At 39.4% G+C, this 72,089-nt stretch overlaps 1 protein-coding gene, 1 long non-coding RNA gene and 1 pseudogene across 4 annotated transcripts; 1 reads left to right on the top strand and 2 right to left on the bottom strand.

Annotated features, from left to right (window-relative positions):
- Positions 1-15,974: 15,974 nt before the first annotated feature.
- Positions 15,975-16,719, bottom strand: LOC101966225 (intraflagellar transport protein 20 homolog; annotated as a pseudogene). The gene is made up of 2 exons (XR_013438071.1): positions 16,315-16,719; positions 15,975-16,238 (listed from the first exon to the last, which is right to left on the bottom strand). The product of XR_013438071.1 is annotated as an intraflagellar transport protein 20 homolog (transcript).
- Positions 16,720-31,545: 14,826 nt separating this feature from the next.
- On the top strand, positions 31,546-39,035 carry LOC120889791 (uncharacterized). 2 transcript variants are annotated; one of them, XR_005733906.2, is made up of 2 exons: positions 31,546-32,001; positions 34,293-39,035. It is a non-coding gene; the product is annotated as an uncharacterized LOC120889791 (long non-coding RNA). The 2 variants fall into 2 exon arrangements; XR_013438070.1 differs by having other exon boundaries at positions 34,132-39,035.
- Positions 39,036-49,291: 10,256 nt separating this feature from the next.
- Zfand5 (zinc finger AN1-type containing 5) lies at positions 49,292-59,644 on the bottom strand. Its single transcript, XM_078047497.1, has 6 exons — positions 59,510-59,644; positions 55,422-55,581; positions 54,891-55,002; positions 54,197-54,300; positions 51,907-52,032; positions 49,292-50,938 (listed from the first exon to the last, which is right to left on the bottom strand). Exons 2-6 carry the CDS (start codon positions 55,570-55,572, stop codon positions 50,790-50,792), a joined length of 642 nt encoding a protein of 213 aa, XP_077903623.1. The 5' UTR covers positions 55,573-55,581; positions 59,510-59,644; the 3' UTR covers positions 49,292-50,789.
- Positions 59,645-72,089: the final 12,445 nt, after the last annotated feature.

The raw sequence follows: 72,089 nt of genomic DNA, 5'->3' as shown, positions 1-72,089 counted from the left end.
ATAATACTGGTAATAGAATATTTACTTGCTAGCCGCAAGGCTTATGTTCAGGGTTTATATATTTTCCTTAGCTACAGTGTAAATTAGGAAAGAACAAATAAAGAAATGCAAAAAGAAATAAAGGAACAAAATGGCCAATTTTCTGTTTCCACTGAAGACTGCTTTAAAATACTGATTTTTAAAATACCAGTCTTACTTTCCCAATAGGAAGTTTCATTACTTTTAAAGAAGATAACCTAGAAAATTGGATGGGCCACCAAGAGACTAATAGAATTAATCTTCTTTTTGTACTGCAGATTGAACCCAGGGGTGCTTAACCTCTGAGCCACATCCCCAGCCCTTTTTTTAAAAAAAGTATTTTGTTAGAGAGAGGGTCTCACTGAGTTGTTTAGGGCCTCGCTAAATTGATGAGGCAGGCTTTGAACTGGAGATCCTTCTGCTTCAGCCTCCTGAGCCGCTAGGATTACGGGCATGCACCACTGTACCTGGTGCTAATAGATTTAATCGTAATGAAAATTATAGAGCCTAAAGTCTACCTAAGATAAACAATAGCTACCTTCTAGAACAACAGAGATGTGGGCTCAGAAGTCTTATAGGCTTTATAATATAATTACTTTTTAAAATATTAATTTAAATGTAGTCTAATTGGAAGGTTTGAAAAAAACATCTGAGCATGGCTTGTTGGGGGCAAACTGTTTTATAAGTTTGAAACCCAAGAGACTAGAACGACACCATTATCAACATTTAAACATACTAATATGAATGAGACTAAAATTACTGACATTGAGATACATACAGGTAGCTCTTTATCAAATGAGCATAACACTAGGAAAAAATACACGATTACAAATAGAGAAGAAAGGGACTTTTATCTCCGTCCATTCTTTGGAAAAGCAGACACTTATTCACCATCCAGTCAAAGATGTGCCCTTTCTAGACTCACAAGCAGGCCCGGTGTTTCTAGATGCCGCAGTGACTCAGATCCTAGGTCAAGCAAGTTTCCATTCTGAGTGGCTCTCTGCATTCATGTCCCTGTTCTTCGATCGAACTGGCCACCCCTAAATTTCTGAAACTATTTCCAAGCCCCCTCACCTGTGGCTCCCCAGATCCGTTGCCTAAGATTAACAATGCATAACACACAAAGATTAAAAGTCATCTTGGAAATGTAAACACATCACGTTCAAATGTTAAAATAAGGTCAGCAATAAATCATGTTAGAAAAAACTAGAATGTCATAAACACAAGGCAGAAGATGGCCCACCACAACCCGCCGCATGGTGCTCCTCCACCCTAAGAGAATTAACTCAGGAGCAGCAACAGCAGCCAAGACGATGCAGCAAGCAACACAAGGAAAAAAACTGGAAACATCTAGAAGGTTCCAAGGAAAAAGCTAGAAACATCTAGAAGGTTCCGTGAAAAAGGCAAAGGGCAAAGGTGCCTGCCTCGACAGAGAGTTGGGTGTCAAGATGTTTGTTTTCCTGTGCCTGTGTGAGCAACACCGTCTTTATAGTTGGTAGACTTCTTGCTTCCTTGTTTGTTTGGCTGTTTGGCTCCTGAAGGTCACTCTAAGAAATGGGATATCAGTCATTTAGAGGGACCCAAGAATGAAACTTTACGTGTTTCATGAAAGACGTCTCTAATATCTTAGAGGGAAAATATTGGAAATCTCAAATTAGGTGAGAATAAGCTTACGTGGGCTTTTTCCCAATATCACTTGGCTGAAATATCACCCAGAACTCTTTGGGGCCCAGTGATTTGCTGTCATATACTAAAAGAAGAACGATTTAACTGTTAGAGAGAAGCCATAACCACAAATCAAAATGTCAGCTTTCTTGGTCAACTGCAAAGCTAACAATGATTCAAAACTACTAATAGCTATAGATCATGTTTTTTCTTGCAAGGAAACATAATGACAGTAAGTTAATATTTATGAATCACACTGAAGTTCTTAGATGAACTGGAGCGATAAGCAAGAAAATAAATATTACAGAAATAAGTAATTACTAAGCAATTAATACCTCTCAAATTGTTGGCAGTAAATTTGAAAACACTAATTGCTTTACAGGACTTAGGCCTACAAATGACATGGGAAATGATGCCCATTTAAAGTCAACACCTCTTTGACCTGGCTTTGAAAACAAGTGAAACAGAAAGAAGAAAATAACTACTGATGTCCCTAATTATCACTATTATTATTTTACATACCACTGGAGACATTCTAAACACTCGGTCTCAATTCAATATAATTGATTTAAGAACATTGAAAATCAAATATTGTGTTTTTTTTCCATTACATGTACTTACACAGCCAGTACCTAAAAACAACTCTGAAACAGGTTTAAAATATTTGCAAATATAGGAAAAAAGAAATCTATGTGAGGGAAACTTGTTTCCTGAATCATATTTACTCAAGATGTGAATATTAAATACTGCAAATATCCAAATGTAATTATTGAAAATTTGATTTTTGTAATTTTCTTTTTTAGGTACAATGTCTTAAATTTTTATAAATAAGAAGGAAAATTAGGAGAAATGGAGATTGAGAAATCATATTTCTGGTGAAGTATTTTTAAACAACCATCTTGAAGGCTCAAGAGAGATCATTCTGAAAGTTTCAAGAAGGCCAGAGCCCAGTTTGCCAAATAATACAAAGCATTTGAGAGTATCATAGGCTTACTTTTCCTCCATTCAACAGTTCTCTAGAAACTCACTCATAGAAATTACTAGTATAGAAAAAAGGGTTTATTTTTTTTTTTTCCTAATACAACTACTCTAAAATGACTTATGGCAAAACATCTTAAAATTGTCCTAGAATCAAAAGGGGTTCCTTTGTAATTCTTCACAATAATTGCATAGGGATTATTCAAACACAAATGAGTTTTGAATCTGGGCCCAAATAAAACACTAGGAAATTTGGCCCAATTTTATTGACTACTTTGTATCTTTCTGCATATTCTGAATTTCTTATAATGGACATGTATCACTTTTAGGATCAGGGAAAAATATAGACACAAGATAATGAAAATTAGTTAAATCTTACACTTTCTCAGGGCCAACAGAAACAAGAAGATAAACTAGATACCTGGTGTGAGTCCTTACAAAAGCTCTGCCATGTGATTCTGTGTGTGGCTTTAAGGACTAGTTCTTATGTTTAATAGCAAACATTGTGGATGATGTAAGCAAACACTACTTCTTCTCCCCACTTGGCTGATGTGCCCTGAAGGATAGGTGCACTTACGTAGTTTTCTTGTACGAGGAGGTTAAAAAATAAATTATCCAGCAGTTTCACAAACAATGTTGAGGCAGCTTTAAATAAATCTGCAGTTGAGCCTTCTCTGGTCAGTGTTAAGCCATCTGAGACTTTTAAGGGGGAGACTGTCAAGCCTATGAAAGTGGGCAAGGATGAACTTTTCAACAGAAAATTATTATTTTAGGGAGTGGAAAAAGAAGCAACATAGTCTCATAAAACTTTGCAAAGACTAAAGCAGCACAATGCAAGAAGCTCTGGATTTATTACCAGCCCTCATACTTACAAGCTCTGTGACTCTGGGCCATTTATTTAACCATTTTGAGTCTCTGTTGACATTTTTTTAAAATAACAGTAACTATAATACTATTTGGAGGGTTATTGAAAGGATTACACTGGTTAAATTCTTAGGACACCTATCAGCACATGGAAAGTGTTCCAATAAATGTGGAATCTTATAGAGACTTGTATTATCTTCTCCATTGACATGACAGTGATGTTAAAACAAAGAGCAGAGTCTGAATGGTTTTAAATATATTTACTACATAGTAGACTAGGTTGAACATATCAGGTTTCCTTATATTCAGGCTAAGAATATTATTGAGAATTAGAATCTGTTCTGGGGCTTCTAATCCCAGCAACTCAGGAGGCTGAGGCAGGAGAATCACAAGTTCAAAGTCAGCCTTGGCAATTTAGCAAGATCCCATCTCAATACCAAAAAAAAAAAAAAAAAGGCTAAAGATATAGCTCAGGGGTAGAGTGAGTGTCCCTGGGATCAATCCCAGAACTGTGGAAAAAAAATGAAATATAAACAGAACCTTTAACCAAGCTCTAAAGTGGTGCTGTATACCTAGTTGCTCATTACCGTGGCAAGTGGAATGTTCTTGTATAAACTGGAGAGAGCATATATTTGTCTTTAAGGCAGTTGTGTTAGTCCATTCAGGCTGCTATAACAAAACACAACAGACCAGGGAGCTTATAAACAACAAAAAAATTATTTCTCACAATTCTGGAAGCTGGGAAGTCCAGGAGCAAGTTGTCAGTAGATTCGGTGTCTGATGACAGCCTGCTTTCTGATTCATAGTTGGTGCCTTCTTGCTGTGTCTTCACATGGTGAAAATGGACAAAGTAGCTCTTTGGGGACTCTTTTTTAAAAATTATTTTTATAGATTCTTTTTACTTATACATAATAGTAGAATCCATTTTTACATAATTATACACCATGGAATATATCTTAATCTAATTCAGACCCCAGCACCCTTCTTCTCTTTCTCTTTCCTCGCCCTGTGTTCCCTTCCCTCTATTGATCTTTCTGCCATTTACCCAGAGTTATTATTTTTTAAATTAATTTCTTGTGGATGTACATCTTGGTGGGATTCACTGTGGGTATTCGTATGTGTACATGGGAAAGTTATGTCAGATTCACTCCACTGTCTTTCCTTTCCCTGTCCCCACTCCCTTCCCTTGATTTCCCTTGGTCTACTCTACTGAACCTCTGTTCTTCCCCTTCCCCCACTTATTAGGGGTTAGCTTTCACATATCAGAGAAAACATCTGACCTATGGTTTTGGGGGATTGGCTTATTTGCTTACCGTGATAGTCTCTAGATCCATCCATCTGGGGACTCTTAATAAGGGCACCAATCTCATTCGTGAGGGCTCCACCCTTGTGTCCCATCATCTCCCAAAGGACTCACCTCCTAAGACCATCACACAAGTGATTAGGATTCTACAGGGAGATTTAGGGGACAGAGATACAGACCATTGTGACATCAGGTGGCATTTTCTACAATGAAAATCATGTTTCACTGTGGAATAAGAAATGCCTATAATATTAATACTAAGGGCCTGGGGTTGTGGCTCAGTGGTAGAGCACTTGCCTAGTATGTGGGAGGCACTGGGTTTAATTCTCAATACTACATATAAATAAATAAATAAAGGTCCATCAATAACTAATAAAACACATATTAATAATAAATAGTTCCCAAGTGTTCATTTGGAGTCAGAGGACTCCTAACAAGTTGGCCCCTGTTCTCATTGAATTCTCACCAATACCTTACAGAGCTGTTACCATTTTAAACTGAGGCTCGAAGAGATTAAGTACCTTGCTCACTATTGGAGAAGTGGGTGATACACCGGGACACTCTTCACAACTCTGCTGCAAGGGTTCTGAGCCAGGATTTTTGTGTGGTAAAGATGAGAGGCAGACAGATGTTCACAGAAGTGAAAAGTACATCTAGCTTTCCCTAATACTTGCCCCTGCCTCCTTTTCTCCTTTATAACATTGCAGTTTTTTTCCAGATAAGTCAGCCAGGAATGAGAACATCTTTTTAATTGGGGAGGGAAAGTGCTAGCCTCATGCTTTCTTAAAAAAAAAAAAAAATGGAGGAAAACCCCACTGAGAGGTCAGGACAGGAGGAAGAGTACACCTGGCCAGCTTCTTGCTCTCAAGGTCTGGCAGAAACAAGCCCAAGGACCCCAGAAGCAAAACCAGAGCTGGAGGACATTGGGGTGAAAAGAAGATTTTCCAGGACCCTGAGGAGAAATGGTGGCCTCAGAAGGTGTCTGTCGTGCTGTGTTTTGTTTCCTTCCCTCTCTTCTCTAACCTGTTTGTCACTGGGAAGTGAAATAGCTTCGGTTTGGAAGCTGTCGCCAGGGAGTGAAGCAAGACTTTGTGTAATAAACAAGAACGACTGCCAGAGCCCCCAGCGAGCTGCTCCAAAGCCAGGCTGCCAGGGGAACCTGGCATGGTGACAGCAAGGTCCCTTCAGCATGGCCGTGGTCACTGAGGAGCCGCTCTGGGAGGACAGTCAGGTAGGGCACCCTCCTGGCTCACCTGGGGGGACAGTGCAGCCTCCCAGGAGTGAGGGTACAGTGCTGACACACCCTCCATCCTGAGAGGTTCAGGGGATCCCGAGAAAGAAGTAAAATGGTCTCTCTGTGTTTGTGTGGTATGTGTGTGGGGTGTAATTCTCTAGAGCAAAGATCTAGAGCCTTCAGCCAATTCCCAAGAATCTTCGACCCTTAGAGCTGAAACCAGGCTGAGAGGCACACAGCAGACCTTCTAGAAAAGAACACCAAGCTCACCACTTTTATTTCTGGAGCAACTGGAGCTGAGGCTGTCTGTCCACTCTCCTCTTACAAAACCCTAAGACACTTAAGAAACTACAGAGGGGGTGCCGTGGGGGTGTGAATAACTCCATCCCTCTCCTAATCTAAACCTAATCCTCCTTAAACCTAGCCTGGCCTGGGCTATCAGGAATCCTGCCAATGCCAAATGATATGTTTATTTAGCTCAGGTCTTAACTCACTGCTCCTGAGCCATGGAAATCAAAAGGGACTGACTGTGCAGCTGCCACCTGCTGAGGGACTGGTAAACAGAGGGTCGTCAAGAGGCCCAGCATTGGAGGACAATCCCTTTGTGCAGTTCCAGCTCCAATAAGGTCATAGCTCCAGAGGAACAGGGTGGAGATGTGTACAAACACTGCACCCAGTTGTTTAGGAACTTGGATAAAGCTGCTCCTCGTGCACCCTTCTCTGCTGACTGCGGCCTCAAACCACCATAGGGTGCTAGCAACACAGTGTCCCTGTCCCAAGAAGTTGGGACATTTTCAATTCCTGAACCAGCTAGGTTTGTATACAGACAGTATTTTCCAGATTATTCTCTGAGATGATTCAGATCTGTGAGGATGATGTGGTGCTCAGAACACATGGCCTGACCCCTATTTTTACCAGAGCAGTTGTTTTGATCTGTTTTATATCTGGGGGATTTACAAGAGATTTGGGGGGGGGGGAGGAGGGGAAATTCCATTGCTAAAAACAGAATATTTGAAAAATGCCTTTGTATTATCAGATTGGGTTTATTCTTACTTGAAAAGAGTTAAAAATGAAATAATTCATGAAGAGACCAAGATCCAAGCAGTTGACCTTATTTCCAATTTTGTATTTCTTTTTCCAAATAAATGTCTCCTTGTAACTCTTCATACGAGTGTTCGACAGCATTAACCTCTTAGCAATAATAACCATGATAAAAACGGCTAATGCATATTCAGTGCCCATGTTTGCCACATGACATACTGGGCACTTTGTGTGCATTTACCCTCCTGGCCCCCACTGCAGCCCAGAAAATGACAAAAGCATCCACAATAGCAGCTGACCTCAGTTTACCCAGCATATAAGTGCTAGACTCAAAACTGTAACCCAGACAGAGCCTGAGTTGACTCAATGCTTCATGCCGCCTCTCATGTGTAGTGAACAAGAGCGTGAGAAATAGAAAGTCTGGTGGTCCATTTTCAGAATATAGTATTCAGCCTTAATTGGATCTAAGTGTAGTCATTTTAATTATAGCCCTTCCCTTTTGCCTGCCTTAAATTTAAATTTGGCCAGTCATGTAGATTGTGCCCCTGAGTCCTCCAATCAGGACAAAAGGCAATGCTGCCCTAGGTATATAAACCAGGGGCTGCCTGCCTAGGCGTGCTTGCTAGCCAGGTTCCAGCAGCATGCCCCTCTGCCAGAAGTAAAATTTTGCCTTTCTTACCCACTTTTGAATACATATTTGATTTCTTGAAGCACCTTGGTATTTCTAACAGGAGCAATAGGGGTATGTGAAAATAAAATACAAAAAATATTACATTTAATAAATAAATATGCTCATTAGAGAAAATCCAAAAGCAAAAAATGGGAGGAAACCCGCCCCCCATCATTTTGCCAGTCTAAGACCACTGTTATTAAAGTGTTAATGTTTAGGCGTATTTCTTCCGGGTCTATCTATTTAAGCATAGTTGTTAGTTCTGTATGGTTAAAATGGCTGTGATTGTATAGGCATATTTTATTTTGCTTTTAAAAAATTATTTGAAAGCATAATATGATTTAATATTCCAATTATCTGTCCTTTTTTTACTGTGCAAATAGTAGTCTGTTAACTGGAACAATTCAAAGAACATTTATTGAGTACCTATTATGTCCCAGACCTGGTGCCAAGCCCTGAAATATACAGATATATAAAATTCTATTTGTTTTTCTTCAAAGAACTAGCAGTTTAGTATAGAGCAAAGAAGGCAAGCAGATAACTACATAGTTTTAACACTACTGCACATATACTATGTTCCAAGTACCACTCCCATGTACGGACTCACCAGATCGTCATAGCAACTTCCTGAGTAGGGACCCTCACTCTGTCCTTTTTAGTAGGTGTTGGGATGAGGCATAATTTGCTAACAAGATGGCATTTCCAGATGTGGTATGTGGAATAATGGCACCCCAAGACATCTACCTCTTAATCCTCAGAATCTGTAAATATTACCTTACATGAAAATCACTTATAAAAATGGCAACATGGAAAATTATATTACATGGAAAAAGGGACTTTGTAGATGTAATTAAGTTAAGGATTTTAAGATGAGAAGATTATCCTGAATGATCAGAGTCTGCCCAATGCCATTGAGAGCAGGAATCAGAAATATGGTAGGCAGACAGGGTGGGAACCTTGATTGCAATAATTCCATGTACAAAGTGTCTGATGAGCCATACAACATGTGACCAAGCATGTAATCAACATTATGGTTAGGCAGGAGGCACATGATCAATGAGTGTCTCACTCTGATTAGACAAAGAAACTCCCTTCTCTAAAAGTCATTAGCCAATAGCTTTAAAGGTCACCCCCAGCAACACCATATAAACCCCCAGACAGCAGCAGCTCTGCTGCAGCCCACTCAGGACCCTTCCCCTATGGGAGCTCACTTTCCTTTCTGTTTCGAAAATAAATTGTTACTTCGTTCTACCCCTCTGTTGTCCGTGGGTCTTATTCTTCATATCCCTGAGACAAAGAACTCACACCTTTCCACATCTCACTATCAATAAGATGGAAACACCAAGGTCAGGGTCAGAGACAGAGATAAGATGATGAAAGCAGAAAGAGAGACAGGGACAGAGGCTATGCTGTAGACATTGAGCAATAAGAAAGGGGCCATGAGCCAAGGAATGCAGGCAGCCTCTAGACCCTGGAAAAGGCGAGGAAACTGACTCTCTGGAGATTCCAGAAGGAACTACTTCTTGACTTCAGGATTTTTTTTTTTCCTTTCTTGCTCTTTCTCTTTTTCTGTAGTGCTGTGTGTAGAACCCAGAGCCTTGCGTGCACTAGGCCAGGTGCTCTACCACTGAGCTACACGCTAGGCCAATTTTAGGACTCTCGGCCGTTAGAGTGCTACTTCAATAAATTTGTGTTGTTCTGAGCTACTGAGTTTGTGGTCATTTATTACAACAGCAACTACACAGGGACTCAAACCCAGACAGTTGACTCTAGTGCCATCATTCTTAATAACCTTTAAATAACCATAAGCCTACCTCTAAAGTTGTGTTTTGTTGCAGATAAGCCCCACTAGAGACACTTACAAGGCGACCTAGCTGTGAACTCTGCACCAACTAACCTTGCTTCCTGCCCCACCCCTCTAGGTGACCTACATGTGAACTTTGCTCATTATAATACTATATTCTCCACCAAGGGGCATTTCTAACTGCTTTTTTTTTTTTTTAACATGTGATGCTTAGGAAGGCAGGATGGTGAACTGGGTTTGCTCAAGAACGTGCTTGCCTCTACATGTGATGATGAATCCATCTCACGTGAATATGTTTGTGTTTCTCCAATAAAAACTCCTTGCTTTGTTTGCTGGGGACACACTGCTTCCGGAATGATCCCCAGTGCTCTCCTTACTTGGGGAAGCAATAAACTTCTCTTTGCTCTCTTATCTCCTGGTTGTGCTGATGGGCTTTTCACTCACTGACAGGCAAACCCACTGGATTTGCTTGCAAAAGGCCATCAGCAGATCAAGGGAAGGAGAGGTAGTGTCCCTGCAGGTTGATGTGGGAGTTATGTGGCATTAACCTGAATAAACAGGGGAAGTGAATAAACATAGGAAAATGTTCATGATATAGTGAGAAAAATTTCAATATTCAAAATAACTGCTTTTCCCTTTCTATTTTCAGAAATTCATGGGTAAGTGTGTTTATTTTTATAACCATATGCGCATGATACACTCATAGTTATCTCCAAGGAGTGGGATTCTGAATAAATGTAAGGGGAGGGTCTCCTTTTTTACTTACCAATTTTCAAATTATTAAAAAAATTTCACCTGACATTTAGTATTTGGGGTTTACATAAAAGTAATGTAATATGTCATTTTTTTAATTGGAAAAATGAGATGTATTCATGGGTTGCAAAGCTTTATGCATGAAGCTTTATACTTTTGTATGACAATTTCCTTTTATAGGAAATTCCTGGAGGTACAATTGCTAAACTAATGGATAGAAACCTTTAAAAACAGATATTTAAAATAAACAAACAAAACCCTCAGTGTTGGTACAGTCAGCAAGCAAAATGAAATGCATGTGGGGGGAGGGGGTATTTAATCAGGCCAAGAAAAGACATGCTAGCTCCACTCATATATAAAACCTGATGTGTGGCATATTAGTTTGTTAGGGCTGCCGTAACAGAGTCCCACAGACTGGCTGCCTTGGGCAGCAGAAATTTATTTTTACACAGTTGTAGAGGTTAGAAGGCCAAGATCAAGGGGCCACAGGTTTGGTTCATTTGGGATCTCGCTCCAGACATAGATGGTTGTCTCTCCCTGTGTCTCTCGTGGTGCTCTCCGTGTATGTCTGTGTCCTGATGTCTTCTTCTTATTAGGACAACAGTCATATTGGATTAGAGCTCACCTGGCAACCTGATCCCTGTTCCCAAATACAGTGATATTCTTTAGTACTGGGAGATAGGTCTCTGTTATAAATTTGGAGGAGACGCAATTCAAGCATAACATACGGAAAAGAAATCTCCAGAAAAATGAACCAATGCCAATGAAGAGAATTCCTTTTCACTACTAGAAGAAAACTTCATAAATTTTAATGTTTCCCTTAATAGGAAATGGAGAAGGAACACGATGGTTCTACTGGTGGTAGACTCACTCTTGTTCCCCAGTCCTACACCAATGCCTGCCTGTCCTGACCAGCTGGCTGCATACACCTCATTCTAACCTTTCTCTTTGGAGTCTTAAAACTAAATATGCTGCAAGCAACTGCGGATTTACCTCTAGTTCTCACACTGGTCCCACTTCATTTCTGAAATATATCTATAAGGACAGCATGAGAAAAGAGAATATAAATCATAAATAGGGAAAAAATTGGCTGTGTTCCACCTCCCAACAAAAGCTACACTGTGTGTCCTTCATATGTCACTGATAGAAATTATAATCCCCCTTCTTGGAGTGGGACAAGAAGCTGAAGTGTGATCCTGAGCTTTCTCATAAGGTGAGGGACAGCAACAAATAAAGGTGTTTATTGAGTGTAAGCAACCAATTTCTATAAAAAGCAGATGGTAAACATTTTAGGTATGAGGACCATAGGGTCTCGGTTGTGATCATTCATTTCTGCCACTGTAACTTCAAGGCAGCCATGGATAAAACATTAAAAAAAAAATCATCATGTTTCAACAAAACCTCAGTAGCTACCACCTAGTATTACTACCCCTTGCACTACAACAGACAAAAATGTCTCAGGGTCTTGCCATATGTCCTCTGGAGTCATGTATGAGTTTCCTACTGCTGCTGTAACATATTATGGCAAAGTTAACAACCTAAAATAATATAAATTCATTCTCTTATAATTTGGGAGGTCAGATATCTGAAACATGTCTTATGGGGCCACAATCAAGGTGTTGGCAGTCTGGCTCCTTCTTGAGTCTCTGAGAGGAAAATCTGTTTCCTTGCCTTTTCCAGTTTCTGGTGGCTAACTATATTCCTTGACTTGTAGCCTCTTCTTCCATGTTCAAAATGCATCATTCCCAACACTTATTCTGTCATCATATCACTGCTTCCTTTGCCCTTATGAGGACTATTGCAATACTATCGGCCACATCTGGGTAAAGCAGGCTTATCTCCCCATCATAAGATCCTTAACTTAATCGCATCTGCAGTGTCTTTTGCCATATAAGTAACACTCACAGATTCTGAGTGTTAAGATATGAACATATTTGAGGATACTTTATTCAATCATCTGCAGAGGCAAAACTAGTCCAGGTTGGAAACTGCTGTTCTAAAAGAATGAGATCACATGGCCTGGATTTGAGTCCAGCACCACTTGACCTACCCACTGTATAACATCCGTTTCCTCATCTATAAAATGGGGATGGGGCTAATAGTAATAGTTACCCTATGGGATTGTTACGAGAAATAAATGAGATAATGCATGTGAAACGTAATCATCAAAGTTTTTGTCTCATGAAGCTCAATAAATGTTAGTTACTAAAAATAAAAGAAAGATCAGGCCTGAGATCTGCACATATGGTGATCAAGTTCATGGATAAATGCAGAAAGTGAGAATAGGCTCCAAGGAACAAGTCCCTGGCTAACTTGGAGCAGGTATCATAGTCGTACTTGTTTAAGGTGGGACATACTCTAATTCCCATGCTGTTCTTGAGGTAAGTGAGCTCACAATTCTCCAGGAAATGCTCGTGTTTATTGAAACACACTCTGAGTAGTCTCTAGTCTGTGCCTTTTATAAATAGCAGCTCATTTAATAATTTAATACTCACATCTATTCTAAGACATAGACAATATCGTCTTTCCCCACTTTACAGATGAAAAACCACAGGGAGAGTCAAGACGTCATCCAAACTCACGCAGAAATGGGGACAGAAAGATTATTTGAATCAGTTGCCTTCTATCCAGGGTTCCCTTTCTAACTTCCATTTTACTCTGCTTTGAAAGAACCAGATCTTCTCTCAAATCATTTCTTATTTAGACTAGGGTCTGGTTCATGTTTATGCCCTAGGAATAAATTTAAATAAAATAAGAAAATTTTAAAAAAAATTCAAAATGATGCTTCTGCCTACTTATATTGTCTTTTTATTTTAAAAACCCAGAAATCCTTGGAGCAAGTAAAGAACAAAAAAATATCATGACTGCTTTATAGGTTGCAGTTTGGACCCATCTTTTCCTTCCTCTTTTTGAACTCCTGAATTCTGCCTGAGACCCACAGATTCTCTGGGTGTGAGACCAGAGAATGTGCAGCTCTTCCCTTTCCTAAAGTTTGAGATCATACAGAATTTCTAACTTCAGCTCCAATCCATTAGAGAGCTGTTCTGTCCTTCATGAAAAATATCTCCATCTTAATGGTGACTACCCAGAGCCGCTTTGTTAGCTAAAGGGGGCATAGAGACTCCACTCTCAGTGGTTGGCAATTATTGCAAGGGAATTCCTGCCAGTCCTCCCCTCTCTACTGGGTACGTGACTCCCTATTAACTAATTGAAAGGGAAATAACAAAACTAACAACCAACTAGTTTGTTTCTGGTAGGCAGAAATATCGACTGCCTATACAGTGAGACATAGAAGGTGATTAAAAAGGCTCATCTTTGCAACTATCTTCTGAACCACACTGTAGGCGTGCAATTCTTTGGCTTGGGTTCTCCTAAATGATAAACATGTTACCTAGGAGGAGTAACAAGTTGTACATTCAACACTATGATCCAATCACAGCTTAAAGAGGATTGCAAAATTAACTATCAGGTTACTTAGCAAATAACCAAATAAGGCCTTGTAAAGGTGAGATTTTTAGTACAGGTAAATCTAGATGGATGGAAAAGCTAGGCAAAGTCAACAACCTAGGTTGGTTAGCAAGGTACATCTTCTTCCACTATTTTTCTTTATGCTCCTTAGGCTTTTTCTAAAGCAGGAGCTGGCAGACTTTTCTGTAAGTATTTTGGGCTCTTCAGGCAGTGCTGACTGTTGCAATCCCTCGGCTTTGTCTCCGTTGTATGGATGCTGCCACGTGCAACATGGAAACTACCAGGGCGGCTGTGTTTCGAGAAAACTTTAGTTACCTTGAAACTTAAATATCAAATGATTTTTCACATGCTGCAAATTATTTTTCAACATATGTTTTCCCCCCAGCCATTTAAAAAGAACAAGACTATTTTCAGTTTGAGGTACACAAAAACAGATGATGGACTGGACAGGTCACCATCGGCTGGCCTCTGTTTTTAAACAAGACCAATTTCCTATTTGCAATGCACACCCCATGCCCTCCCACAGCTCTACTTTTGCTCCTATCATTCTTGTTTTTGAATGTTATTTTCCAATTCCTACATGTCCATATGTTCCCATCATCTGGTTCGGTTACTTTTCAAGTGACCCCTGAAGGCCTTCATTTGTACTTCTCTGATAGCCTCCATCATTTCAGTCTTGCATTAGTTAGTGGTCCACGAGGTTTTATTTTTATATCCTCTATGGCACTGAGCCTAATGCACAGTGGGCATTCATAAATATTTCTTGAGCCAAGGAAAAACTATCTGTGTTTAGAAAACAGCCCAAGGACATGAGGTTCCCAGCCAAGAGTGGAATGAAAATAGTTAAAAGAGAAGTGGAAAGACGTACTTAATACCTGTGGTAGGTTGAATGCCAGGCTCTAAAAAGATATGCCCATGTTCTGACACCCAGAACCTGTGAAAGTGACCTTGTTCAGAAAAAAGTGTCTTTGTAGATGTAATTAAGAATCTTGAGGTGAGATCATCCTGGATTACCCAGGTGCATCCTAAATCCAATGACAAGTGTGCTTGGAAGAAAAAGAGAGGAGAAGATACACAGAGAAGGTCATATGGAATTGGAGGCAGAGATGGGAATGACATAGCCACATGGAAAGCTGGTAGTCACCAGCTCAGGTATAGGCAAGGAAGGATTCTCCTGGAAAGTAGAAAGCCTCCAGAGCATGGTGCTAGCAACACCTTGATTTCAGACTTCTTGGCTCCAGAACTTTGGCAGAATGTATCTTTATTGTTTTAAGATGCTCAGTTTGTGATAATTGGTACAGTCAGTACCCAAGGCAGCTGATTCAATGTTCAATCCACCACTTCCCCAAATTGCTTTAATTTAATTACTACCTAATATTTATTTAGCATTTATTATGTATTGCTTTTCATGACTTATTATACTAAAATTTGTAGCAACTTTATTAATCTGTCATTATTCTTGGTACAGATGAGGAAACTGATGTCCAGAGAAGTTGAATAACTGGCACAAAGATTCACTTATCAAGAAAGTGATGGAATCAGAATTGAACTCAAGCAATCTGAATTTCTTCTATCCCAGCAGCCTATTTTTAAAAATTTTTTTTATTTATATATGACAGCAGAATGCATTACAATTCTTATTACACATATAGAGCACAATTTTTCATATTTCTGGTTTATATAGCACATTCACACCAATTCGTGTCTTCATACATCTACTTTGGATAATGATGTCCATTCCATTTCACCATCTTTTCTACCCTCATGCCCCCTCCCTTACCCTCCCACCCATCTGCCCTATCTAGAGTTCGTCTATTCCTCCCATGCTCCCCCCCCACCCCACTATGAATCAGGCTCCTTATATCAGAGAAAACATTTGGCATTTGGTTCACTTAGCATTATCTTCTCCAACTGCATCCATTTACCTGCAAATGCCATGATTTTATTTTCTTTTATCCAGCAGCCTATTCTTGGTGATCAAGGATATTTCAGTTTGCTGCTCAGGTCACAACAACAGCATCTCACTCATACTCTCTCCTGCTCTTTCACTCTCCTATCCTCCATCCTCTCTGATTTCTAAGGGCAGGTGACTTTTTGTTAGATTTTTTTTTGAAAACAATAGTTTATTGTTTTTTCTTTCCAAAGCTTTGTAAGTTTACAAAAAAAAAAAAAAAAAGAGGATCAAAGTTTACAGACTGTTTCATTCATACTAAGAATGTAAGAGGTGAGAACCTGCCCAGCATGGCCACTGGCAGTAGCTGTTCACTCACTCATTCCAGTCCTATCCCTGGACTGCATTACTGCCTTCAGAAGGCTGTGTTCCTTGCACACTGTCGTGACGTAGGCCAGTAGTCAAGTCACTGGAATGGTACAGAGGTTTTTGGGTTTGGGGGCTTTTTTTTTTGCCTTCCTGGTATAAAATGAAATTTTCAGTTCATTTCTGAAAAATAAATTGGTCAATAAATTCATTTTGTTCTGCTTCTACTTTACACAAAACTTCATATTCAACCCGATACCTTTCTAGCTGCATTTTCTTTTCTGCTATCAGTGCTTGAAGTTGCTGCTGTTGGGCTTCTCTCTGCTTTGCTATGGATTGGAACAAGTTCCGAGCACCAATGGCCTTCATTTTTTTCATTTTCTGCTTCTTTTGCAAGTTGATCAACAAGCTCAGTTAGACCACCAACTATTTTCTGAAACTGGCCAATTTTGTCCACAAACTCCTTGCACTCTTTCTTGAGCTCTATGATCTGCTGGGTTACCTCAGGGTCCAACACCCACAACTTGTTCAGCTCATCAAAGTGCAGCCCTGCTTTACCCAGGATGTCCTTGGCCATAGCTGTTTCCCTTCCAGGTTCCCTAAAGAAGTTCTGTTCTGAAGGGGTGACAGTGGCAGAAGAGATGTGCCAAAGGAGCAAGGATCAGGAAAGTCCAGTTGCTTGTCACAGGCATCGTTCATTCAACACACATTTCTTGAGTGCCTACTACATGCCAAGACTGCTAGATGCTGGCGGTACAGAGCTGAATGCAACACGGTGCCTGCCTTGGAGGAGCACATAGTTTAGCTGCGGGTACTCTGCGGCCCAGGCTGAGGTTGGCAGGCAGCTTCTTCCTCCAGTTAGCAGCACTCCATACGTAACTCGGCAGCTGCCACGGCTACAAGATCTGTTGACCATAGCGTGACTTTCATGAAAGTCTGTTTTCCTGAGCAGCTCCATTTGAAAGCACTTAGTGACCACAGTTTCTACTTTCCAATAATAGTAAGAAAATAGTAAGAGGAAACACAATGGACTTCTGGCTGCTGGATGAGTCATGGAGAGCAAAGTGGCCACTGGCCCTGGAGACCCTTCCATGGGAAAAGTCTCTGTGGACCAAGTATGGCCATACAAAGTGGCTGGCAGGCATGTGGTACATAGGGAAGCAAGGTACCACGGTGGCTGAAAGTGAGGTTGCACCTGGCCTTAGGTGTGAATGTTCTGGCATTGTGCAACCGGGGAAATCAACCTCTTGGAGCCATGGTTCTCTCTCTCTTTGCATCTTTCAGGAACATCAATTTTATTATAAGGGTTATGAAAAACAGAAATTTATTAAGAACCATCTCTGCTACCACAGACATGGGAGAAAGGACAGAGAAGAGCAGGGAAGGCAGAAAGCATCCCAGAAAAAAGTCTCTGATGTCTCTCCCAGATAGGGGAAGGGGGGCCCATGCATCTTCAGGCAGCACCGATGCCCTCATGACAGGAATCCATGTGAAGAAGACAGAGGCTGTGTGTACACTGCCTCCTGCCGATGTTTGCATCCATGCCTGGCCAACACCACACCATGACATCAGGATCCAGAGCTTGGGTCGTCTGTACACTTAAAATGTACAGAGACGTGCAAAATGGACTTAATGATCTAAATATCACATTGTACCTCATAAATGTTTATACTCATGCTGTGTTAACTGAAAATGACATTAATAAAAGCATATATGAAATAAAATGATGGGGATGGGGTCGTAGCTCAATGGTTAGAGTGCTTGCCTAGCACATGTGGGGCCCTCAGCACCACATAAAAAGGTAAATAAATAAAATGAAGGTATTCTATCCATCTACAACTACAAAAAGTATTAAAAATAAGAAATAAAATGCTAGGCTGCTCTATCTACTTGTTTCTGTGTCTCAACGGTTCAATTTCATTGGAACCACTTTGTTTCTGAATGTGGGGGCTGTATTTTGGGCCAGCATGCAGCAAGATGGTGTGCAGTAACATTTTCATAGAGTGCAGGTGGCAATCCTCCTAGTTACCTCCTTCCAGCCCTTAGAGTTGTCCTGGGTACAGGCTGCAGCCTCACCATGGGGCTTTCCCATGGAGAGGGAGCTATCTTCTGACAAGATAACCTGGGGGGCTTGCTGCTCTCTGCATCCCACCTACTGATGATTGTCAGGAGCTGAGGGTAGTTAGGGCTATCCTGGGGGCCATGCTGGGAGTGGAGTCCTTGCCTGCAGGTGGCAGAGAGGAATGGCAGGCAGTCTGGCTCTTCTGTGTGAAGGGCAGGCTCACTGGCACTCCTCCTGGGGAGAGAGGAAAGACTGGAGGATCTGCATGGGGGGAGGTAAGGCCCAACCTCTGGATGCACAGGCTTAGCTCGGGACACGCAGCCTGCTTCCTGGGTTCTGGTGCTGGAGCATCAGATAAGCAGCTGTCACCTCACTGGTTTTCTGTTTACCAAAGATACCCAGGTGTCATGTAGGTCATAACCTGTGCTAAACATGATCATTATTGAGCGGTCCAGATGGCTGAGGAGTGGCTGGTTTGAATGAGTCAGTAAATATTGCTCACCCTGGTCCAATCATGGTGTCCCATGATTTGGGCTACCATGGGCCTCTGTGTGTGTTTCATAGTAGGTAACTGACTGATGACACTTTGCATTTGAGTGGACATATGAGAGGGAATGTCATTCCTTGCATGCAAGACCCGCTCCTTCAGCTGAAAAGAGGTGGTTCCCTTCAAATGGAGACACTGTGTGACCATAAAGTACAAAATGACACTCGAGCTATTGACATTCACCATGGGACATTGTATTCTTCCTGCCAGAAGATTTCTGGGGCACAATGTAGGAGAGTTCTAAAAAACATGTCCAGCTTCTGCCCAGTCATGGTCCTACCACCTGGACTGAAGTCTTAGAGCTTAATGTTTCTTTTGTGTCCACCAGATGTTTGCCAGCTTCAGATCTCGTGCACGATGTCCCTCTCATGGCAATAGTGCATGGTGAATGTGACCTACCTGAACATTCTCATGGGCTCCTCCTCATGCATCTTACCAGCCTCCAAGGTGTGGTGCAGTAGCTGCCCCCACCAGCATGCTCCATGCTGAGGCAGATGTTTTCAGTGGATTCAATGACATAGAACAGTAGGATCACAGTTGGATGTTCCACAGTCTCCATTATGTCCACTTCAGATGTGATGATGGGGAAGTTCTGCTCCACCTTTGGCAGGACTTCATGGCCACCTCTGTCCTGGTGAGGATCTGACAGGCCGGTTTCACCTGGCAAAGCTGCTCTGCTCAGTGTCCCTGAGGACACTATAATGGTTTGTGAGTGTCTTCTCATGGGAAGAGCCAGATGAGAGGCCCTGCCACACTGTCACAACCTCACTGCTCTGACCACTCCCACTATACATCCTAAGCAGCAACAGCGACTAAGGATGCTAGCTAAAAAAATTAGTAATATCAAAAACAAAACCCTCAAACAAAATAAAAATCTGAAGTCAAAAAATAAACCCATAATTGATAAACCAAATTCAAATACCAAAATCACCCAAGAACCAAATGAGTTAACTCATCTGAGTCCTGCGGGTCACCCATCAAACCCCACCTTATACTGTGGACAAACAAACAAACAAACAACAACAACAAAGATAGTAGAAGCCAGGGCCTTACATAGCAGTATTTGAAACTCCCTCATGCTGACTTCTTGCGACATCAGAGCAAGAAATGCCCCAGTCATAGTTGAATGTAACCCACAGTGGTTGTCTCCCTTTTTGGCCTCCAGGATATTTTCCATTTTATTTTTATTTTTATTGCTACTGGGGATTAAACCCAGGGATGCTTTATCACTGAATGACATTCCTAGGCCTTTTTATTTTTTATTTTGAGACAGGGCCTTGCTAAGTTGCTGAGACTGGCCTTGAACTTGCAGTCCTCCTGTCTCAGCCTCCTGAGCCCCTGGGATTACAGGCATGCACCATTGCTCCTGGCTCCTTTTCCACTTTAATAATAAAAATAAGAAAAGGCTTCAGAAGTTTTTGGCTTCAGTGAATTATACAGACTGATATTTACTTGTTTAGAAATTAAAATCTGTAGGAAGCTTCAACTCATTTTGAGTTTGAAAAATCAATAATAATTTTTAGCTTTTAAAGGGTTCATCATCATATCTACCACCAAGGTGTTCTTTTTTCTTTCAACTTGGAATTGTTGGGGTCAAAAGGATGGTAGCACTCCACTCACAAACGCTCTGTTCCTGAAGTCACTATATGGCACATTGTTGACATCTATGAGGCTCAGAGGTAAGGAGCTTTCATCATAATTTCCACATATGGTGCTCATCAGATTTCTCATCAGAAACCCTGGAACCCAAAAAGCAATGGGTTGATAGAGTCAAAGTGATGAAGGAAAAAAAACTATCAGCCAAGAATCCTATTGCCAGAAAAAGTGTCCTTTTTATAGGAGAGAGAAATGGCCATTCCCAGATGCCTTGGTCCCTTGGTGCTAGTGTAACACTGTGCTGAGTTAAATTATCAACAACAGAAATTAACTACACACAGTTCTGAAAAGAAGCGAGTCCAAGGTCAAGGCATTCTCCAAATGTAGCATTTTGCTGCTGTGTCCTAACAAGGTACAAGAGACAGAAGTGCTAAATTCAGTACCTCAAGCCATGTTATTTTATTTTATTTCTCTACTTGAAGTTAAAACCAGGGCCTTGAGCATGCTAGACAAGTACTCTGCCACGAAATGATATCTCTAGAAATTCTTATTTTGAGGCCAGGTCTCACCAAGATGCTCAAGGATAGCCTCGAGCATGTGATTCTCCTGGCTCAGTGTCCCAAGTAGCTAGGATTACAGGTGTATGCCACTGTGGCCAGCTTGTAGATGTACTTTGGGGGGCGGGGGGGCGTGGAAGTGCTGGGGATTGAATCAGGGCCTTGTACATACTAGACAAAAGCTTTTTTCTTAAAGTACACATCATATCCATGATAATGGAGCTTTATGGCCTATCTCCTGAAGGCACCACATCTGTCTATACTGTTGCATTGGGGTTAAAGTTTCAACAGGAATTTTAAAGGGACACATATATTCAAAGTACCTGATAAAGATGAGCTGAGGGAGTTGGTCCACACTAGACTTGCCCTGCATGAGGGGAGTCCCTAAGGTTGAACTGAAGAACATTAGACAAGAATTCAGATCTGGATAAAGAAAAGAGCAAGCCCTGATAAGGCAAATTCATAGCAATTATAAAAGCTAATGCTGCTAAGAGATTAATGGAGAAAAACAAAACAAACAAAACCCCACCAATTTTTAGTCTATGGTATTGAACACACAATACATATACATGCAACTTTGTGACATAGGTTGGTGCCGAAGTCTGGCTTGGCACAAATCAGGAGCCACTTGTCAAAAAGAAACTAACTTTATTTTTAGAACTACAAACGCCAAACAAAACCGCTCCAGGGAAAAACCCTCAGAGCCCAACTGCCACCACCGGCTTCCACAAGCCTCTCTCCCCCACACCAGCCTCTCAACCTCCCACAATCCTCCTTCTCTTGAGGCCGATTGGCTGGGTTGCGTGGGCAGAGCCAAAGAAGTCACCCAATGAGCAGCTCCGTGGAGGAGCCAATCAGCTAGATATTGCTGGGGCCGCTGTGAGCCAATCATCAGCTGGCAGTCTGAAGGGCAGGGAAACAGCCCAATGAACATCACCGCAGAGGAGCCAATCAGCTAGATGTTGCTGGGGCCACTGTGAGCCAATCATCAGCCGGCAACTGGAAGTTTGCTGGCAGCTGGATCATCAGCCGGCAGCTGGAAGTTTGCTGGGGCCCCTTTGGCTGTGGCTCTCAACAGGTTGGCTTGGGGTAGAACATGAATAGTGTTACCGCTGTTGACCGGTGACGAGTCCTTGCTTCCCCGATGTTGAAGAATAACACCAAAGAAGCACACCGAGGCAAGGTCAGAGTAGAGATTAGAAGTTTATTAAAGGACAGCAGAAAAGACTTCTCCCAGAGGAAGAAGGGGACCCAAGAGGTGGAATCCAGTTGGAGGGCAAATGTATTTCCCTTTTTATAGGTTTGGTGATGGAATGTAGGTTGGAGGGCCCGAGGGGTAGAACACAGGTGGACCTAATTATCACCTTTTGGGATGGGATTATCACTTCTCTGGGATGGGCTATCTCCAAATCTGTTGGGGCTGTTGGTTAATACTTCTTCCAGGTGGACTTTGGCCTAGGGCCTTTTCGGGACTTCATTAACATTCCATGAATTGTCCTGTGTTTTCTTTTTTCTTTCTTTCTTTTTTTTTTTAAAGAGAGAGAGAGAGAGAGAGAGAATTTTTAATGTTTTATTGTTTAGTTCTCGGCGGACACAACATCTTTGTTGGTATGTGGTGCTGAGGATCGAACCCGGGCCGCACGCATGTCAGGCGAGCGCGCGCGCTACCGCTTGAGCCACATCCCCAGCCCCTGTCCTGTGTTTTCCCTGAGTCATTCCCAGCATGGCCTCCATTTTAGATTTCACTCGGTATTAGACCCGATTTACCTAACTACGCTGACTACCTAATTTTAAATCTGGCTTCATTAGGATCAGCATTTCATATGTTACTGAAGTTAGACTGCTATAGATTCATATCAGAGCAGTGTCACTTTCATATGTTACAGGGAATCCCCCAGGAACCATAATGAAATAGCTATAGAACATATCCAAAATGAAAGGAATGGAAATTAAAATGTTACTGAGAGCCATAGCCAAGTAGGAATGACACATGGCATTTTTGGTTGAAAAGTGACCCCAGCAAGCCATTGAGATGATAATGATTATGTTAAGATGTGCATTCAATTGGAGATTAGACCCCTGCTGTCTGCGTAGGCCTGCTACTTTGGAGCTCTAGCGGGACTCCTGGAGAGTTCCCATTGGTTGGGGAAGTGCGGGAGGAGGGAATTCCGGAGGAAGGATTTCCTGTTGGTGTAGTGTGTCCCGGGAGGAGCCGCATGGCAGCACGTTTGGCATTTCTCCCGGGATCGTGTGTGGAGTGTGCTGGTGGAGTTCAGAAATAAAGTTTGTTCCTGCTTCAGTGGCTCATGATTTGTGCCCAGCCAGACTGCGCCAAAATGTTTCAATACCAAAATCAACTAAATAGAAAGGAAGATAATCCTGTAGAAAATGAGGCCAAAAAAGTTAGAAGACATATAGAAAACAAAGAATAAAATGACAGAAGTCAATTTTCCCTTATCAGGAATTGCTTTAAGTGAAAATGCATTAAACACTCCAATCAAAAGGCAGAAAGTGGCAGAAAGAACAGAAAACAGGGTCTAATTTACTGTCTATAAGAATGAACTGAGGAAGAGCATCCAAGTCTGATAGGATCTGAGAAGGCGTGTTCTAGGCAGAGGAAACAGCAAGGACAAAGGTCCTGGGCATAAATTAGCTCAGAGGGATGCAGGTACAGGAAGGACCAGGTGCATCACCCCAGTGATGGATGGAGTAGCAGAAAATGGAAAGCCAGACATTGATCAAGGACACATTGGGAGCTGGGTATTCTTGTTTGCATTTTGCAGAGGAGAAAAATGAGACTCAGGGAAATTAAGCCAGTCTGCTGATGTCCTTCTTTCACACCCTGGTTCCAAAGTCCTTATTCCCCAGAAACATTGCACTTGGGTCAGATTCACACATGTGTTGTGTCATCACCTCCTAGGTATCTATTTAAGATATAGTTGCAACAGACACAGATATTCAAACAGGCTGATTAAATATATTTAGTAATTTAGTCTAATCCTCCAGCAAGTACATCAGTAGAGTCCCTGCTTCCCCAAATATCTCCGGCCCATCTTCTACACAGTCACTAGAGGAGTTTTCTAACCTAGTCAGATGAGTGTTTTCCCATCTTGAATTAGATTTGAGTCTGACTCCAATAAGATCTCAGTAGTTATAGTACCAGTGGTACCTCCAGAATCAGCCTGAACACATATGAAGCCCATTCAAGAGCATTTGGAATCTACAATGTTTGAATCATACAGAAGATTGGATACATCTAAAGGGAGAATTAGTAAACTGGAAGATTTTCTTGAGGAAATTGCTCAGGATGTACCACAAAGAATCAAGAAAGGAAAAGGACAACACAGTCTCTTGAAGTCAAGAATTCCCCAGAAACCAATCAGAATCGAAGCAGGAGAGAAAGAAGCATGCAAAAGAGCCAAAATGAAGCATATTCCAAGCCAGTACTAGCGCTTAACACTCAAGCCTACATGGGTTTCCTCAGACCCTTCCTTGGCATTCAAGGAACTAATTTTCCAAAGATTTGGGGAGAGGGGTGGAAAAGAAAGGAAAGGAGAAGGAAATGGATATTAATTGAATGCTACTATATATTACATACTGTTGAGTCTCTGCTTTAATCAGTTCATTGACCTCAAGGCTGAAATCTTTGCTCTCATTTCATCATGGGGCACAGATTCACTATATCTCATTGGTTTATGTGCTCTTAGTGGTTAGTACAAAAACATACATACAGTAGATGCTCAATAAAGACTGGAAAAAGCTCATAAATTTCGAGACTTGAAGAGTTCAGTGTCAATGAAGCCAGATTTAAAGTTAGATAGTCAGTGTAGTTAGGTAAATCAGGTCTAATATCGAGTGAAATCTAAAATGGAGGTCATGCTGGGAATGACTCAGGGAAAACACAGGACAATTCATGGAATGTTAATGAAGTCCCAAAAAGGCCCTAGGCCAAAGTCCACCTGGAAGAAGTATTAACCAACAGCCCCAACAGATTTGGAGATAGCCCATCCCAGAGAAGTGATAATCCCATCCCAAAAGGTGATAATTAGGTCCACCTGTGTCCCACCCCTCGGGCCCTCCAACCTACATTCCATCACCAAACCTATAAAAAGGGGAACACATTTGCCTGCCAACTGGATTCCACCTCTTGGGTCCCCTTCTTCCTCTGGCAGAAGTCTTTTCTGCTGTCCTTTAATAAACTTCTAGTCTCTACTCTGACCTTGCCTCGGTGTGCTTCTTTGGTGTTATTCTTCAACATCAGGGAAGCAAGGACTCGTCACTGGTCAACAGGGGTAACATCAGGTCCACAGTGACATAGAGGGTAAGAGGAGAAGAATGGATCTGAACTCAAAACCATTTTTGCCTGCACTGATTACACAGTGCTAAGCAATGTCTGAATGCTTCCTTTCAAATGTCCCCCCAAAAGATCATCTGATGAAGGCTAGGTCCCCAGTGCAGTCATGTTGAGATATACGGCCTTTGGGGGATGATTAAATCATGAGGGCTGTGCTCTCATAACTGGATTAATTCAGTGATGAATTAATAGTTTAGTGGGCTATTGGGTAGCAGTGGAAACTGTAGGAGGCAGGCCTAGTGGGAGGAAGTAGGTCATGGAGACACTCTTGAAGGGTATAATGTGTCCCCAGCACCCTCCCCCTCTCTCTTTCTGTTTCCAAGGCACCATAAGACAATCAGCTTTGCTCCACCACACTCTTCCTGCCATGGTGTTCTGCCTTGCCAGAGGCCCAGATCTATGGGAACTTACAAGCATGGAATGAAATCTCCGCAGCTGTGAGGAAAAATAAATCTTTCTCTTTTTAAGTGTTTCTGTTAGGCATTTTGTCAAGGGAATGGTAAATTCACGATTACCAGAAAGCTGGTACCAAGAAGTGAGGTCATTGCTGTGACTACACCTGCCCATGTGTTTCAGATGTCTTTAGGATTCATTTGCAAAAAGACTCATTTGGAGAATCAGGCTAAAAAAAAAACGTTTAGAAGGCTGTAAGAGGAGCTTAGGCAATTCTGGCAAGAATTAATTTGCTCTGCTGCAAAGTGAAGATCAGAGACAATAAAGCTGAGTATTTCTCATTCAAATGTTTAGGACCAGAAGTGTTACAGATTTCAGATTCTGGAGTATTTGTATATTGGGGATGGAATTCCAAATTTAAACATGAAATTCATTTATGTTTACTTTACATGTACACTTTATGCACATAGAACGAAGGTAAATTTAAGTGCACCTGCATTTTAACTCCAACCTGTCACTTGAGGTCAGATGTGGAATTTTCTACTTGTAGCTTTGAAGTTTGGAGCATTTTAGATTCTTGATTTTCAGATTAGAAATTTCTCAAGCTGTATTCACGTAAAACACTGGCACAGGTAAGCACTCAATATTCTCGGAACATTCGCTATTAATATGTATGCTAAAGCCTGAGGTGAAGGATGTAGCTCACTGCCTTCCTCTCACCTCCCCACCATTCCTTTCCTTTTAAGAATTCTTCTTTTACTAGGGATAATTTTATCCCTTCATTAACTTTTGAGAAGCTATATCTAGGCCCAAAATAAATTGGCAAGAATAAAAATAAAATGCCAAAAGCTCACACAAACTCACCTTTAAAAATAATTACAAAATAAAAGATGACTTCGGAGAAGAGAAATTTTACATCATTAAAATTAAGCTATTACTCTGTATTTTAACCTCACTAATCCAGGTTATTTTCTAACCCCACTACAGTAAAATCTAGTTAGGGACATTTTCATCACTTAATTCCTCTCATCCCCCACTCCTGCTGTCTCCTAGAAGCATTCATTATCTCAATATAATTTCACTGATTATTGAGGCATTATTATTCTGCTACTTCTCCTGCGACCTCTTCATTTCTGAAATCACTCCTTTGCTTCAAAGATGACACACTGGTAAGAATACTAATTTTCTCTTACTCTTGTATTAAACAGGTCCCAGAGTCCCAGCATCTGAAATTTTAAAAACCAGAATGTACAATATCATTAGTAGAAGGTAACCTGTAGTAGCAATCATTGAAACACTTAACACTTCCATACCACTGTTTCCTATCACTTTTACTTTCAAAAGTATTTTACGTTGACTTGACCTAGATTAAATATGTATGAATTTTTTCTAATAATAATGGTTACGAAATACAGTGTTATTCACTCTTTATATTTGATGTCATTCATTGATGGATTGAGATTCAGAGAGAGTTCCTTGCCTAAGCTGAAGTATGAATTCATTGCAGAACCATGAAATCAGAATCTAGATTTTGGATCCTCAATAGTCCCAAGTCTATGCATGATTGATCTTATAGAAGAACTATAGGCCTTAGCCCTTCTAGCCAATATTTAATCCACTGAGTCTTTACATAGTTATCATAATACCTGCTTCCTTAGTGTGATGGTTAATTTTGGTTGTCAATTTGATTGGACTGAGAGACTTCTGGAAAATTCCTAATGCACACTTCTAGATGTATCTGTGAGACTGTTTCCAGAAATGACTGGCACAAGGGTCAGTGAAGTGAAGTGGAAAGTCCTGCTCTGAGTGTTGGCAGCACCGTCCAATAGGCTGGGGGCCCATATGGAACAAAAAAATGAATAAAGGGTGAAGCGAGCATGCACACGGAGCTGGACACTTCTTGAGCAGGAGCATTTTCTGCTGCTGCCGTTACCCACAGACATCAAACTGCAGATTCTTTAGCCTTTGAATGCAGAATTGCCCCAGTGACTCTCCAGGGAGCTTCCAAGCTCTCAGTCTCAGACTAGGCTTGCAGCATTGACCCTTCTTGTTCTGATGCTCCAACTCTTGGACTGAGCAGTTATTGGTATCTTGACTCTCCGGTCTACAGATGGCCACTGTAGGATTGTCAAGCCTCTGAAAGTGTGAGCCAGGCTAATAAATCCCTTCTCATAATCATACATACGTTCCATTGACTCTATTCCTTTGGAGACAAACACACTTAGTCTGTTGAGTTCAACCCCAACCTACAGAGCTTTACCCTTATCTGTACTGTTATTTTCCCCTTCTTGCAAAATTTCCTTGTGAGCCTTCATTCTTTACCTTCCCTCTCTGGAGTCTGGTTTCAACCTTAGCAGCTCTACTAACTACAGCTTTTTGTTTTGGTTTTGGCTGTTTGAGACAGTCTCACTATGTTGCCCAGGCTCCTGGACTGAGTGATCCTCCAACTCAGCCTCCCAAGTAGCTGGGACTGCAGCACTTGCCACTATGCCTGACTTACTAACTACTGTCATCTCCAAAATCACCAATAAGTTATTTGCCAGATTTTGAAGTCTATTCAGTTCTTCTCTTACTTCATTCTGTGTCCTTGAAGTTGACATGGCATGGGTCACCTTTTTGGAAGTTTCCCCCCCCCCCCATATTTGGCCATCCTCAACTGTCCTGATCCTTGCCTTGCAACTGTCCTTCCCAAGACTTCTTTTTGTTAGTGAAGATTTATTGACCACTTATTATGGGATGTATGTGATGTGAAGCACTTTACATGAGCAACCCAAGGGTCAGCATGTCTGTCTTTCAAGAATCATCTTTCAAAAAAAAAAAAAAAAAAGAATCATCTTTCTCTAATCTATTTATTGAGACATGGTATCATGTTCCACTCTTGGGTTAGTCTGCACTGCTGTTCACTTGCCTTTTATTGCTGGTTTCTAAAGTTTTTAAAAATCTGAGGACAGACAAGTCTTACTTTGATGATTCCAAATTTTGAAATGAGTTATTTGGAATTTTTTTTTTTACACTTTGATAGGTGGTGATGTGGGAAATGATAGGCAAGTTATTACAAGAGCACCCCAAAGGCCATTTTATACATATAAAAATTGATCCATTATATTATAGATCCCAAATGATTTCTCTGAAAACTCCCAAGATCCGAGGGTTTCGTGGACAAGGACACGTGTAAAGATTTATAATCTTCATTATACCTCCTCATTGTATTTTTACTCTGAAGGATGTGTGAGTGAGAATGCAGAGTTTTCACATGTCAAGAGGTTATTCTTCATTGTACCTCTTCACTGTATTTTTCTAGAGGTAAAAGAAAAACAAAACAAACAACAACAGCAACAACAACAAAAATCAAACAAATAAGTCTCTGGAATCAGACTTTCAGTATAGGACGGTATCTTGGGAGAGATGGTGCTATGGTTTGGATATGAAGTTCCTGTGTTAATGGAGGAGTGTTCAAGAGTGAAATGATTGAGTTTTGAGAGCTGTAACTGGATCAATCCATCCTAGTTTCAATGGACTGAGTATAACTGCAGGCAGGAAGGATGTGGCTGAAGGGTTCATCTTCCCCATAGTCCCTCCCCTTTCTCTCTCTGTTGCCTGGCCCATGACAGAGCAGCTCTCCTCCTCCAAATCCTTGCACTATGATGGCAGCCTCACATTGGGTCTAGAACAATCAAATTGGCCCACCATGGACAGAACCTCTGATATTAAAGCCAGAATTAGATAGGCAGTCAGTATAAATAGGTAAATACAGTCAGGTCAGATGGAGTCAGGCCAATTTTGAGAGAGGCCAGACTGTTCCCTGAGGGATTGAAATGTTAATTCCTTCAGAGCCCTTCCCCCACACTTATCAAGAACCTGCCCCAGCTCCAACCTGTTGCCAAGGTAATCGCCCCAGGAATTGCCCTTCCCTACAGGGAGCTATGAGGTTGTTAATTAAGGTGTTCTGAGCTGCACCTCCTGCCCTTCCCCCTTCAGCCCACCTGTTTCCCACCTGTGGGTCAGCCTATTCATTCCTGAATATTCCTGGGCCTAGTCCCAAACACAGGAAGGAGAAAGATAAGAGGAAGAGGGCAGGAGAACAAAGGAAGCCTAGGACATATAAAAAGGGCAGAACACCTCACCTCCGGGGACACCAGGATACCAACTATGGCCCCCTTCTCCCTCGTGGGAGAAGTTTATGTTACTCCTCTTTAAATAAACCCTGCTTTATATGCTTGTCTCAGAGTGCTCCTATAATGTTCAAACTTCAATATATGGGGAAGCAGGACTCGTCACTGATAACTGGTGGTATCAGTATCATGAGCCCAAATAAACTTTTCTTCCTTTAAGTTGTTCTTATTGGGTATTTTGGTCACAGCAACAATAAGCTGACTAACACAGATGGCTGACGTGTGCAGCAATGGCTTGCCTCTGTTCAGCGTTCTGATGGAATCCAGGTCGCCTGGTATTACTGTACATGTTCTCCATCGGTACCATTATGCAAAGCCACACAAAAGACAATGGGCAGCACTATTATTCAAAGCCACTCGGGGGCCCATTCTCCTTTATGTAGTGCAGTGCTCTTTTACAATTGTCCCCCAAACCCAAATGTGAGGGATCCACCTTTTTATGTGGTGACTTTGCCCAAACATCAGGCCCAGATTTTTTCTTCCCTTAACATTCCCTTCACTCTGTGATCATGTTCTCTCTCTCTCTCTCTCTCTCTCTCTCTCTCTCTCTCTCTCACATCACACTTGTAACCATCTGTCCTTTTGATACCGCTGATGATCAGTGACGAGTCCTGCTTCCTCACATGTTGAAGTTTGAACATTACAGAAGCATACCCAGGCAGGTATATAGAGCAGGGTTTATTTAAAAAGGGGTAACATAGATTCCTCCCGTGAGGGAGAAGGGGGACATAGTTGGTATTCTGGTATCCCAAGAAGCGAGGTGTTCTGCCCTTTTTATAAGTTCTAGGCTTCCTTTGTTCTCCTGCCCTCTTTCTCTTATCTTTCTCCTTCCTAAGTACAGAGCCCAGGAATGCTGGGTGGGATGGCCCACAGGTGGGAAACAGGTGGGTTGAAGGGGGAAGGGCAGGATGGAGCAGCCAAGGACACATTAACAAATTATATCTGCCTGTAGGGAGGGGCAATTCCTGGGACAGGTTACTTTGGCAACAGGTTGGAGCAGGGGCAGGTTCTCCTTAAGGGTGGTGGAAGAACTCTGAAGGAATTAACATTTCAGTCCCTCAGGGGACAGTCTCCAATTTGCTAGACTTACTCAAAATTGGCCACCTTGGTCAGACCTGACTCGATTTACCTACCTATACTGACTGCCTGTCTAATTCTGGCTTCACTTTCTCTTTATGATCACAAAACATCCAGGATTTGTCCTATTGATACTTTTGTCTTTTGGTGTCTTTGCCCTCTAGTGATCAAGGTTGGGAGCCATCTGTTTTCAGAATTGTCCCTCTCTCTGTGATGATATGTAATACAAGAGTGCTCCACTCATTAGATCATAACCCCCTTTGGCCCAACTTGTTCATAGAATACAAGGAATATTTCATCTGGATATAAACCTGCAACTTCTTTGCCAGTATAAGATTTAAAAGGCATTTTTCTTCATGTTTAGTCCTTGCTTATCAACCTAAAAAATTAATTTCAGTATTGTATTTCATTTAATCTTCTGCCCTCTTTAAAAATAGCAATGAAAAACACCGGGAGACAGCTCTTCTTGGGTTTGTTTATTGGATTATCTTTAATAGCCCCATTTTCTTATTTATTGCTGGGCTCAAGCAAGTCCAATCATCATTAATTAAAATGCACGAAGCACTCACAGCAGCATAAATAAAACAGTAGAGAGAGCAGCCTCCTCTTAGTGTCTTATAAGATGGGTTATTCTAAAAGGAAAGACATGCTTTCTATCTCAAAAATTAGAAAAGAGCTTTCTCCACCTGGTTAAAAGCAAGGAAATATAAAGCCACCAATTTTGCAGAGAAAGGTCTTTTTCAGGCCCCTGTGAGGTCTAATTTTATACCAAAATGAAAGATTATCCTCTGCCATCTGTCACTGAAACCCAGTCTGCATCTATAGCCAAACCTTGGAGCAGAGAAAAAGCAAAGGAAACTGAGAGACTTGAATGTGCAGGAGTTGTTTCACAAGTTTATTTTTATTTTTCATCATCAGAAGGATTTCAAGACTGGCCATTTAATAGACTCTCACTGACAACTGATGGAGAGATGGGTGATTCAGGATGGGAACTCCCTGGGAAAGGAAAATGTTCTGCTGTGGGGATGGATGGAAAAATGAGGAAGGAAAACGCTGGCACAGAAATGGAGGCCAAATAAGTCAAAGACCCAAGATGTCTCCGTGGTGAAGGAGAACAATGGCTTCATGGCTTCGTGGAGGTCATCCAGGTTCCATCCAGGGAAAGGACAGCCATCCTCTTTAAGAAAGGTGAAATAACTGTGTTAGTCAGTCTCCTGTTCTTATACCAAAAACCTGAGATAAGCAACTTAAAAAGGGAAGGTTTTGTTTCGCTTCCAGTTTTAGGAGTTTCAACCCATGGTCAGTTGGCCCATTGCTTTTGGGCCTATTATGGGGCACCATATCATGGTGGGAGAATTTGGAGATGTAAACAATTCACTCCACGGTGGCCAGGAAGTTGAAAGAAAGAAGGAAGAGGAGACTGGGATCCCGCTATATCTTTTGAGGGCACACCCCCAATGACCTGATTTTACTCCCCGAGTACCTATGTTCTAGAGATTCTACAATCTCTCAATTAGCACCATAGGTTGGGGACCAAGCCAACACAGGCCTTTGGAGGACATTCAAGATCCAAACTGAGCCAGGCACAGTGGTGCACACCTGATCCTTATTATTCTCAACTTCATTCTAGTGACTCTCTGATATTTCCCAGTTCTGGTAACATTACCTTGGGATGCCAGGAGCATGCAAATTTATTTTTAACATTTGTGTACATGCTTGGTAAAATATTATTAAAACTAGAATTTAAATACTTCATCCATCCATTAAATAAAAAAGAAAAGAATGAATTATATAACATTTAGAATGAAATTAAATTGACTTAATAGCAACAATTGAGCTTACTAGATTAAAAATATAAGATGTTGGAAGTGGGGTGCTAGATAAGAATGAGTTGTGATCAGCACAAGAATTGCTTTGCATTTTTTCTAAAGGATTTGGCAAAGTTGGATTGCAGTGGGATTAGTCTGAAATCTTTGCCACACTCTTGTCATGCTTAGCAAGCACAAACTATTCCCACCTTAGACTTTAGAAGAGTTTCTGAGCTCTAAGGAGATGTGTCTTCATTCTAGAAAGAAGAAGGGTATAGAGGAGAGGGGGTGGGCACAGGATGGTGAATGGGCAGGGGTGAAGTTTGACAGAAGAAAGAACTTCTAATATTCTGTAGCACAGTAGCATACCTATAGCTGACAACAATTAATTGACTAGTTCAGAATAACTAATAAATAGGATTTTGAATGTTTCTGACATTAGAAAAAATGATATATAACTGAGGTGAGTTGCCAGTTACCCTCATCTGATCATTATTCATTGTCTACATGTATTGAAATGTCACCCTACACCCCATAAATATATACAATTATTGTGTCAATTAAGAATATATATTATGCCTAGCAGGCACGAGGCCCTGGATTTGATTTCTAGCACTGAAAGCAAATAACAAAATATCTATATGTAAATATCAAGTCTCTGTGGACTCAAATTAACAGTTATGGATGAACAAAGTGTTCCATTGATTATCCTTTCCAAACTTCTTGTCAGAATTGTCATGATCCTAAAGGTCTGGCTCATTTTTAGCTTATCTGAGCAGGCTGTTCTGATCTGTCAGCTATAATTGTCCCTCTTACCTATTCATTTTGCTGAAGGTTCCCCCAGCTGCACAGCCCACAAACCTCCTGCTGTTTCCCAGCTGTCACAACTGGACTGGTATTTCCTAAATGTCCAGTGGTGATCTCTCCCACTTCATTCTGAGTTTGGCTAGTCATTAAATAGCCACTTATCTAGATTAGCTACACTGGGGCCAGGGAGACTCTTTCTCCCTTTAAGAATATTGCATGAACTGATGAGTTCCTACTAGATGTTTTTTTCAACATATTGATAAGCTTTGCGTGAAAAAACTAAACAATAACTTGTTGGTAGACAATGAGGATACTTTGCTAACTTTATTAGATAGTTCCCCAAATTTGGAGTGCATAGTCACTATTTTTTTTCCTCTAACATATTAAGTTTTACCTTTTGACAACAGAAAGTTTAACACATGAGAGGTGCTTTCTGGGTTTTGTTTCTTATTTTTTCTTTCAAGTAGTTAAAAAAAATGTCAAATAATGAATTTTCATTACAAGTAGTGATAGGTAGAAAAAAATATTTGCAGTGATTGTTTTCTTTCTTGTTTTTTTTTTTTTCTTTTTTTAACTTGGGATTGAACCCAGGGGTGCTTTACGATCAAGCTACATCCCAAGCCCCTTTTTTATTTTTTATTTTGAGATAGGGTCTTACTATATAGCTGAGGCTGGCCTCAAACTTGCAATTCTCTTGTCTCAGGCTCTGGAGCTGCTGAGATTACAAGCAAGTGCCACTGTGACCAGCTTTGTAATGAGTTTTGAAGGAGCTAGATTCCGGATCTGAAGAAATATAACATTATGATGAATCATGTGCTGTGAAAAGTTCTGAGGAATATGATGACTACATATCTTTGCTTCCAGGGGCTTTAAGTGCATACAACTGTCTCTCCATGTGATCCCTCCACTGGGTTCTGATGCAGTAGGAGTCTGCTTCCAGATGCTGAGCAGGTGCAGGTGCCATGCTCTTGGACTTCCCAGCTTCCAGAACCAAACAGATGTTGGACATTATCCATAACTTTTGCAAATTTGTCTTAACTGATTTTGCACATCTGTTCCTTCATATAAACTTTGGATTTTTCTTATAAAGTCCATCATGAAAAAAATACAAACGAATTTCTTTTAGTTAGATGATGTTATAAACTTGCATGATCCACCCACCTGCGTTAGTGAGTGGGCCACAAGCCAGGGGCACAAGTGAAATCTCATTCTCTACTTATGTCACATGGTGGTATTGTCAGGCAGCCCTCCTCGTCTTTCTCTCCATCACCCTAGCAGAGAAGCAGGAGAAAAGAGACGCAAGCAGAATGTTTTTAGGGACTAAAAATATAAGTGGCTTTCATTTTTTCCACCCTCAGTTTGTTAGGCAAATTTTGACACAGCTAACTGCAAGAAAACCTAGTGATTATCTTGCAGCATTCTGGGAAAGATGAACTAAGGTGGTGTTAGAGAGAAAATTATCCATAAGATAATTGTTAAAATTGCAACACAGAGTTTATTCAGGACTATCATGAAGGTATAGGAAATATGCAATGGAGTGTCACAGTAGTGGAAAGAGATTGGATTCACCCTTGAATACAACAAGGAAAAGTAGGACTTTGGTCATTGGATAGATAAGGAAACACGAGAGGTTTCAGGAGAGATTCTGGCTAATCCACCTTATGTGATTCCTGCTGCAGACAAGCCAGGGTAATCAGACATCAGCTGGTAGTTGTGGGTGATGAGGAAATTGCTCAGATATTGAGTGCAAACAGATATTGAAACAGGAGACTATAGCTAAAGTCTGTTTTAACAGAATTCTTGCTAAGTCTAGACTTACAGGACAGGCCTAAGGGTGGGGACTCATTGAAAAAGTGTTCAGAGGTGCTGACAAGCGTTTGGGTATGGGAAGAATCTTCATTGATATGAGTGCTTAGCATTGTTCCTGCTAAATAGGCAGATCCTTTTTCTCCAAATCTGTCCTAGTATGTTTCAACATTGAAAACGAATGACAATATTTTTTACAACCACGGGAAATAAAATGTTTCATGATCACAATCATATTTCTTCTCAAAGAGAGCTATTTGCTTTTTTATTGAATCCATTATGTCATGGAAATGTTATACATGGATGTACTCTTTATCTGTGGCAAATACTGTTCATAAATTCTGTAAAACTAAAATTCATGTTAAAAATACTTGGATTATAATCAGCTGATTTGTTCTTTCTGTATCATATTATAATAGTTGAAAGTCAGATTCTTGGTTCATGCATCCCAGTTCTTGTTATATTAGTTATGCAGTTGGTTGGATTTTCTCTAAGTCCTAAACCTCATATGTGACCTATTTAAAAACAGCATCTTTGAAGACAGCATAAAAGTAAGATGAGGTCAGCCTGGATTAGGGTGGGTTTTGCATCCAATGACTTTCATCCTAAGAAGAGAAAGATTTGGATATAGAGACACACAGACACTCAGAAAGATGGTGGTGAAGTCAGTGGCAGAGATTGAAGTGATATAGTTACAAGCTAGGGACTTTCAAGAATAACTAACATGTAGCTGAGAAACAGAGGGCTTGCCTAGCATGTACAAGTCCCAATGTTCAATCCCGCACTGCAAAAAAAACAAACAAATGAAAGGAAAGAAGGAAGGAAGGAATGGATAGAAGGGAAGGAGGGAAGGAAGAAAAGGCTGAAAACCACTAAAAAGGTTGACAGGCATAGAATGGATTCTACCCCCAGAACCTCTAGAAGGAACAAACCCTGCTGACTTCTTTTTTTAAAATTAGTTCTAATTAGTTATACATGACAGTAGAAAGCTCTTTGATTCATTGTACACAAGGGAAGAGAATTTTTCACTTCTCTGGTTGTACATTAAGTAGAGTCACATCTGACTTTTTTTTAAGAGAGAGAAAGAGAATTTTTTAATATTTATTTTTCAGTTTTGTTTTCGGTGGACACAACATCTTTATTTTTATGTGGTGCTGAGGATCGAACCCAGTGCCCTGCACATGCCAGGCAAGACACATCCCTAGCCTCCTGACTTCTTGATTCTAGACTTCCAGCTTCCAGAACAGTGAGAGAATAAATTTCAATTGTTTCAAGAAACCAAGTTTATGATAATAAATGGTAGCTCCAAGAAACCTATAGATTTCACTTACTATGAAGCTTGTCTTTATGAGACAGAAAACATCTTTACCATCTTTATGTTTCTACTTTGTGCAGAATACCGTTAGGCACTGGTGATAGACACAGGGTCCAAGGAGCTCATAAACCCCTGGATGTGAAAGATGTATAAATACACATACTTGAACTCTACTAGAGAGGAAACATTCTTGTCCTTTAGAATCTCCAACCCCAAAAGAGACTATACACAATGTCAAAGATTATGTTTTACATCACCACTTTTTATTTTGCTTCCATGAGTCAAAATAGCCACTTCAACAAACTATAAGTTAACTGTAATCTTTTGAGACATTAATTATATTACTGACATTAGAATGAGAATGGCCAAATTATATTGTTTTATTGTGTGCAAAGATGAATTGTAACAACAAAATTCCACTATTATGTATAATTTTAATGCATCAATAAAAGCAAAAGGTTTATTTGTTGAGAGCCACAGCCGAAGGGGCCCCAGCAAACTTCCAGCTGCCAGCAAACTTCCAGCTGCCAGCTGATGATTGGCTCCCAGGGGCCCCAACAAACTTCCAGCTGCCAGCAAACTTCCAGCTGCCAGCTGATGATTGGCTCACAGCGGCCCCAGCAAACTTCTAGCTGCCAACTGATTGGCTCCTCTGCGGTGATGCTCATTGGGCTGTTTCCCCGCCCTTTCAGACCACAGAGCTGCTCATTGGGGGACTTTTTTTGGCTCCGCCCACGCAACCCAGTCAATCGGCCTCAAAAGCAGGAGGAGTGGGGGAGGTTGAGAGGCTTGGGGGAAGCCGGTGGTGGCAGTTGGGCTCTGAGGGTTTTTCCTAAAGAGCTGTGTGGTGTGGTGTGTGGTTCTAAAAATAAAGTTCGTTTCTTTTGACAAGTGGCTCCTGAATTGTGCCCAGCCAGACTTCGGCAATTATTGACACTATACAAACTATAGTACAGAAAACATCCTTTTGTACTGATGTCTGAAGGGAAAGATCATTGAGGTTTTAGTGTTTGTTAGGACCTTTAGAATGTTACTACAAGCTAAAAAGTGCAAAGTAGTCAGTACTTCTTAGGAATCATTTCATATCATATAAACAGGACAAATAAAAGACAATTTTCATGGACCAGGTTGGATTCTGATGCCAAACAAATCTGTTGTTTTGCATTTGGGATGGGAATTCCAACTTGGAATATCACTGTCAATTTGTTCAGGTTATTATAACAAAAAACATAAACTGGGTAGCTTACTAACAGAGCTTTATTTCTCACAGTTCTGGAGGTGGGGAAGTGCAAGATCAAGGGCCCACTAGATTCTGTGCCTGGTGAGGCCTATCCTCACGCTGCAGCTCTTCATGGTGGACAAAGCAGCAGCTCCCTGGGATCCTTCATGAGGGCATTACCCCTACTCAGGAGGACTCTGTCCTTGTGCTCCAATCACCTCTTAAAGACCTCCTCTCTTAACACCATCACAATGGCAATTAGGTTTCAATATATGAATTTTGAAAAGGGGACATTAACATTCAGACCATGGCAGACACCAGTTAGACATCATTTCATGAGGAACTGAAACTGTCAGAAAACAGCTTTTTCCTATGACATTTCTCAATGATGCTCAACCACTTCTGTTAAGGTCACCTCTGCCTCACACCAGCCCTGGTTCCCTGGCTACATTCCTGGGGAGGTCATGAGGTACACTTAGCTAAATGACTTCACCCTGTATCTCTTGGGACTAAAATTCCAGTCCAACATTTTGCATTTCTTAGTATGTTCTCTTGTGTCTCTGAGTTGCATTTAGAGAAATGAAGCCAAGATCTCAGTAGTAATGTTTATGTTCATGTTTTGGTGATGAACTTACATTTTGCTCTATAGGTGCCCACTGTTCTAAAATGCTTTTTTTTAAAAAAATATTTTTTAATTGCAGGTGAACACAAGACCTTTATTTTTATATGGTGCTGAGGATTGAACCTAGTGCCTCAGGCGTTCGAGGCAAGTGCTCTACCACTGAGCCACAACCCCAGCCCCCTGAAATGCTTTTGACCAAGATTCTGGTTGTACCAGAAAACTGGCAGTGGGTATGCTGGGCACTGTCTACTTTCCTTTGTCCTAGATTCCCCGCTCAACTTTTCTAGATAATTCACATAATGCAGTAGAAAAATTATTCTTTTTTTCTACAACTTTTACCCTCCTCCAGAGTTTAGGCAGTGGGACTAAAGCTTTAAGTAGCTTTCCTTCAAGGATGGAAAATAAAAGGACATCAATAAACAAATGGGTAAAATGGGTGGAGTACTCATTTGAATTTTATTAGCATTTCAGTGAACTCCAAGGAGTGGTGTGATTAAGTGATTACTTTTCAGAAGTTGTTTCTAGGTGAAATGACTTGAGTTATACATTGAGGAAGCATAAGATTAAAATTGAAATGGACTTGGCACTATGTTGATATTTTGTAAAACACTCTTAATGCAGTTCCATGTACACCTGCACTTTGAAGTTAGGAAAATACATCAGCACAGGAATAAAAATACATAGCTATGTTTGCAAGTTCAAGTACATAAGTAACTAAGGAAGTTGCTGGTCTGTTCAAGTTCACCTCTTTATTTCATGGGTCTGGTTTGTGAGAAAGGATACATATATTCTAAAGTTGTGTTTTCCAAATCTGGATGGTTAACAGAACCACAAAGAGAATTGTCAGTTACAGATTGTCCCACATATTCTGATTCAATGGAAATGAATTGAGACTCGTGTGTGTGTGTGTGTGTGTGTGTGTGTGTGTGTGTGTGTGTGTGTGTGTAGCTCTCCAGTTGATTTTGGTAATCCACAGGTTTGAGGACGAGTTTGCTAAAAGATTTAGGCTACCTTTCCACTCTTAGGCATGATTTAAGTAAATCTCATCCATTTTCAGTGTGTGGATCAATGGATTAGGAGGGATTATGAGGATTAGAAGAGTTTCAAAGACTGATTCTAAGACATCCCTCCAGCAATAGCTGGCTGGCACACAGGCTCAGGGAGAAAGTACATGCCAGAAGAGGGATCAATCACCCAGTGAGAAAGTGCTGTTGTCTCAAGCAGCTTCAGACTGCACTTCAACTTTTCTATAGCCTTAGAAACAACAATGTAGAGGTGGTTTGGTTTCTGTTCATCACACAAAACAGTATTCAGTCAAGGCTATGAGAAGATATTGTAACTGACAAGGTTAAAACAAGCACTATGTAAGAGAACACTTTTGAAATTCACATTTCTTGGCTTACAAATACACACATCACACAAAGCATGAGGTCTGGAGACTCTGGTGTGAGTTTGAAAGGAGTAAAAGAGAATATCAGAAAAAAAGCAAACTAAAATGGCACAATCATTTTTAAAAGGACCAACCAGATGACTAGGTCTGTTCTGTGCCTCGCCAATTCATTCTCCTTCAACCCATGCTACCACTGTTGCTGTCTCTAGTAAGAAGAGAAAAGGTACTGTTTTTCTTCTAATGTTGTCTCAGAGAATCAAGGCAGATTTGGTATTCCTGGCTTGTGTAACACCTAGTTCCCTCTTAATATACTTAAGTGTCTCCACAAGATAACGATTTAGATCCTGGATCTTCTTGGAATCCTGGATCTCTTTGAAACCTCCAAAATTTGCACGTAATTTTGGAGATTTATGGACTCCAGGTGGAGAGCTTTCAGCATTGCAGAAAACCTAGTGTTGGTATTGCATTTCCATTTCACAAATCAGTTTCAGTGGATTGCAAAGAATTATTTATACTTCACAGATCAGAATCTGTATTCTTTTATATCTATGAATAAAGTCTTTTGTATAGGTTATTAGTTGTGTGAAAATAACTAACCTGCATCAAGCCCTTGGATTGTACTTAACACTACTAAATAAATGAATTTCATACATCATCATTTTAATCCATGAAGTCCATATAGATGGAGGCAATCATACTCAACATTAGCTAACTCTTCCAGAGTCATGCAGTGTTTGAGTCACAAACTTTAAAGGCAGTATCTGACCACCATCTACTTCATTACTTTCCTTGGAATGAAAAATGTGTTCTTCACTTCAGAACAGTTACAAGTGTTCTAAGGTGTATCTTGTCCCTGGGAGGAGAGGCTTCAAGTAACGTTCTGTATCTTATAACAATATCCAACATGAAATCTGACAACCTGTCCTCATAAAACTCAAAATTTCTCAGTACTCCAGAGACGCTATGCCTATTAGAACAAAAAGTAGGCCCAAGTCTCCACCATGTTGGCTTAGGAGCCAAATTCTTCAACAAGACTCCTAAAGTGCAAGAAGTAAAAACAAGAATCATTAAATGGGATGGAATCAAACTAAAAAGCTTCTTCACAGCAAAGGAAACAACTAATAATGTGAAGAGAGAGCCTACAGAATGGGAGAAAATCTTACCACATGCACCTCAGAGTATTAATATCTAGGATATGTAAAAAATTAAAAAAACTCAACACCCCAAACCCAAATAACCTAACCAATAAATGGGTAAAAGAACTGAACAGACACTTCACAGAATAAATAGAAATGGTCAACAAATATGAAAAAATGTTCATTATCTGTAGCAATTAGAGAAATGAAAATCAAAATTACACTGAGATTCCATCTCACTTCAGTTAGAACAGTAATTATCAAGAATACAAGTAATAATAAATATTGACGAGGATGTGGGGAAAACGGTTTACTCATATATTTCTGGAGGGACTGCAAATTGGTGCTACTATGGAAAGCAGAATGGAGATGCCTAAGAAAGCTTGGAATGAAACCACCATTTGACCCAGTTATCCCACTCCTCAGTTTATACCTAAAGGACTTAAAATCAGCATACTACAGTGACACAGCCACAGCAGTCAGTGTTTATAGTAGCTCAGTTCAAATAGCTAAACTATGGAACCATGCTAGATGCCCTTCAACAGATGAATAGATAAAGAACATGTGGTATATTTCCAATGGAATATTACTCAGCCTTATAAAATAATGAAATTATGGCATTTGCTACTAAATGGATGGAATTGAAGAATATTATGCTGAGTGAAAAAAGCCAATCCCAAAGAATCAAAGGCTGAATGTTTTCTGATATGTAGATGACAATTCACAATAAGGAGTAGGGGGAAAAATATATGTATATTGGACTAATCAGAGGGAGTGAAGGGAGCATGGGGGTAGGAATGTTAGAATGAATTGGGCATTATTACCATATATGCATATATGATTATGTGACCAGAGTAAATCTACATCATGTACAACAGATAAATGGGAAGTTTACATTTATGTATGATGTACCAAATGCATCCCATTGTCATGTATAACTAATTAGAATAAAAACAATTTTCTCAGTTCTAGAATGAGCAAGATCAAGTTAGTAATTCAGAAGATTCTTGTCTGGTATGCTAGCTCTTGATCTCTGTGAAAGCCCAAACCACACATAATTTCATTTATCCTGCTCACACATGGCACATTAAGGCCATAGGAAGTTGTTCAGAGAATGTTTGTTCCTCTCGATTGGCTTCTGAGAATGAGAGCAACAAACAAATTCTTGCATTCGTCACAGATCATCTCCCTTTGGCTTCCTGGAAGATGACATAGGCACCCACAAATGCATATCATGAGAATCCCCTTGTAACAACTGTTTAATTTGGTTTCTACTAGATGTCATACAACTAGCCCATTTAAAGATGTAATCATTGATACTTGGCTTTACAAATGCGTGCCACTGAACGACTAACTTGTTTATGATTTGAAATCCTGTATTTTGTTCAAACTAACCTGGGGGGGCGGTTTATATAAAGGCTGCCCATCATTGGGCAGATTTGGTTAGCTGTGACAATTATCTAAGGTCCAGATGCCTGTCTTAGCTGGGCACAGTGGCACATGCCTATAATCCTAGTGCTTGGGAGGCTGAGGCAGGAGGATCACAAGTTCAAAGTCAGCCTCAGCAACTTAGCAAGACTCCAAGAAACGTAGTGAGAACCTGTATCAAAAACAAACAAATAAATAAATAAAAGTAAAAAAAAATATATATCTGGGGTTGTGGCTCAGTGGTTAAGTGTCCCTGGGTTCAATCCTTGTTAACTTGCCCCACTCCTCCCCAAAAAGATGTCTTAGCAACTAGGGCTTTGCTGTGAATAGAAGAGCCAATAGCCACATATTTTTATTGAGCACTTGAGATACGACTAGTCTTGAGATGTGTTCTAAGACATCCAAGATAGTACTGATAAAGGATGTAGAATATCTCAATGTTTTTTACTAAATACATGTGAAGCTACACTATTTTGGACATATTGGATTAAACAAATTAATTTCACTCATTTTCTGTTTTTTAAAATTTGACTATTATCCCTTTCTGCCTCTATGGCACTCAGGAAAACTTGTGGCAAAATGGGGTAAAAAAAAAAAAAAAAAAAAGCAGCAGCAAAGCTGGGCATGGTGGTGTACTCATGTAATTCCAGGAGCTGGGGAGACAGAAGGGTTGCAAGTTTGCTAAGCAACTTAGTGGAGAGCCTGTCTCTAAATACAAAATAGGGCTGGGGATGTGGCTCAGAGCCCCAGAGTTCAATCCCCAGTACCTCCCCACTAACCCAAAAAAGCAGGTTCTAAAGTTCAACTTTTGACTGCACCCACCCCGTACAAGATGGAATCATAGACACTGCCATCTCGAGCAGTTTCTCTGAAAAAGAATCAAAATGAACAGAAAAGCTGGGAATCTTGGTGGAAGGGTTATAACCACTGAAAGCATCAAGAGCGAGATCATTATTACATCTGAGGTACTTGAAATATCTCACCAAAAGATTTGAGGAATAATCTATGTGACTGGAAGAGTGTAGTCACTAACAGCAGAGTTAACTAAGTTACTTTCAGATTAACCTGGATGAGAAAAGCGAAGATGAGAATATTTAACTTTAAACTTTCATCCGGAATATTTTGTATGAATTTTTGAATAAACTTGGGAACCAAAACAAAAAAATTAAAATATCAATTCTACACAGATGAATGGATATAAGACCCCCACAGATGAATGGATATAAGACAAGATGTAATGAAGCAGGCATGCTTTCTCATTACTTATGGGTGTGTGAAATAGAACTAGCAATTTAGCCATTTATATCAGGAATCCTGACATCCTCAAACAGTAGTCTCAATCACCAAAAAAAAAAAAACCAGAATAAAAAATTTTGTGCATGAAGTTATTCACTAAGCAGTTTCTAATACTAATGACAACTTAGAAACAAATGTCAAGCTCTGCAGGGGGCTATTAAATAAATTATTAAATATTATAGCCATTAAAATGTTTTTTTACAGGGGAATTTTTTAAAACAATGTGGTTATGTGCCAAATGAAGACAGGATGCAAAATTGCTCAGAGTGCAATCACAGTTGTAAAAATGAAAACAATGGAAAAAATTATATGTGCATGTTCATAGTTTGGAGGATCTAAAAATAATTGTCTTTTCAACTCATATTTACAATTTCTGTAAGAATGCATTAATTTCAACTTTTACAATTGTATGACCCATTAAAATTGCTACTGTTTACAGCAAGAAAAATCTAATGTTATCTGCTCATCATAGAATCTAGGTTTCTAACGTTAATAAAGTAAATCCATTTGGACTTTTTTAAAGGGTGATAATTTTCCCACTTTCATTAACACTCACAGCCAGAGGATAAGGTATGTGGAAAAGGTCAATGGACTCAAATTCTCCTTTGGTACTTCAATGTCAGAAATCAAATGCTTAGTTGAGCTGAAGAAGGATCAGTCTTTTAGAAAAAAATATGGTTCTATAAAATTTCTTAATGGTAATTTTTCTTTTAAATTAACTTTATGAGTGCAATAATAAAGGATTATTATAAAACTTTTAATCATTATAGGTATTTATAATGGAGACTATCCCCATGATAGTTTAGTATATAATTTTTTGGCTGAATATCTAATATTTTTAAAATTAAAATGACATCAATTCAACATTCTGTAAGTTTTAGTTAACTGTATATTTTAGATAGTTTTCCTTGATTTCTCTGTATCTGTTTCAATGATTTATAAGATTCCTTCTTTGGTATACTTTGGTTTAACTAATTACCTATTGCCAAGTTATTTTGTTCAATTCTTTATGATTGTCAACATTGAATATACATTTGCCTTTGATCACTTGTGCAACAAAAATGTCTAAAATGCTCATTTTATAACACATTGCTTTACATAAAAAATTATCAATTCTATCAAATATTCCCTTCTGATTCCTATAGCTTAATAGGGGTCTTTTAAAAAACACTCTCCCCTCCCACCATTATGTGTAATTATAATGCATCAATAAAAATATGGAAAGAAAATGAGCAGTTTCAGGAAAAAACAAAACAAAATCTTGCCCAGTTGAGAATAATTGTCAGAAAAACTCCTCCAGCTTGGGCAAAAAGTAGAGTTATGTCTTAATACTCAAAAAAGTAGAGAAATGTCTTAATCAGCATTTAGTCAGACACTGGCACATTTGTGTTATTTCCTGCCTGGACAGAGTGGAGTACTTTCTTACTACCCTGCTTCTCATATTCTTAGGGCCACTCTTATTTTATTGTTGTTTAAAACAACCCAGACATATACATGTGGCCCATCTCAAAATCTAAGAGGAATCACCATGAATTATATAACAATAATCAACTCCTCAAAGAATTTGTTATTAAAAGGCACAAAAGAAATAAACCAGTTGCAATAATGGAGTCCCGTATCTTTCACATACTCGTTTCCTAGGAGCAAATTCATACCATTTCCAAGTTGTTTAAACACATTTGCATTTGGTTAAACCTAAACCAGACCTTTCCAGTTGTTCTTGGTGGGTGTTATAAGAATCAGAGCAAGGACAGGGGCAGTGACACACACCTGTAATCCCAGTGACTTGTGTGACTAAGGCAGGATGATGACAAGTTTGAGGCTAGCCTCAGCAATTTGGCAAGGCTATCTCAAAACAAAACATAAAAAGGGCTGGAGTTATACCTCAATGATAAAACAGCCCCTGGGCCCAGGAAAACCAGAGAGGAAATAATCACAACATTTAAAATGGAAAGTTTTAGATTCATACTATTTTTAAGTTATATTACATAAAACTGTCTTTTCTTGGTGTAATCCTCCTCTTAGTATTTTGAAACAGTGATTACATGTTTTATACTAAATAAGACATGAGAGTTCTGTGGTAAGTGGGATGCTTGGTCTCCTCATAGGGCCCAATTTACCAAGTAACACTGCTACTCTTTAATCCATAAGTCACTCTTTCAAAGCCTCAAATAAAAGTGACTATCACTTAGATGCTAAAGAGCCATGCCTAAATATGAAAGCATAACATTTTGATGCCTGTAGGGTGAACTTCAAGCAGGCATTCATTATTAAACCTTTGAAGTTTCAAGTGACATTCTCATCTGATATAATCTAGCCAATGATAAAACTGATTATGCTGCCCCACATCCATAAAACAATCATTCCAACCAAATAATCTGCTGCTAGTTAACAGCTAAAAAAAAAAAATGAAGCTTGTTTAAACAGGTAATTTGAGCCAAACTTTATTTACTAATTTGGTACTGGGGCTTGAATCAAGAGGCTCTTTGCCAGAGCGCCAACCCCAGTCCTTAATTTTCTGAGACTGGGCCTTACTATATTGCAGGGGCTAAATTTGAACTTGAGATCTTTCTCAATCTCAAAAGTTGCTGGAATTATAAGGATGTGCTACCACACCTAATTTTAACAGATATTTAATACAAATAGTAAAGACTAATGGATGAGGTGGCAGATTAAAATACATATTTAAGAATTATAAGTTTTTTACTGAATGACACAATCATGAGTGTCCCTAGAAGCCAAATATTTTTAGTATGTTGGTGTTTTATTAAGACCTTTACCATGGGGTAGGTATAGAAGAGGGGTTCCTCAAGAAACATCACTCACAATTAAGTACTTTTCTTCTGGGGGGTGGACATTAAATTAAAAAAAATCCAGACCCCCCGCCCCCCGAAAACAAACAAACACACACCCTGGGGATTATTCAGTCTGAAGTAAGCCTCAGTAACTTACAAACAAAAAGGGCTGGGCATATAGTTCAGTGATACAACACCCTGGGTTCAATCACCAATACCAAAAAAAAAAAAAAAAAAAGCTTTGGGTTTTCTAAGAATGGATGAAAACTTGTTAATTGTTTACATGGCAATACAATTTGCATGTCTGAACATTTTTTAGTGATGAGCACAGAAAAGAGCATAGAAGTATGTTCTATAACCAGGATCAACTTAAAATTTGCTCTCGATTATACTCAAAAGTCATCTGGGATTCACTAGACACTACTATTTAAGTTGAGCTTATGCAGGCTGGTTCATTTGTATTTTGTTTTCTTGTCTGATATCTGATTATTTTATGAACATTTCCTGCTGTGTATTAAAAGTTCATAAAAGATTTCCTATTAACTTCTGAGTAGACTTGATAATGTAACATTAACTGTTTAGGATACATTATCATTTCAGATATATAAACTAAGGTTCTGTAGTGACAGTAGCATTCACAACCTTAAGAAAATATTCAATTATTAACTACTAGAAAATATTCTTCCTTCATTTTGCTAATGAATAAAGTATCACGTTAAGTACAATTTAGCAACATCTGTACACATACCAGAAGCAAAGTAAAAGTAGCACTTAGCAGTTGTGAACAAAATGATTTACACTTAGGCCACAAATGATGTCGACTTTTCCTTTTAGGGAATATTAACAGAGAGGTAACTCTGGGTGGTGGGGAGTGTTCTTTACCTTTTTAAACTCAAAAAACCAGCATTTGTCCATGGAAATATGTACAATTATTGACACTTCAGTATTGTTGCACATGTACACTTGTTTCAAAAGGAGGTTTTACAAACTGATTTGTGCAACTTCCGAGTTTCTTTTCATTAAAAGCTGTTGCCTTATCCACATAAACTCTTCTAGGTAACAGCAACCTTATCTGTCAGTCTCCAAAATTAATACTATGGACAAAAAGCACTGTTAAGTCTGCATTCAAATAGACATGTCATATTAAATCTTACAAACTCAAAAAACATTTACACAAAATGGAAGAGACCAAATAATCTAAGTATAAAATTTACCCAAAATGTACATGCACCTTTGAAATAGAGGGTACAGGACAGAATGAGAGGCTGGTTCTCAATGTATACAGATAAATTCATTTTGAAACCGTGTCAATATATTACCAATTCAAAAAGAAAATAGCAGTTTGCATAACATCTATTATTACATTACTAGTAGACATTTGCCCATTTTTATAATTACTTGCTTCACTTCGTGCAGACTTTGCAAAGAAAACCTTACTGAAAATGATCCAAATCACCTGAAACAGTTTTACAGATCTTAACCTTTTCACCATGTAACTTGATGTGACCAACCTCATTAAATTTTCAAATATTCTTCTCTCCAAGTTCTAGAGATCATTACTTAATTGTAATACTGGGACAACAGCCCATACTACATACTAGGCAATTTTTAGTCCTCTTCACACTCCTAGAGCAAGTAGTTACAATCATTTAACCAATGAAGCAGCCAATGCAAACAATTTTACCCTGATGATATTCTGGTCCCAAGGTCCATAACCATAACCACTATACCCCACTGCCCTATCCTCATCAGATGCAAGGCTTACTGAATGGTTAGATTTACAAAAGGATTACAGCCCAGTGAAACAGCTAATTCATCCTAGCAAAGCTGAGTGCTAGAGGTACAAAGATTGTTTAAATAGGAAACAAGATAGCGTTGTTTTTAAAAAATCTGTGCACATTGCAAATACTGTCTGAACTGAGAGAAATATTTAGGTCTGAATCCAAGAGTCTTGGCAGAACTGAATCTACAAATCTTCCTTCTCCCTAGTGATGCTCTGACAAAAACCAATTCCTAAGTCCAAATGTTTCTTATAAAAAGTGATAATATTCATGACAATCTCTTGCTACTACTTTCACAAACTGATATAATTTGAAGACCCATTATCTCCCCATCTCCCACACACTACATTCAGACTTGAAAAAGATTTAAATTATATATTTTTTTGTTGACAATATGTAGGAGGGGATAGAGCCTCATTTTAAAATTGAAAAACTTTCTTTTCTAAATACCATAATTTCCAATTCTACTGTGATTCAGGTCTTCATACTGAGGGAGATACTACCTTCAAATCAACACATGGACTTCTACACACATCTTTCTTCTACTTAAAGCAGAAGTGGCAGCACACTAAGAGTTGACAAGATTGAAGGGTTAGTATTTCCATGCCTAACTGAAATGGTTTTGCTCTTGGTTTCTGTTGTTCCAGGGAGCAAAATTACATGTAACCATTATTTGTCCTTCTGTATTACCTGCAAAGACAAAGTTCATGGTCATCTTCTCTACTGCTTCTGTGAACAAAAAATTATGCCTTAAGTCACTGATTCAAGTACAACATGGATAACAAAAATAGGTGATAATTGAATTTCATTCCTTTCCAAGTTTTAAGATTGTTTTCCATCCTGAAGATTCAGATCTTCAGTAACAAATTGTCCATCATGTGCCATACTTGAAAATTTTTCAAATAACTCGTGATTCTCACTTGATAATCAAGTTCAAGAATGGCAACAGAATATAAATTTATAATACAGCCATGCAAAGTCTGTATATACAACTATAAAGTTGAATATGAAACATTTTCTATTTTCCCCTTTAGGATTCTAACTAAAGCTTAAAAACCCAATGAACAAGTGGAAGTTTCCCTCTGTACATGGCTTTTATTATTTACATAATACAATATAGCATCAATGCTGAAGAGCATGATTATGTGCAATACATAAATATGAACTATCTGTACACATCTGCAGATCTAACTCAGAACTAAGGTACATAAAATTAAAAGCAAAATTGAATGCTTTAAGAATAAAAGTAAAAACTAGGACCGAACACTGCAATAAATCAGAAGTAGTGCCTCGTGTACATACTTAACTATTTACAGATGGAAACAGGCATTACCACAACACTAATCTCTATGCTCATTTATATATAAAAACACAAGTTTCATACATCACAAAAAAACCTTCCATTATAACACAGAAGTGATATTACCAGACAAGCATCAGTGAAGTATACTGCCTTTTCTAGTTGTTATTGTACAATGCTGTAGATAATGCAGCCCATGCAATACACCCAAGAACACTAGAGTCCTACACCCAAGTACAATTAATATGATAAAGCAGCCCTCTGCAAGTGGTGCTGGATACCACTAAGAAGTCTACTGCAGCCATGTTGGTTATGATTTTCCATGCAGAAGGATACAGTTACATTAAGAACTGAAGTCTTTAAAAAGCTTTAAACATTCTTTCTTGAACCAAAACATTCAACAAAAGATGCACATGAAAAATTAACTGTTCGGATACCTTTGCAACTTAAAATTCAGATGCATGTTATTCAATAGAGCTGCTGTATATGAAAACCAAACAGTTTTAACTTCTTCTTGTAAACAAATTAATCCTAACGCAGTTCTGTGCTACATATTTTTAGTAATGAGAATAATGCAGGTATCTTCTGGTGCAGGCCAGCACAGTAAGCTTCAAAGATTACCTCAAGACCCAGTTGTTGGCTTGATGGTTTTACTTTTAACCGGCTGTGATGTTTACCTTTCACAGAATGTCTTATTTGACAGCTTTTATAAGACCAATTGAACCAGGCTTACATATGGCACCAAATACTGATTTCATGGGAAGATCTGATCCTCCTTACAGCATTCTTCCTGCTTCCAAAGAACATGTGAAAATTAAGAAGGTGAAGTTAAAACTATGACAGAAGTAGACTGCCAGTCCTTTTCTGGTGTACCATTTTTAAAAATATACAGGCACATAACACTAGCCAAAGATTATACCTTGATTACATTCCCAAAAGGCAGATAATGCTGCAAACATGCAGAGATTTCATTTATTTTGTTTGGCACATGGGAACTAAATTTTGTCCCTATTATTTGTGTATTTCAATTTGCTGTGCAGATTTTTATCCAATTTTATTCAGGGGAGGGCATATACATTTTGTAGGGCTGTATCTATCCAATTCTGCCTGTAACAAACACCCAAACATTCTAAAATATCAATTATAAGACAGACAAGTGTAAAGTAAAACTCTGGAGAACATCAAAGGAAAATGGCCATGCATCTGCTCTTTAATGTTTTCCTACGATATATTAAAATAAAAACAAAGTTTCAGTCTCTTCACAAGTAGTAATTTATATTCTCTGGATTTTTTCAGCCACAACAACTGGATTCTCTTTTCTGATTTTTGCTGCAGCTTCTGCTTTGTAATCATATGGACAGTTGTGCTTGTCAGAGTAACGGTGAAGTCCACAAAACAAATTTCCACATCGGCAGTCAAATCCTGTACAGATGAGAGGAAGCAGGATAACTTGGGAACTTGCAGCAATTAAAAAAAAAAAAAAAGAGAGCCTCACTATAAAAAAGAAATCATATTTTCATTGCTTTACAACATGGAAGTCTGTCAAATCTTGATGCAGTCTATCAAATTTAAACTGTCAAAAAGCTTTAGCCTATTTTGATATGATGAGAAATTCAAACAACTACAATTATGTCTTACCCTCAAAGGGCAACAGACTGTTAAAGAAATGTGCTTAAGCCAAATCCTATGAAGAAAATAAAATGGGTTATCTGTCAGTTAATTCTACAAGGTTCCTTCCATCAACTCCTATAGATATTACAGTGTAGAATTTATACAGGTTGACCTGAATTCAAAATATAGCCCTAGGTGCGCATGGCACACACTTATAATCCCAGACAAGATGATCAAAAGTTCAAGACCAGCCTCAGCAATTGAGCAATTCTGTCTCAAAAAGGGACGGGGATAAGGCTTAGTGATAAAGTGCTCCTAGGTTCAATCCTCAGGACCCTCCCTCCCAATCCCAAGCATATATCTACTTCTACTATACCATGTGGTAAATGGTAGTATTTCAAGTGAAAACTAGATAAAGTCAACCATAAATTCTGAGGTTTCAAGGAGACAAGAAAAAAAGCATTTCATACCTAGTTCAAAGTAGGCAGACATGTTAGTTCAGTTACCTTTTCCCTAAGAGTTACAAAGGAAAGTATCAAAAGTGATAAGTCTTTGTCAATCCAAAAGAGAAAAATAATTCAGAAGCCTGAAGGATAATAATAATCATAACATTAGGAAAACAGATGGAAATTAAACCCAATTTCTTAACTAATTAAAATCTTAACACTGCTGCGTCCTTCTTAGCCCACTATGGAAAACTTTCCCTGAAAGTCTTCACAGTGACCAAGAGCTCTTTAATTGCAGTCAGTAAAATATAGATTCTTAAGCGTTTGTCATACCTGTAAGGCCAACTTTCTTTCTACACATGAAACATCTGTTCTTCTTTGGTTTGGGTAACTCAGGAGCTTTTTCTTCACTTTGAGAAGTACTGGGCTGAGAAACTGATGGACTGGGCTGAGTGACAACTGAAAAATAAGCATAAAAATTAAGACATCTCTCCAGAGACCACTGGCTGATAATGATCCAAGTCAAAAAGAAAAATATTTAAAAGGAGGACTAAGATTCATAGAATGTTTAAGAATCCTTTCTTAAAATCTTCCGCTTGAATGACAAAACTTCTTAAAGTCTAAGAATTTCCTGGGAATTCCTAGACAACTACTTGGCTCCTCTAAAATTTTATAAAATCACCAGTTAGGATATTCCTTTATCTCAGTCTTAACAAGTCAATACTAGAAAACAAAATACTAATTCTATTTTTTTGAAGACCTGGGGAGATTCTGCTTGTATGCTTAGTTTTTCTGTATTGCAATTTCCTAAACATGAACTTCTGAATTAGGGCAGCTGGAATTCATTACTTAGATAGAACTGCCAACTTCTAAGGTACCTGGCTATAAAACCATGTTGGTTTTTATGCTGATTACCTCAACAAATTTTGACAAAGCCTAAACCATTTATCCCGGAATCAAATTAGATCCAAAAATTTTAATGAAATCACTTTGTCATTTTCACAAGTCACATTGTTAGATCTGCAAACAATCTAGAAGTGCTTGTAAGGTTTTGATTTTAGAAAATTAAGGATTCTACTGGCAGAACAGGATTTTTTTTAGTGTTACTTTGAGTAGTGAGATATTGTCTACAAAAGCCCCACCTTTTCTCCACCTCTAAAGCTTTAGATCACATTTATTGATAGAATTTATCACATAAAAAAATGCAGACTGCATTAAAGCACATAACTCCACTGGTTCTTTAAGACAAAAGACCAAAAAGTACTTCGTACATAAATCCAACTATACCTTAAACATTATAAATTTTTAAAGTTTTAATGTTGATCTAAGTTTAAGAATAGAAAAATCAATGTATATATGTAATGCTAAAATACTGCCTATTCATTATTCTAGCACTACTGCTATTTGCCTATCCAAGCTTTTATAGCAGATTGGGTTAATGTGAACTTAAAACTGCCCCAACTTTTCATTTGCATTAGCACTATATCCCCACTGGAATTCATACTTAATACCTGACTTAGAAAATATTCTATCTACTACTATTTCTTAGTAAGCTACTATTACAACCTTAATATAATTCTGATGGTATGAGGGTAAACAGGAATATGAGAATGGTGTCAGCCATTTCTCTGCCCCCACCTGAAAAAAGGAATAGTAAGTTCCTGAGATATATAAAGAAGGGGATAGAGGAAGAAAAGTGATACAGAAAGAACAAATAGTGAACCACAGTATGTCTCTCAAGTAATAATAGAAGTATGTATTAGCTACAGATCTAACCCCAAAACATGCTTCCAATGTCAGCAATTAAAAAACTAGTTTTTTTTTTCCCAAAAGATGAAACTCCTTTCAAAGCATCAAATATATATTCACCTGCCATTTGATGGCCAAAATACTTGACTCTCACTTAAAAAAGAGACTGACAACAGTACAGATAAAACTGACTCCAATGTTAGCAAAAGCAAGCCTCCAAAGAAAATTACACAATCACTGACACAATTTTTTCAACAATTTACTTTTATATTGTATTCCATCACCATTTTACCGAGAAAGGATGAATTGATTTGAATGAACTTTGTGCACATAGCTAATTCTAACAATTCAGTCTTGCAACATTAGGGCACTTTTGGCTGTGCCTAAAAGCCTCAAAAGTCATGACCTGTTGAAACCCAAAATGCCCTTCCATACTGAGCTTTAAATTCCTACAAAATGAGACAGGGATCCTGTTCTTTTTACGTTTAGTATTCCATAGGTTCTTTCTTGAATGTTTTCTACAACATTGACAATATCAAGACTGAACAGTTATTGCTCTTGACCATAGAATTTTTCTCTATGGTCTTGAAAAGTTTATTAAAGTTTATTAAAGTTCTCAACATCCAGTCTCCAGATTATAATCTTGGTGATTTGTAGGCCTGGGGGCAATTAATGGAGAAGAGAGCAAAAAGTATAGCTGTTTTATACTTCAAGATACTTTAAAAGACAGTATCTTGAAGTATCTTCTTTATTTGGTCTCTACTTCATGGCTCTCCCTCCTCTTTGGTCCTTCAATGGGAAGGAGAATCCCGCCACCAACTTTCTCTTGTACTTCCAAATCCAGAACTGAACTCATATTAAACAAAAAGCATACCTGGCTCTGACACCTCTGTTTTCGGGGTAGTTATTTTGTCCTCTCTTGAAATGCTCATTTCTGTCATTTGCTGAGTTACAGGCAAGGCAGCCACAGGCACATTTCTATTTGAGTTCAAGCAAACAATTATTTTTAAAGATGTTAAGGGTACTTCTTTTTGAGATAATAAGTTGTCATTTCAACTTTAAATTATATATTATTTCCAACATGATCAAGTGGAGCTAGATAACCTGCAAAATTTTAAAAGATTTTGGATGCCCAGCATAAATGGTTGAGAAGAAAGCAATCAATTTGATAAATGGCTCATTAACTTAAGGCTGCTTATTTGTATAAGGTCACCATTATTATAATCAATTAGGAATTTCTAGCTATGCCTATAATTCAAGAACAAAAGGAGCAGCTGTGCCAAAATACCTGTGTGGCACTATAACACTCTATAATCCCTAAACTTCAGTTAGAAGGAAATTAAAATACAGCTTTCAAAACGTGTCTTTGAAGGGTTTCTGGAGTACACTGTGATATACATCTTTACTTAACCACCTAAAGAGTCAGAATTAAGGGCACTGGATTTTTTTGTCTAATACATGCAATCCCAAGGGCATCTGATACATTAACATATTTGTTAGTACATAGATACAAACATCTTGATTTCTTCCATGTCTTAGAAACTCTTAAAAAAAATGTTCAACCTTACCTTGATTTTTCAGATGTGCTGCCAGCAGCACCTTCACAGTTGTTTAAGCTAGCCTCTGCTCTCTGTACAGATGCAGAATCTGAGGTAGGACTGTTGGAACCACTGGCTGTTCCTATTTAAAAAAAGGAATTTGTAAGAAACAAATCAACATTACAAAAACTCACTTAGTGTCAACTTAATAAGTAGTAATACTTGCATTTAATTAGGTTAGTGATTTAAGCACTTTCACTTTGCTGCAATCCTACACTTGAATATCCAAAGTAAAAAAAAATTTAAAGACATATCCATTGAAAACAATTATGAAACAAAACCTCAAAAATGAAAACCGAAAAAGCTAAGAGATGCTTGTAGGTAGTCATTCATTCCTGATGGATGCAGTCATGTCAAGTACTTGGGCTGTTGCTTTAATTTTAAGCTCTTGTCAGGTCTTCTCTCCTTGGGCTTTCAGCATTCTCAGTCTTGGGCCCCAATTTCTGGTTCTATATTTTCTGTCCACCAGTTCTTCAAGTGTTTTCCTTGGAAATAACTTACCCATTGGGCTCATTCTGCCACTATTCTGCTGCCTCTGAAGATGTTCTTTGTAGCAAACAGAACACATTCCATTTGTCCTAGGATTTCCATAAAAGCCACATCCTGTACTACACAGCATGGGCCCTGGGGTCTGGTTAGTCTCCTGAGCCATATTTTTCTGCTATAAATAAAACAAAACAACAAAATTTTAGTAAGCCATGTCACCAAAATAAATTAGCAGAATACAATAATTAGCATACCTGTTATTTCTAAAATACTAATCTATTACTAACAAAACCCCAAATTGTGTTCCAGACTGAGCAGACAATTAGGAATATTTCGTTGCCTTTATAAAACAAAGAGCATTAAAGGAACTGTTTTAGAACCAAAAGGAAATTCTACCGTTAAGTACCAAAATTTATTATTTTACCTGTTAACTATTCTTTGCTTCAATTCACAGTCTGCCTGCCTGCTGGATACCAGGGTTGTTTTAATCAACAGTAGAAATTGGTATTGGGACTTTCTGCTCCCTACCACTACAAGTGAACCATCCCAAATGATGTCCTTTAACTTTGTTAGCTAAAAATATTAGAGGGAACTTCCAAATATGGTAGGGGAAAACCCCAATCATAACTAATCACTATTTCTGTATTTATTAGTGGTTCTTTTAACTAGCTGAATATTGATTTCATCTTAAAATTACATCTGCACATATTCTGGTGCCATCAGTAATCTGACAATTCTGTGAGACAGGAATATGATTTGCTTAAAGCACCTTTTAGCAACATTTATTAACCATAAATTTCTGAACCAAAGCCTTTTCTAATAACATTTGTCATCCTTACACACAAAAACCTTTCCATGCTCAAATTCAATATATAAAGCAATATAAATGCATAATATTTAGTTGATGGTTAGTATTTAATGCTCATTTACCACAGTGAACTTTAAATAGCAAGCATACCCTTCACTTTTCTAGAAGTCTTGTTAGAATTAACATAAACATAGTAATGTGTTAAATTTAATAAGCTTTCCTCTGGTAAGAGAAAATACTGTTTAATTTTTTTAAAAAAATTGTGTAAAAGCATTATTTGAGAGCATCTGATTAAGGGAAATATGCTCTAGCTTGTGGTGGTCACTCATTTTTCTAACTAAAACAAAATATATTCTAGTGAGTTAAAATGTTTTTAAGTACTTTTTGTCAAAATTACAAAAATAAAGGGAATAATTTTGTTAAATATTCTTTTTGCCCTATTTCGGCCAGTGCATTATAATTATACATAATAGTGGAATTCTCTGTTACATATTTGTACATGGACATGACAACAATATAATTTAGTCAATATCATTCCCCAACATTTTCCCTTTCCCTGCCCTTCTTTCCCTAGTCCCTTTCCTCAACTTAGTTACTGGCCTCCCTTTGATTTTTATGAGATACCCTCCCCACCATTTCCTTTTCCCTCTCTAGTGAAAAACAATTTTGACTTGGCCAGAATCCTTACAATTATTCCCCAAACATTTAAAAGATAGCAACCTTTCCTTATTAGCAAAAGGACTCCATATTTCAAGCAAATCAAGCTTATATGGAGAATGACCAAGATCCACAACTTGCTTAAAACAATCATTAATTTAGTTGACAGTGTCTCTTTAAATAGTAAGTAGAATTTAGCTGACTCATTTTAGAGCAGGGTAAACATTTCAACATCACTTAAAGTTTAATAAACATTTTTGGTTGACTTTTTCAATGTTAAAATATCAAGAGCAAAAAAATTATTCATATAATGAATTATGTATTTTCATTCCTATCATGCACAAGTAAACTGCCATTTGAAAAAAGTTGGGCCATTCCCTGAAGCCGGGTTTGGAACTATGCTAATTCACTTTCTGTCCTAGCTTCCAGTGTCATTTGGCATAGGCTTTAAAAGCACTGTCCTCAATTTAAGCCCAACCAATTAAACCACATGAAATGATTTTAATATGAATAAAATACTTGTTTATATGGGATTTCCCACCTAATAACAACCCATTCTGACAAAGTATTTCACCTTTCCTCTTCCTCAAAATCATCTACCTTCAATTCACTGAAAATAAATTTTGAACTCAGTCACAGAAACAATAGGATGTTAATTATTTCCAGGGCTTCCCATCTTTAGGTTTTTCCCTCTAGAAAGCCAGCTTTTAAATGCCATCACATGTGCACAGCTTGCCTTAATATTTCTCAGCAGCTTAGATCACATGGGAGGGCGCTTCAGCCTGTCACAAGGCTGCAATGTGACAGGCTGAGCTGGATGGAGGCTCTCACATAAAGCCTAGTCAACAGGGGCCTCTGAAATCAGCTTCTATTTATATCTCAGAGCCTGACAACTCCTACACAACCTCAAGAACTAAAGATGCAACATTCATATATAAAAAATAAGAAAAACAAAATATGATTAAGGCTGCCAGTTTTTTCTAATAGGGAAGATTAGAGAACAATCTCAAATCCAATCTAGAAGAGCCAAGCATCATTAATCACTCACAAAGCCCCAAATGGTCAGGACTGCTTACAAAAAAACAAGCACAGTGAAAAAGGAATAGAGGCATAAAGAATTCTTATGTTTAGAGGAAACCATTTGAGCAGGGGGTGAGTGTTCACTATTAGCATTTCCTTTCTGTCTTTAAAAAATATATACCATTACTATTTACCACCTTTAAAGTTGTTAGAAACTTCTGCATTCATGGGTCATTCCTATCAAACATAGAGGAAATGCATATTTTCTGTAAAGTTTGTAGCTTTTCCAATTCATAGTCTAAAAAAAACCTGCTGTGTAACTAAAATATTCTCCAATCCAAAATCCGAATAAAGGGCATTTACACCTCTGAGATATAGTTGTTTCAGATACATATGGTGTTTTAAGACGTCAAAACCCCCCACTCACCTGGAGTTGAAATCTGAGTTCTAGTACCTAATCTACCAGTAAGCCAGTGACCTTGGACAAGTCCTTACTCTTCAGATCTGAATTACTTCTGCTAAGAGTAGCTTGATTAAACTTAATGTTAGGCCTGAGACAAAAATAGTGAACTACAACCAATCCTTCATTTTGGGGACATTTTAATAAAAAAACTCAAAAAATAAAATTGCAACATTTTCATCAAACGGAGTCCCCAAATCTGACTTTAAAAAAAAGAAAACCTTAGAAATGAGAAGCAAAATGAAATTTATTTAGATTTTTGTAAGTTTGTAAATGATTTGAAGCCCAAATGTTTAAACAAGGCTGTGACCTATATACTACTTTATCTTAAATATCTCCTCGGGCAATAATTCTTGGGATGGATTCAATCAATAAAGGTATCCCGACCCATACCTCAAATCACAGATACATGAAGTGCATGGAAAGCCAGCCCCAAATTTCGTGTTCACCAGCTTAAATGCATGAAACAAAGAGAAAGGTGCTCCACTTCCTCCATGAAAAGAATCTTGGGGGAGAAAACGCAGCGACGTTGGGAAAAACTAAAATACCACGAAGAGCTCCCTAGACTCCATGCTCCAGCGGATTTAGAGCAAGTTTGGGTCGCACTGGCCCCCCCATCCCCCTCTAAGGGAAGGCCTCACTCAGGAAAGCCCAACAGGGCCTTCTCCCAAAACCACTGAGTCATGCAGAACAGCAGCTCTGCAGGCCCTGCCGGCCCCTCTCCCTGCCTGGCTCGCGCTGCCGCGACCCCGAACGGCTCATTCGAAAGGAAAAGCCTGGCAGAGCGGCGGGCAGGGGGCCGGGGCGCGGCTGCCGCCTCTGTCTTTGTTTTCGAGGTCCGGCTGCCCACACCGGGCGCCGCCGCTGCGGGGGGCAGGGAGCGACACGCGAGTCCGGGGCCCGGCCCAGCCGAGGCCGCACGCCGGGCATTGTTCCCGACCGTGCGACTGCGAGCGCGCCAGGGGCGCAGGCAGTCGGGCCCCGGGCCACGACTACAAATGACGCCTCCGTCTTTGTGCTTCCTGAGCTGGCGGGGGAGCTTCCTTCCCCGGACACCGCCATCTGCGGCCCACTCGGGCTTCGCCGCAGGCCCCGGCCGCCCCGGCCCTCCACTCTTACCCCCGGGCCAGAGCCCGCCCCCAGAGCCGCACCACTCACCCTGCGGGGGCCGGAATGCAGAAGTCGAGGTCGCGCGCGACGCCGGCGCGATAGGGCCGGGCCGAGGCCTCCGGGAACGACGAGCCGGGCGCCTGGAGCCGCCGCCACGGGCCAGGAGCGGGTCGGGGCCGCAGGCGGAGGTGCTGGCGCCGCCGCCGCCGCCGCGGGGTCCTTCTTTGTTCCTGCAGCAGCGCCGAGCGAGGCCGGGACACGCCGGAGCTCGGGAAGTGGGAGGAGGGAAGCGGGGGGGGGGGTTGCAAAGGAGGAGGCGGAGGGAGGACCGGAGGCCGCGGCTGCTAACGCTGTTCTAGGAGCTCGCCCGTCGTCGCCTCACGCCTCCACGGGCGGCCGGGTGGGCCGAGAAAGGGTTGAGTGGAGAGCACGTAGCGAGGTCGGGGCGTTGTGAGTGTCCGCCGAAGGCGCTTTCCGTCGTTTCCGCCACCGCCGGGGAAGCTGCGCGGCTCCCGGCAGGGAGAGAGCGCGAAGTCCTGATGCAGACAGCTTCGCGATCTGGCCGACTGACGCTAGCTCTTCGACCGGCGCTCGGGCAGTGAGGGAAAGGGGGAAGGGGGGGCGGGACCTGTGCGTCAGCGAAAACCCCGTCGGCAGCGACGGGCAGCGCGATTACGTCACGGACCCGAGGCCCCGCCCCCGGCCTTTGGTCGCGGGCTCTGGGGGCGGAACAGAGCCTGGTTGCGCGTCCTCCTCGCCTAGCCGAGTCACTAGCCAGGCGGCCGACCCCTGGGTGGAGCTGGAAAGAGCGAGTGCAGTGGAGGATGTGTTTCTATTTTTAACTCGATTGTCCGCCTTCAGCCTCCCTCCTTCCGATTTTCTCACTCGAGCCCGCTTTCAACGAGTTCTCACGCTTTGTTTCAAGCCCGGGGCAGATGTCCTCCTCACCCCCGCTCTCTACCCAAATATTAGATTTCGCCTCTAGGAAAGGACCCTTGGCTTTTGGGTCTTCTGTTTACCAAACCTCCCACTCCATTCCCCGCCCCCGCGTCTTTTCAGTTCCAAGGTCCAACCTGAGCCTTGCCCTGACGCCTCCCGGAAGGCGCGGGCCAGGCGGTGCTCGCTGGCTTGCTAGCTCGCCCAAGGTCACGGGTGGTTGTGCAGAGTCAGGAAACACTGGGCGGACTGGCTGCCAGTCTTCGGCCTGGCGTCGCTGTTCTGAACAAACTGTTTTGGCCAGCCTGTAAAATCCCTGGAAATGGACTATTCCAGCAAAGGGTTGTGAACTGGGAAAGCACCAAATGTTCTGCTGAAGAAATGTGGTGAAGGGACAAACAAACTAGACCTGAGACCAAGATTTGCAAGAGGTGAAGCAGAGCTTTCGTGCAGGAGCAAGTTCAAGAGGGGAGGGATTAGGCAGGCGATTAGAAAAGAGGCAAGGGGCCCGACTTCTGTGAAAGAGCTCCAAACACTGAACCTTTTCAAAGCACTAACAAAAACACATTCAACTGATCTATCCAGTTGTTCGAGTTGACTTGGTTCAACTCGAGCGCTACCAAGTCAGAAAGGACTGCTGAAATTTTCTGGTAAACAATCATCTAACAAACACGTAGAAATAACGTTTAGGACTGTTAAGAGTCAGCATTAGAGTAGAGGGACAGACCCTTTCTGTGTTTCCCATTGGCTGATCAGGAAAAAAAAAAATCACATGAGGATTGTTTAAAGATTCTTAGGTTTCTCCCCCTTGTATGGTTTTGGTTGTTCTAGGGTAAAACTCAGAAACCTGTATGTTTAAGTTGTGCTTCAGGTGATGCTCACTTGCAATACTGTACGTTTGGGGACAGCTGCCTTGCTACCCTGTGCCCACATTGCCAAATCAAACTGCGCTAAGCCACGGTAACCAGAATACCAGATCCATTGCCATACTTTTTTCTAAAAAAAAAAAAAAAAAAAAAAAAAAAAAAAATCTCAGTTTTGTTCCTAGGATCAATTAATATATTAAGAGATTTAAGTAGTTTGGGTCACTTGGTCCCAGGACCATTGTGATTTATTACTTTAGTTAATAAGTTAATAAAAACCGTAACTACCATTTACAGGCCATTTTCAGTGCCAAATATTTAACATTTGGGGTTTCATTAATTCACCACAGTAATTTTCTCTATGAGCTCTATGAGACTGTTTCAGCCAAACCTGTTGCAAGTATTAAACATGGTAAGATTCCTTCTAGCAACTCTTTTCTAGTGGTTCTCAAAAATGTGATCTCAAGACCAGCACCATCATTATTACCTGGAAACTTGTTAGAAATTCAAATTTGGGGGCTGGAATTGTAGCCCAGAGTTAGATTGCTAGCATGAGGCCTTGGGTTCAATCTTCAGTATGCACCCTCTCCTTTAAAAAAAACAAAACAAAAAAAAACCCACTAATTGTCTGCCCACCACATCAAATCAACAGGATCAACAAACTCTGGGTATAGTGCAACCATGTGCCTTTTATTTATCAAGTCTTCCAGGTGATTCTGGTACATGCTCAAATTTGAAAACTTGATTTACTCCTACCATGTCCTCAGGTGACCCCCACTTTCTTTCAGATGGCTCACACCATGTGAAGGAGAAAATTAAGAAAATTTATTTATGTATTACTGATGTAACAGATGAAGGGATGGGCTTCCAAGAAAGTTTCTGTTTTGCTTTGTTTTTGTTTTTTGATGTTTTAAATTTTCACCTGGACTCTAATAACTAACTGAATTATAAAACAAAATATATAATAGAATGTTTCTAATAAAACATGCACAAAGGACTTTATCCTATAGACATTAGAGAATGTCAACTTTGACTTGAAATTCACCTCTGTAAAAAAGATAATAGGGAAAGCTGAGTGTGTTTGAAATGTGATATTAATTCTTCAAAAATAGCTTTTATAGAATTTCATAACATTAGAAGCCAGGTATGGTGCACATGCCTGTGATACCAGCAGAAGCAGGAGGATTGCAAATTTGAGGCAAGATCCTGTGATGAAATAAAAAAAAAAAATTTTTAAAATGAACTGGGGTTGTAGATCAGTGATAAAGCACTCAAGGATTTAATTCCCCAGTACCCCTCCCCCCAAAAAAAGTTTCATTACATTTGTCATATCAAGTGACTGGCACTGATCCATTTCCTAAGTGCTTCTTGAGAACAATGCTAACTCCTAATAATTATCTTTCATTTTTTTCCATAAGATGTTTTGCACATTCACTACATTCCAGGAACCCATTTAACCAATGACTACATTGGTAGATAGAAGTAATTATTACCCTGTTTTCATGGATCTTAGTATGTGAGGGGAGAAAGGTAATATCATACAAATATATAACTGTGAACTGGTAAATATTTTGAAAGAAAAGTACTGAATTCTATGGGAGCATTTAACCAATCATAATGGATCCTAAAATCTCACTCAAATCTAAGTCGGAACCATTCGCATCCCCAATAGAACCTGGCTTACTTCCTTAAAGTAACCTATCGGTTGTAAAATAGTATCTTATGAGAAAAGTGCTACTGTTTGTATTCTGCTTAACTCCGGTAAAGTCACTGTAGTTTCAGTTACAGTTTTCTTTGTAAAATAGGGATGGTCAGAGAGGAGATTGGTTGGAGATGTAATTAAAATTTCTTAATAGAAACTGACATGTGTATAATAATAATCTATACAGCATTAAGCTGACATCATAATGCATATAGCATTATACATTATTTGTCTACTGTAAGTATAACAGACCTGGATTTCTCTTATTCTGACATATAGCTTCCCATCATGGAGACAAGAATTGCTTCTATGGCATTATTATAATACCCTGTCATGAATTCATTCTCTCTGCTTAAGTAGAATTTTGTGGAAAACAGCCTTTTCTGGGTTTTAAAAACTTTTGATATTTATATAATGCCCTTCTCCCCTTTCCTTTCCAATACTTTCACAGATTTCCAAGATCAAGGTAATCAGACTCAATTTTTAAAAATTGTTTTCAAAAGGCTTAGCCAGGGGCCGGGGATATAGCTCAGTTGGTAGAGTGCTTGCATTGTATGTACAAGGCCCTGGGTTCAATCCTCAGCACCACAAAAAAAAAAAAAAAAAAAAAAAAAGATGGTTAACTAGAAGGATTATGGTATTATTTTTCGAGCAAACCAAATTAAAATTATAACAGATTTAATTATAATGTTTTCTTTTTTAACAACAAATGATGAAATAATAGTTAAAATATCAGTATATGCAATAATGGATTGTATTTGGACCTACCTTGACAAGTACAACTACTTGTCCCAACCATCCTGGGAAATTAATAAAAGAAGTAACAGTTATTATATAGAACGTTTAATAATTTAAATACCACACTTATTTCAACAGAAAATAACTTGATGAAAGAGTCTTCAAATAAGTGGCAGGAAGATCTTAATGAGATTAGAGAAGACTTTCTGACACAATTCAGATAAATTTTCAGTTGGACACTTATAATAAACTCAATTACAAAACAAAATATATATGAGAATGTTCCTAATAAACATGCAAAAAAGGCTTTATCCTGCAGTCGTTAGAGAACTCATCTTTGACCTGAAACCAACCTATGCAAAAAAGAAAATAGGAAAAATTAGCCATAAATAATTTTACACCAGATACACATATAATTTAGCTATAAATAAATTTTAAGACTATTAAAAAGAAGAAAAGTCCCTAATATTTGTGTAAATAAAGAATCTAATGCTGACATTGCCAAGTAGGAAATTTCCTTGCCAGCGTACCCCAAGTTAAATGGACTTGCCTTGGACATTGCATGTGTCTTTGAGAAAGGTGGATCCAGGATTAGGGTGTATCCTGCAGGTTTTAGGAAGTATCTGGGTTTAAGACAATTTGGGTTTAGGGCGTTCCAGGTTTAAGATAATCGGGATTTAGGGAAGTTGCAGGTTGAAGGTTATTCCTGCTGGGAGTAGGGCGTGCCTGCTGCCTGAGTTCCCGCTGAGTTCTTGTGGAGAGAAAGTTTTGGGATGTGAATTGTGCGGGAGAACTTGGATTTCCCCAGAACGTGTTTGTAGAGGCCGGTGTGAGTTCCGGAATAAAGAATTGCTGTTTGAATCTACAAGGTGTGTGGTGGCTAGTGATCTTGTGCCCAGCCAAAACATTGGCAATCTAAAGCAAAGAAAATTGATGATTTAATAGGATTATGTATGTGTAATTTGCTATAGATGTCACTGTTTAAGAAACAAGGTACTTTGGAGCTGGGAACTGTGGTAAACACCTATAATTTATAATCACCTAGAAACTCAGGAGGCTAAGGCAGGAGGATCACAAGTTTGAGGTCAGCCTCAGTAACCTAAGGAAATCCTATCTCAAAATTAAAAATACAAAGTGCTGGGGAAACAGCTGGGTAAAGCCAGTGGTAAAACACCCTTTGGTTCAATCCTTAGTATGAGAACAAAGAGAAAAAAGAGGAAGAAAGAAAGAAACAAGGTACTTTGGTCTCAAGACCCCTAAGAAATCTTTGTGACTGAACAAACTATATGTGGGATGTTATGCATGTATCTGGAATCTTAGTAGTTAAATCCAGGATTTCCTCAGAAACAGCACCTTGATAAATAAATAATCTAGAATTGTGGATGATGGGCTAGATCAGGAAGACAGTAAGGAACCAGGTCAGTTATCCAGCTACAGCCCAGCAACTGGGATGATACACAACTTGGGAGGTGAGCCTTTGGTTTCAAAGCCTTAGATATTAGCAACAGAAAAGGATCAAAGAAAATGGACTGACACCATTAGAAAGGACAGGATTCAGGTAGAGGACTGGCAAGAAAGAAGTGAACAGAGTTGGCCCATATGTTGGAGGAATGCAAATTCTAGGCAGAGAGCAAAGACAAGAGCCTTCAGTCTGTGTAATGTTTTTCCAATTACAATGTGTTAAGTTGATACATATTCTCAAGAGCCCATTGAGATAAATATTATCATTTTTTCTTTTGCAGAGGAGTTAACTGACTAGAGCTTAGGGTGAACTTGTGTATGTTGTCCATTATTTTAGAGCTAGTAATACTATGGCTTCTGTCCCTCAGTTAAGTGTTCTTAGTGTCTCCAGGAACATTTAACCCATTTATTTCAAAACTAGATTTCTCATTGTAATGTTAACCCCCTTGTCTTATAGATGACCTCTAGTACTACAATTTATCCTTAATAGAAGCTCCATAACAGATAACTCCCTCTAAGTCACTTTTGCTGATTTCCACTTCTCTATCCAATTTCTAAATGCTGCATTCCTTAGGCTACCTCTTAAACACATTCTCTTAAAGCAGTTATACCCATTTCTGTATAGTTAAATGCTGTCTGTACTTTTATTTGGCTTACAAATGCTTGATTTATGGATTTTTTTAATTTAAAAAGATCTATCCGTTTATAAGTTTTATTTGTAAACATATTCTAACCCAGTACTATGGTTTGGATGTGAGGTGTCTCGCAAAAGCTCACGTGTAAGACAATGCAAGAAGGTTTAGAGAAGAAATGATTGGGTTGTAAGAGCCTTAACCCAGTCAGTGAATTAATCACCTGATGGGGTTAATTGAGTGATAACTGAAAGCCTGTGGGGTGTGGCTGGTGAAGGCAGGGCATTGGGGCATGGCTTTGGGGTATGTATTTGTATCTGGGAAGTGAAGATCTCTCTCTCTCTCTCTCTCTCTCTCTCTCTCTCTGCTGCCTGATCAATCATCTTGTAAACTTCTTCCCTCTGCCACACTCTTCCACCATTATGTTCTGCCTCTCCTTGAGCCTTGAAAAATGGAGCTTGCTGTGTATGGACTGAGACCTCTGAAACCATGAGCCCTCACATAAACTTTTCCTTTTCTACAATTGTGCGTGTCAGGTCTTTTAGTCACAGTGGCGAAAAAGCTTACTGAAGCACCCAGAAATTTTTTGTTTGTTTGTTTCTGTGCTAACTGAATTTATCCTATCATTGGAAGCGAATTCATAGCTAGCCTCTACTCTTGAGTAGTGAATAAATAAGAAGACCTAGTTTTATCTTTATTCCTTGTGAATCAGTGACTCTGGAGTAGCCAAAATAAAGTCAGAGTCTTAGAATTCCAGAGTAGGTGGTTCAGTTATTAATATATGTGTGATTTGCATTCTTTTTACTGAAACCTACAACATCATGACAGCTCTTAATGTAAAATGTGCAAACACACAAAGAAAACTTTCTTTTATCTGCAAAATTAAAAGTACTAAATTGAAGCAGGATGAGGAAGTAAAAATGTTAGCCTCGCCAAAGAAGATGTACAGATAGCAATAAGCATATGAAAAGATGCTACACATCATGTCATCAGGGAAATGGAAATTAAAACAATGAAATGCTACTACACATCTATTAGACCAAATACTGGAAAGGATATGGAACAACATGAATTTTTATTAACTGCTGATAGGAATGCAAAATGGGATGGGCCTGGTGGTGCATGCCTATAATCCCAGTGACTCAGGAGGTTGAGGCAGGATGACCACAAGTTCAAAGCCAGCCTCAGCAATTTAGCAAGACCCTGTCTCAAAAAACAAAAAACGAACACCTAGAGGGACACGTCTACTAAGCTTCTTGTGACTGGATGACTTTGTTCTTTGCTTATGTTTTTTTTTTTTCTCCTGTAATGTACAATTTACTTTTTTTTTTTTTTTAATATTTATTTTTTAGTTCTCAGCGGACCCAACATCTTTGTTGGTATGTGGTGCTGAGGATTGAACCCGGGCCGCACGCATGCCAGGCGAGCGCGCTACCGCTTGAGCCACATCCCCAGCCCCCAATTTACTTTTAAGAAATAAAAATATTTTAAAAACTACTACTAATAATAATAATAATAAACAGGCTGGGGATGTGGCTTGGTGGTTAAGTGTCCCTGGGTTCAATACCCAGTACCAAAAAATTATTAAATAAAAATACTGTATGATTTGGCAGTCACACTCCATGGTGTTTGCTCAAAGGAGATGAAAATATGTCAACATGAAAAAAACTGAACACTTTTACAAGAACTTTATTCACAGTAATCAAAACTTAGAAGCAAGTATGATAGCCTTCAGCAGGTAAATGAAGAAATAAAGTCTATTAGTATGTTATAGCTCCATGGTTGAGCTCTTGTCTAGCATGTGCAAGCCCTAGGTTCAATCCCTTAATCTTGGCTCTCCAAGATTAAGAATCTCGGGCTGAGGCTATAGCTCAGTGGTAAAGCGCTCACGTGGCATGCGTGAGGCACTGAGTTCGATCCTCAGCACCACATAAAAATAAATAAATATACTGTGTGTTCATCTACAACAAAGAAATACATAAAAATATTTTTAAAAAGGAAATAAGCCCTTGATTCAATCCCCAGCATCTCAAAAAAAAAAAAAAAGATTAAGAATCTGCATCTGATAATGGCCTTCTTGTTGACAAGTCCTGAGGTGGTACAGGGTATCACATGCTGATTGTGTGTGTGTGTGTGTGTGCGTGTGTGTACTCCGTCCTTTGTTTTTTCTTATAAAGATACCTGTATTCAGTCATGAGGGTTCTACCATGATGAACTTATTTGATCCTATTGATTTCCTAAAGAGTTCACCTTTAAATATTGTAGTTGGATTGAGTTTCCACTCTCTTAAACCCTCACAAGAAGGTATTAAATATAGAAACACATTTCTTTTTCCACCTCTGAGGCATTCTACCACTGAACTATATCCCCATTCTTTTTTTTATTTTGAGACAACATCTTGTTAAGGTGTCCAGGTTGGCCTTGAAACTTGTGATCTTCTTGCCTCAGTCTCCTGAGCAGCTGGGATTACAGGTGTATGCTGCCATGCCCAGTTTAATATATGAACTCTGTTTATTTGGTGTGGTATTGGTGATTGAACCCAGGTTTGCTTTACCACTGAGCTATATCCCCAGTCCTTTTTTATTTTTTATTTTTGAGACAGGATCTTGCTAAATTGCTGAGGGTCTTGCTAAATTGCTTAGGCTGGCCTTGAATTTGTCAGCCTCCCAAGTTGCTGGGATTATAGGGGTGTGGCACCACATCTGTCAATATATGAACTCATGAGGGACACATTAAAACCATACCATAGCACTGTGTAGTACATTAAGACAATGGAAATCAGCACTAAAAGAAAATGAGCTATCAAGCAAGAAGAAGATATGGAGGAAACTTAAATACATATTATTGAGTGAAAAAGCCAGTCAGAACAGGCTACATATTGTTAATTCCAACTAGATGGTATCCTCGAAAGGCTATGGAAACAGTGAAATGATCAAGTGATTGCCAGGGCTTTGAGGAGAGGGGATGAAAGATAAATAGGCCAAGTACAGAGGAGTTTTATGATACAGAAACGGCTTTCTTTGATACTATAATAGTGGATACAGGTTATTACCAACTTTTCTATAACCCATAGAATATACTACATCAAGAGTGATCCTGCTGGGCACTGACACACTCTGTAATTCCAGCAACTCGGGAGGCTGAACCAGGAGGATCACAAAATCAAAGCCAGCCTCTGCAACTTAAGTGAGGCTCTGAGCAATTTAGAGAGACCTGTCTCAAAATAAAAAAAATAAAATAAAATAAACAGGGCTGGCAGTGTGCTTCAGTAGTTAAGCACCCCTAGGTTCAATCTCCAGTACCAAACATGAAAAATAAAAAAGTGATCTTAATGTAAACCAAAAACTACAGACTTCGGTTTGTAATGGTGGGTCAATGTAGGTTCACCAGTTGTAACAAATATACTACTCTTGTGGGGCATGCTCATAATGGAAAACATGTATATGTGGCAGCAGGGCATACATGGGACATCTCTGTACCCTACTCTGTGTTTTACTTGAAACTGCAACTGCTCTAAAAAGTGCATTAAAAAATAAAACAAAAACCTGGATCTTCCGTATTCAGACACGTCCTAATTGAAAGTCATCTCACCAAGTGTATATATAAAAGGCCTGTCTGTTAACTTCTTGCATGATGTAAAATTGGAAAGGAGTTAGAGATTGTTAGGTCTTATCACTATCTCTAAAATATATTTAAGGCAGGGCTGAGGATGTAGCTCAGAGGCAGAGTGCTAGCATGCATGAGGCCCTGGGTTTTAGCCCCAGCATGGGGGTAGGAGATAAAATGTATCTAAGGCAAACCCTCAATTATTAGGATTGCCTGATGCTTTTGTTGCTGGAGGGAATGCTGCACAGAGCTTCCCAATTATATAGCAGAAAGTGGTATGAGAGACCTCAAAGCAATTGAAAAGGGAACCTTTTGGAAGAAAGGGTAGGAGTAAAGTTCAATGAATGTCACAGAAGATTATAGAATGCTGTAGTTTAAATCTGGAATGTCCCCCAAAGGCCTATGTATTAAATAAAGGCTTGTTCCCCACTCTGTAATACTTTTGGGAGGTGGTGAAAGCTTTAAGAGGTGAGAAAGTGGAAGAAATTTCTAGTGGAAGAAATTTAAGTTATTGCAGGTGTGTCCTTGAAGAAATTATTAAAACCTGGGACTCTTCCCATGCCCAGCTGCCACCACTCATTTCCAGGATGTTTTGTTGTGCCAAAACAGACCCCAAAGCAATGGAGCCAAGGAATGACTGGAAACTATGAAGCTGTGAGTCAAAATAAACCTTTATTTTGTAATGAGTTCATTATCTCAGGTGTTTTGCATTAGTGACAGAAAGCTGACTAACAAATATTTGAGAAGAATATAGTCTCAGTGTAAGAATATAATCTCAGACTGCAAGTGTTTATTACAGGGTGCTCAACGAGGGCACAGAGGAACTTCAGAATAACATCAGCAGTCATTATTGTCATGGTCTTTGGAAGAGATTTGTCATCTGAGGAAATGACTTTCCTGAAATTCAGTGTTCTCTTGAACATTTTATCAGATATAGAAAAGTGTTCCAAATCACTCACCTCTAGCCTTTATAAAACCATCAAAGAAGAGGAGGAGACTCCTTTACTGGTTGCTTCCTGTAAGACCTGAAAACCACCTGCTACAAAGGATACTTAGGAGAGAGTACTGACCTCCACGTGTTCTTGTAGCTTCTCCTCTATCCCTGTTCTTTCCTTTCATTTTTTAAAATTTATATATGATAGCAGAATGTATATTAAAATTCTTATTACACATATAGAGCACAATTTTTCATATCTCTGGTTGTATACATAGTACATTCACACCAATTCGTGTCTTTATACCTGTACTTTGGATAATAATGATCATCACATTCAACCATCATTAATTACCCCATGCCCCTTCCCTTCCCCGCCCACCCCTCTACCCTATCTAGAGTTCTTCTATTCCTCCCATGCTCCCTCTCCCTATCCCACTATGAATCAGCCTCCTTATATCAAAGAAAACATTTAGCATTTGGTTTTTTGGGGGGATTGGCTAACTTCACTTAGCATTATCTTCTGTAACTCCATCCATTTACCTGCAAATGCCATGATTTTATTCTCTTTTATTACTGAGTAATATTCCATTGTGTATACACGCCACTTTTTTTAATCCATTCATCTATTGAAGGGCATCTAGGTTGGTTCCACAGTTTAGCTATTGTGAATTGTGCTGCTATAAACATTGATGTGGCTGTGTCCCTGTAGTATGCTGTTTTTAAGTCCTTTGGGTATGACTGAGGAGGGGGACAGCTGGGTCAAATGGTGGTTCCATTCCCAATTTTCCAAGAAATCTTTATACTGCTTTCCATATTGGCTGCACCAATTTGCAGTCCCACCAGCAGTGTATGAGTGTATCTTTCCCCCCACATCCTCGTAAACACTTATTGTTGTTTGTCTTCATAATAGCTGCCATTCTGATTGGAGTGAGATGATATCTTAGAGTAGTTTTGATTGGCATTTCTCTAATTGCTAGGGATGATGAACATTTTTTCATATATTTGTTGATTGAATGTACATCATCTTCTGAGAAGTGTCTGTTCAGGTCCTTGGCCCATTTATTGATTGGATTATTTAGGGTTTTTTTTGGTGTTTAGCTTTTTGAGTTCTTTATATAGTCTAAGGATTAGTGCTCCATCTGATGTGTGAGGGGTAAAGATTTGCTACCAAGATGTAGGCTCTCTGTTCACCTCATAGATTGTTTCTTTTGCTGAGAAGAAACTTCTTAATTTGAGTCCATCCCATTTATTGATTCTTGCTTTTAATTCTTGTGCCACAGGAGTCTTATTAAGGAAGTTGGGGCATAATCCCACATGATGGAGATTAGGGTCTATTTTTTCTTCTTTTAGACGCAGAGTCTCTGGTTGTATTTCTAAGTCCTTGATCCATTTTGAGTTGAGTTTTGTGCATGGTGAGAGATAGGGGCTTAATTTCATTTTGTTGCATATGGATTTCCAGTTTTCCCAGCATCATTTATTAAAGAGGCTATCTTTTCTCCAATGCTTATTCTTGGCAACTTTCTCTAATATAAGATAATTGTAGTTTTGTGGGTTAGTCCTCTCTTCTGTACTGTTGGTCTACCAGTCTGTTTTTGTGCCAATACCATGCTGTTTTGTTACTATTGCTCTGTGGTATAGTTTAAGTTCTGATATAGTGATGCCACCTGCTTCACTCTTTCTGCTAAGGATTGCTTTAGCTATTCTGGTCTCTCATTTTTCCAGATGAATATCATGATTGTTTTTTCTATTTCTA

This window comes from Ictidomys tridecemlineatus, chromosome 4 (assembly GCF_052094955.1).
Source record: "Ictidomys tridecemlineatus isolate mIctTri1 chromosome 4, mIctTri1.hap1, whole genome shotgun sequence".
Classification (NCBI taxonomy): domain Eukaryota; kingdom Metazoa; phylum Chordata; class Mammalia; order Rodentia; family Sciuridae; genus Ictidomys; species Ictidomys tridecemlineatus.
This window is presented reverse-complemented; position numbering and strand designations above follow the sequence as displayed.

Coding starts and splice junctions, on each gene's coding strand:
- Zfand5 (XM_078047497.1), bottom strand. CDS start 55,572: ATGGCTCAGGAGACTAACCAGACCCCAGGGCCCATGCTGTGTAGTACA. Junction 52,033..54,196: donor AACAGAGGTGTCAGAGCCAG/GTATGCTTTTTG, acceptor CTTATTTTTCAG/TTGTCACTCAGCCCAGTCCA. Junction 50,939..51,906: donor AAAGAAAGTTGGCCTTACAG/GTATGACAAACG, acceptor TCATCTGTACAG/GATTTGACTGCCGATGTGGA.